Below are 72,089 nucleotides of genomic sequence, written 5' to 3' on the forward strand. Positions count from 1 at the left end.
TCTGAGAGGTGAGAATTTAAAATTCAGTATGTAAAACAAAATTATTAAAGTTGAAGAATTTCAAATTGACTTAAGTTTGTCAGGTGAAGAAACAGCATTGTTGACATTATTAAAGATGTCATTAAAGGTTTGTAAATTGGTATTATGTCTTGATGTTAAATGGTTTTTGTTGTTTAACAATAACATCTGAGACTTCTACTTGTTTATGCTGTCCCAGAAACCATCCCAGAGACCATCCCAGAGATGAATGACACATACCATTGACATAGAAAATTCTATCCTCTTTTTGTTGGATTAAATAATTCTCTATCTACTAAATTTGCTAATAATCAAACCCCAAGACAAGAGTTACTAATTTGGGGCAAGGGAGATTAGAAAAAAGGATCCTTCCCTATTCTTGCTTCACTCCAGGAGACAGTTGGAATTGCAAAAGTGGGGGGAGGGGAGCTGAACAGTTTGTCAGTTCTTTTTTATGGGCTATCATTGAAGGGTGGTTTCTCAGGCAAGAATCCCAGTCAAGCAAATTGTTTCAGAGGCCCAGAAATCTATCTAGAAGAGGACAAGTTTCCACAAGTCAGTTCATCTCCCTATAACCTTAACCTCTTCAACTTTATCAGGAATTTTTTTGTCCTTTTAATAATTACAGTGTAAATACATATACATATTTACATATCTACACATACATGTGTATCTATAAATATATATTCCTCTATAACAGGGAATGTTAATGGGTTTTATGTTTGTCTTGGACCACTCTGGTGATTAGAAAAAGCCTTAAAATTTCTTAGAATAATGTAAATGATAAAATAAAATACATAGGATTACCAAAGAAACCAATTATATTTAAATACAGTTGTCATTTTTTTTTAAATTGTGAAGTAGTAATATATGTGTATCTTTATTAGCTGTTATTTGTCCTTTGTTTTCTAAGAGGACTATGATATTAGGGAAATAACATGACATGCAAATGAATTGGATTTAAATGAGGAGAGCTATGCAAAGACATCCATCTCATTCTCTCCTTTGGAGCCATCTTGGTCCAATAGTAAAATGTAGATCAGGATGACTGAAGATGGTCCTAGATATAGTGGGAGACGTTGGTCTTTTTTAACTTTTCAAGCTTTAAATTTTAAATGCATAAAATAAAATACATAGGATTACAAAAGAAACTAATTATATTGAAGTACAAATGTCAAAATATTTTAAAAATTGGGATATAGTTATATATGTGTTTTTATTTACACATTTGGAAGCAAGGTAATACATTTAAAATATAGCCATGTTAAAGTTAAATTTATTTTGTAAGAGCAACCTAAGTGGTGCAGTGAATGGAGCACTAATCCTTGTATCAGAAGAATTTGAGTTCAAATCTAAGCTTCAGACACTAATTACCTATATGAGCCTGGGGAACTCACTTGACCTAGATTGACTCCAAAGGGAAAAAAATGTTTTGAGAGATATCAGTGTTTAGCTTGAATAAGAATATTAAACTGTGGAGTAGCCTTTTAACAAGGCAACATGAATGTCATATTGGACATCAAGTCAATTTTAAATTGTAATATAATAGAAAAACATTTTATTGGTATTGCTAATATTGTGGTTTGTTGACTGCATTGATAATTGAAATAAAAGATGAATTTCAGCTAGAAGTTAGTTAAAATAAAGACATATTTTCCCCACCAAGTTCAGAGGGCCCCTTAAATATATCTAATGGCTCCTAAGGAGTCCATGGATTGCAGGTTAAGAAACATTACTGTGTAGGGAAAGAATTAAACTCATCATTGAAAAACTCCTATTACATATTTATAATTTCTTGACCATAAAAGTTAATTTACCCAATTGAAGTTTCATTGAAAGAAAAATAGACTTACTATTTTATATGTAAGTGTAGTCCTGAACTATATAGTCATATGGCTATGGACAGAAATGGATGGATCCAAACCTGCACCCATTGCAGTGTGCACTCACCTCTATGAGATCACAGATTTACTGTAGTATTATAGCAACAGTTAATTACTTGTAGCAAATTGCTCAGAATACTGACTCAGTGATCTGTTATATTTATTTAGTGAGTACTCTACTTTGACTAGCTTAGCTACTTGCTTTGTTGGACCAAAGTAGAGAGAATAGGAGGATTTCTCAGTTGGTAATCCAGCCATATCAGAAAGAGAGCACATCCAACCCCCTACTATTTCTAGATATCTCCGGTGTATTGTTCAGACTTTGGCTAAAAAAAAAAAATGAGACAGATGCCAAATCTCCCATTTACTCTTTTGGAAATGCCTGTACTTTGTTTCCAAATACCATCTAAAAACTCTCAAGCAGTTTTCTGGCTGCTGAGGCATCTCAAATTAGAAAGAAACCTAGATAAAATGAGTGGTTGCCAAGGGCACAAGGAACATTGCCTATAGAGGTAGCCCCAAGATATACAATGCCTTGGCAAAAGTTTGCTTCAGTCGCCAACTTTGGCAAGGACACAGTTTGAGCAGAAAATGGACAAAAAGATAAGGCAGTCTGGCTCAGTTTCAGTCATATCTACACAATGCAGACCAATAATGAAGTGCCTGAAAAAAAAAAAAAAAGAGCTATAAGCTCCAGCTATCCATGCCTGTTTAAGCATAAGGATGCTGGTCTGTGAGAAACAAGAGAGACTCACTGTCACTGGGTCCATAAGGAAAAAATGTACTGTGTAGAATGACAAATAAAGAAGTGGTATAGTAGGAATGGTAGAGATCATGGCATCAAAAGACTAAGTTTTCATTGCAACTTTGACTCTGTGGCCTGGATAAAGTCATTTAATCACTCTGAGCCTCAGTTTCTTTATATGTAAATGAAGGAACTGAATTGGACCTCTAATGTTTCTTCCAATTACATATATATATATATATATTCTTATGATTTTATGATAAGATTGAAGACATACCAGAGAAAGTTCATCCTCCAAAGTCCCTGGGTGTATCATGTGAGAATGATAAACAGCATAATCTGGCTTACAGACTGGATCACACAGGACCACAAACACCAACCAGAAGGTTGAATTCTTAGTGAAGTAAGCCAATAATCCAGAGATTTGGACAGAAATGAAAACAACAAACAAAAAATTATCCAGTTTTCTAATCAGCAGGTCTGTATTCATTACAAGAGGTAATGATGGATTGGAACCCAATAGACTTTATGAAGAAGAAATCACTCACTATACATTTCTAGTTACACTTTATTTTCATATTATATAGTATTATCCATGGTAAATAAAACATGTATAGCTGTATATCCAAAAAATAGTTTGTATATCCAAATACATTACTTTTAATTTTGAGAGACAAATCTTAATAGTTTGCAGGATCATAGGACTAGAATGAGAAGGGACCTCAGGAAAACCTAGTTCAACTCCCCTCATTTTACAAATCAGGAAACTAAAGACCAAGAAAGTGAAATGTCCTTTCCAAATTCACATAAGTAGGAAGCACCAGAAGTGAGATTTAAACTTGGTTTCTTTGCTTTTTTTGCTATGCCATGTTGACTTCATTTCTCTTTATGAGCTTTCATATGTTCTTACCTAGAGGTTGTCACACTTGTCCCATATCCATCTGTAAAGGGATGAAACTCTTGAGTTAATGCACTGAGGTCGGACAACCAAGCACTTAAGGCTAATTACTGATTGGACAATACTCTATTAGAATATGCTTAGAAAATGGCCCTTCCCACTATTCTGTGCTGGCTCAATCATTTGGTGTATACAGAGAATTGTAGGAGGGACTAGGGGGTGGAGTAAGACTATCCAGAGTCACTTCTGGGCAGGAGAGGTAGAAGAGAGGTTGCAGAGATCCTGCGAATCCATTCAGTTCTACTACTAAAGACCAAGAATAAAAACCAAGGATTTTTACTTATTCTGACTCTGGCTGATTCTAAGGTATCCAGGGTGCTAATGTGGTCATCATATCCATCCATCCAAAAACATTTTTATCTTAATGGAATCAATTTAAAATGATTACAGATGATCTTGAAAGAGAATATCACAAATGCTCACTTTAAGGCTGTGAGAGATAGAATTACTATTTTGTCTGATTTAAGGAATGAAAGAAAGAAAGAAAGAGAAGGGATGGAGGGAGGGAGAGAAAGGAAGGGAAGGAGGGAGAGAAGAAAATAAAGAAGTAAAGGTAGAAAAAAGAAGAGAAAAAAGGAAGGAAGGAAGAAAAGAAGAGAAGGGCTAACTGTTTATAAAATCTTTTTGTTGTATAAAAACAATTAAAGAACTTAATCTTTTTCACTCTATCATTTCCATTACCCCTCCAATTCATCTTTTACATAATGAATAGGATGTGCTCTCCTATATGATTAATATTTTCAAGTGAGAAATAGAAGGATATCTATGCACTCCCTCCTCATGCACTAAATGTCCTGCTTTATATTAAGCAGCTTGACTTAGTATTCTTAAAATAGGGATGATAATATGGACATTATCTAATCCATAGGGCTACTGAGAAAAAAAAAAGTTCTTTGTAAAATTTAAAAGTTTAATCATATGAGTGCAGGGTAATAGAAAAAACCAGTTGCAGAGTCAGGGAATACTTGGACTGAAGTATTACTACTGACATATATTCACTGGGCAATTTATTTAATCTCTCTGTGTTCAAATCTAGGCAATTCTCTAAGACTGTAAAATACAGATCAAAAGCCTATAGGAATTTCCTTAAAGAGAGTTTAGCTCTACCAATAAAATCTTAGGTCTGGTCCCAAAAAAAATTTTAAGAAAGAATTGTAGAATCAGCTAAATGTACCCAAGACAAGCTGCATAATATTTGCCATGAAGTCAGGATTTGGTTTTGTTTTTGTTTTTTTAGTAAAGTACCATTGATGCTGAGTGAAATGAGCAGAACCAGGAGATCACTATACACTTCAACAACGATACTGTATGAGGATGTATTCTGATTGAAGCGGATATCGTCAACATAAAGAACATCTAATTCAGTTCCAGTTGATCAATGATGGACAGAAACAGCTACACCTAGAGAAGGATCACTGGGAATTGAATGTAAAATGTTTGTACTATTGTCTTTCTACCCTGGTTACTTATACCTTCGGAATCCAATTCTTACCATGCAACAAGAAATTTGGTTTTACTCACATATATTGTGTCTAGGTTATACTGTAACACATTTAATATGTATGAGATTGCCTGTCATCTAGGGGAGGGAGTAAAAGGAGGGAAGAGAAAATTTGGAAAAATGAATACAAGGGATAATGTTGTAAAAAAAAAAATACCCATGCATATGTACTGTCAAAAAAATTATAATTATAAAATTAATTAAAAAAAAAGGAAAGTTCAATTGAAGTGAGAAAAAAGGAAAACCCCCTAGAAATTAGCCTTTTTAGTAAGAGTACTGGAAGGCCACTACTAAAAACAGGGCTCTGTAATGAGAACTAGAAGAAAACTAAATTGCAGAGCTGTTCAGTCATTTTCAATGACTCATTGGGGGCTTTTTTGGCTATACTGGAATGGTTTACATTTCTTTTTGCAGCTCATTTTACAGATGAGGAACTGAGGCAAACAGGGTTAAGTGATTTGCCCAGGGTCACCAAGCTAGTAAGTCTATGAGATTGGATTTGAATTCAGGAAGAAGAGTCTTCTGTGCTTTAAAGCACCGGGCTTGGAATCAGGAATACTTACCTTCCTCAATTCAAATCTTACCAGCTAAGTGACTGTGCAAGCCATTTAACCCTGTTTATTTCACTCCTCATTTGTAAAATGAACCGGAAAAGTAAATGGCGAATCACCCCAGTGTCCTTGCCAAAAAAAAAAAAAACAACTCAAATGGGGTCACCAAAAAACGGACACAGCTAAAACAAGATTGAGGAGAAGCTAAGTGGGAAAAGTTAAAGGGAGGAGAAGAAGAGGAGGCAAGCTTATTTATTATTATTGCTTGTTAGATAGAAGAATTCACAGGAATCCCTTTCTCTTTGTGGTTCTTGTACATAATTGGCATTTAATCAGTATTTGAATTTATGCATTTTCTTCAAATCCTGCTTGTGTTATGCCATTCAATTCAAATGGCATTTGCCATGGGAAACCTTATGATTGCTAATAGTTAGAAGCAACCTCTCCCTTCTTTACCCTCTTAAAGCATAAATTTGCACAATTCATTGGACAATTAATCATATAACATCTTATGACATCTCTGTGTTCCTTCTTACTACCTAAAAAGCTTATATTTAGCTTGTGGCATCTTCTTATTACCAGCCAGACTGTGTAGCATACTTCAGGGCAAGAATAGTTTTAAACTGCTTTGTAGCCCCTAAAGCACTTGATATTATAGGCACTAAAGTATACTTTACCTCCCTTATAATCTGTCACATTGTCTAAGATGAACATTTATAGTCATAATGTAAAATTTAGAGATCAGTTACTGAAGCTCCATTGTAATGATGAGGAAATTGAAGCTCAGAGAAATGAAAAGTGTATTCACTCTCCTGATTCAACTATCATCTCTATGTGTGAATCTCTAGATTTGACCTTTCTTCTGAGTTCTAGATCTGAATCTCTAAATTTATCATTTTTCCATTTTTTTGCTCTTCTTTTTCCCTTCTGTCCCATTGAAAGCTGAATACTTTCATCTTTATTTTTTTGCTTATTACAAACATCATTCCTTTTACTGCCTTCCCTCAACTTTGAGTGATCTTCAAGAACATCCCTGTTGTGACTGCATTAGTACCCTGGATATTTTAGGATCAGCAGGAGTCAGGAGAAGCAAAAGCCTTTATTCTTGGTCTTTTGGGTCTCAGTCAGGGGATTAGATATAGGAATCTCCACACCTCCTTTCTCTCTCTCCACTGCCAAAGAATGGTCCTGCTTGTCCTACTCCACCCTCTGATCTCTCTTCTTCTTTGTCCACACATACAGATCGAGCCAGCACAGAGTTGAATAGGGTCATCCTCCAAGCATATGTTAATAGAGAATTGTCCAATTGGTAATTAGCCTTAAGTGCTAGGTTACCTTACATTAAGTGCATCTATTCGGTTCTAGCCCTTTACACATCCCTAGACAGAGACTAATTCTGCAGAAAGCTCGTTCCTCTTTCCCTACAGTCTAGGTCTCACAGGTTTCCCTCCCACTTCCCCCAGTCTACTCTTGCATGTAAGCTTGTGGGCCCTTTCTTCCCACATACCATTCTTTCTTAACACAGGGAGTTATCCTGTCCTTGCTACCATTCCTGAAATATTTATGCCAAGTAAATTACAGTTAGAGATGTGCTGAAGCCTGCTTGAGAGATCCAATTGTTAAATTTTCAGTGTGAACATTTACATCTCCTAAGTCAACATTGGTTGTCTGAACTTAAGAAAGGAATAAAAACAAAAGTGTTGACAATTCAGATTATGTTTTAAAGTATGTCATATATGTACCATATACACACATGTACATGCACATATAAAAATATATGCATATATGTGTAAGATATTTAGAGAAATATATTGATATGAGTTTTTTTTTTCCTGAAAGCTGTTCATTAAACATCTATAAGCACACCACTGGTTACACACTTAAACACTCAAATGGTAGGCGGGCAGGCAAGAAGCATTTTATACATGTGTTACTGTATGCTAGGCATTGTGCTAAGTATTGGGAATACAAATGCAAACAAAAAAATAGTATCTGCCTTCAAAAGATTTATATTCTTAAGGAAGAAGACAACACACAAAAGGGAGCTGAAAAGTAGGAGGGGCAGGGGTGTCTAAGCAGGAACAAGATGGTAAAATCCAAAGTTAAAACTAGAGTTTGAAAGAGAAGGAAGTATGGCCAATATGGGCTTCTCCACAAAATGAGGGCCACAGAAGCACTCATTAGTGAAAGAAAGGAGCCACATGAAGTGGAGGAATGTGAAAAGACCCCAGGTGCTAAAGGAACTTTCAAAGTAAGAAGAAAACTAAAGTATGAAGGTGAAATCTCGAGAATACCAAGCAACCCCAGAAACTTTCATTCTAATGGGGGAAGACAATACAGAAAAAGAAGTAGGGTGTGAGTGCAGCATCTCTTTAGCCAGTTTCTATACTTGAGTGATCTTTGTTCAAGTCCTTAAAAAAAAGAGTTTAGTAGGCTACAAACTTATAGACTTTAGAGGTTTTCTAGTGCAAGTTTTTTTTTTTTTTTTTTTAATAACTAAGGAAATGAAAGTCATTGGAGACTAAATGTCTTTCTCAGTCAATTCTTTCTTCCTCCTCATTTTCTGGTGTAAAATTTTGTTCCTTGGTCCATATTCCAAGCTTTAGTTTGTACTTTAATACCCCACTGTGTCCCTTTGATCATTATTTTAATTCCTCATTGTATCTGTCATGTATAAATGGACCCACAAAATATGTAAATCTGTCATGACTTAAGATAATATTCAACGCTATACTCCCAACAGAATCATATACATTTTTCCTATCATGTTACAGGAAATACATGCTTTCACCACTTTATGGCCAAAGGTCTTTACAACCCCAGGTAAATAGAACAGCAAAGATGGGTCTCCAATTCACCAGCAGGTAACATAACATACTGGATGGAGCATTAGATCAGAATTCATGAAGACCTGGATTCAAATCTTGTTTGAGACACGTTTGCTATGTGATACTAGGCAAATTATTTAACTTATCTGTGTTTCATTTTCCTCATAAAATGAAGCTTTCACACTTGATAAATCCTCTTCCAGCTCTCAACCTATTATATATACTATTCTAAGAATTTCCCAAAAAAAATCTCTTGTACAAATAACTTTTTATTTCCCCTATACCACAAATCCCAAAGAGAGACTTCCTTTGAACAAGGTCTTACACAATATCAGAGCTGAAAGGGTTTCCTATGGCCCATCATATTTTGTCTAAATGCATTTACACATGCACCTTCTTTCTTTTCTGTCTTCTCGATGCTTTAGCTTCCTTATCTGTAAAATGAAATAATAATGTCTGTTGTATTTATAGTACCAGGTTGTTATGAGGCTAAAGTATGTATAAAGCATTTTTTTTCAATCTTTAAAGGGCAATATAAATACCACTTGGGAAGATGATGATGATCTTTCTGGAAAAGAATCACTTCAAGTGATAATCATCAAATTTAAAACTCACTCATAATTTTTCCGTTTTCCTACAGATTTTGCCACAAAAAGGAGAAAGAGTTTTAAGGTGTAAACTAACATTATGAGTCTATAGCAGGAGGATCTTCTCTGAAAAGATTGGTAAGAATCAATACCCTCAAGGAAATTCTACTCTGCACAATTGTCCCCTAATAAGTACATCCCTATAAGGAGACTTATCAATGCCTTAGGCTTTTTTTAGTTTATTGTTGTTAATGGAGTCATCTGGGAAATATTTGGAATAAAGTCTCTTTATCATAGGTATATAATCTGTGTATCAACTAGTGTCATACCTAGCACTATGCAACTAGGAACTGAAGAGAATTTATCCAAAAGTCTGAGACATAACCCTAACTTCAAGATACTTAAAAGTCTGCTTATCAAAACAACATGGAACTGTAAAAGAGGGGACCACACAAAACTGTTTAAAATTAATACTAAATTATGTGAGGACTCAAGGAGAAAATCAGCATATATTGAAGTGGTTAAGGTAAGGCTTTCTGGAAGACACCAGATTTCAGCTGAGAAGGCAATATTCATTGTATAGAAGATGATGTGATGGAAGCTGAGAATACAGAGATCTGGGTACAAATCATTCCTCAGATATTAGCTGCTGTGTGATCTTGGAGCTATAAAAGCTCAAAATCACACTAAGACTTTTAAGATATCCCATAGTGATTGCCAAGAAATTTATCATGTGTATATATAGAGGAAGTTGTTGTCAGACTTGGAATCAAGAAGACCTGATCTTGAACCCTACTTATGACATTTTTTTCATTTTCATAATCTGTTAAAATGAGTCAAATTGGACTCTGTGGCCACACTGGTGCTTTCTATCTCTAAACCTATGATCCTATTATTTTGGGATTTTTTTTGTTTAACAAACTAATAACCATTCCTTATATTTGTTATTTTATATCCTTGGGAAAAGTTATCCTAATTCAAACAAATTTAAGTTTTACCTGATTCCAGATAAATATATAAATTATATAATTATAAATATATAAATTATATAAATAATGTATAGTCACATAGTCACATTTGTCACCAAAGTCTTCATTCACAATGTTTTATACTAATGACCAGAAACACCTTATTTATTCAAGAATGATACAGCTATATTACATGATGTATGTAAAAGTGTATGCAAAGTAATTTAGAGGGGAGATCTAGCAACTAAATGCCCTAAATCACAGTAAATCTTATTTGATAGGCTATACTGTTGTCAGAATGATATTCTGTATTCACCTGTCTATTCAAAAGCCTTCAAAAACCTCCCATTAAGTAACCTTCAAATTTCTTTGCCTATCATTCAATGTTCCCCACAATACAGTGCTACCCTACTTTTCAATTCTTATTTTAATCATTTCAATACTCCAGTCAGTTGAAAAACTTACTTTTGCCCATAATTCCCATCAATAAACCACCTTCATGCTGTTACTCATTCAATTATGCCTGGAATAACCTTCTCCCTATTTCTAAGTTCTCAACTCATCTATTGAATTCCTACACATCCTCAAAAGATCAACTTAAATGCCATCTCCTCTGTAAAGGCTTTCCTGATCCCATAAGTGAGTTATAAATTTTCTCTCCCTTAGAACTCAAGAAGTACTATCCCCTTATCTTTGTGTGGTATTATTTATGTGTGGTATATCATCCTATTAAACTGTAAGTACAAGAAGACAGAAACCAAATTTTAATTATCTTAGTCTTCATTACTGTCTATGAAAGATAGTATACTGCATACAGTAGATGCTCAATAATTGTTAAAAGTCTCCATATTCCTCTGAAGCTAATATGTTTCTCATTGTAGCACGCTGCCCCCCCAAAAAAAAGTTCTTATTTTTCACACAATTACTGCCATATTTTCATATACAAAATGAAGGAATAATTCCTTAAAGTTCTGAAAAGTTTCACTGGAGATATTTTCATGGGTATGCTAGAGAAGACATTTGGGGATTTCCATGTGCATTTGATTGATAACTTTTTAAAAGGCTGATCCAGAAATGTATGTTTTACTTCTTTTTCCTCCACTGTAAATGTCCCTGAAGTAAGCAATGGCAGCAGGTTGCTAGTCATTCTCCTACCACCAAAGATTCAAAGAGAATTTTTTTCTATTTTTTGAACACTAGCAGCTTCAAATGTAAGACATGCTTGCCTTTGTACTCAAGAAAAGACCCTAAGGTAAACTGCATTGTTCAAACTTGAAATTTTAAGTCATAGAATACTACTGTTAAAAGAGACATAGAAGATCATTCAGCATAACTTTCTTGATAAAGAGTGAATCCTTGACAATTAGTCATCCATTGTCGACTTGAACATTTACAGTGACAAGGAAATTCCTATATACATAGGACTTATTAAATAGTTATAATTGTCAGGAAGCTTTTCTCTGCAATAAGCTAAAACTGCCTGTCTATATAACTTCCTGTTGCTATCACCTCCCTTACTAAGTAACAGAGAAAGCGTATAATGTTGGTGCTTAACCTCCAGCACCAATGTTACAATGGAATACTAATGTATATATCTTACATAATTCAATACTTTAAGGATCCATTACTGTGCCCTTGTGAATACTTCTCCTCTGAATACTGCAATCTCTCTATGACTTAAGACCATCCACTTAGAGCTGGAAAGAACATCTAGGAATCTAGTCCAAACCCATCATTTTAAGGTGGAGAAAATGAGTTCCATAAAGATTAAGGTGTCCAACATCTCACAGGCAGTGATAGAGGCAAGAACTCCGGTCCTCTGACTCCAAAGCCTCTTTCCGCTATATCACATTAACTTCAGAGATAATCATTTCCAATTGAGATGCCCCCCAAAATTCATCATTGATATTGATTGGTTTTGCTGATTTTTTTCTCTTCTTTTTTTCATCAGAAAAAAAATTTCTTTTGTATAAAGGAGAGCTTTCTAAGAGAGGAAAAAAGAAATGAAATGGGAAAATCAAAAAACATCAATAAAAGTCTATTTTTTGGAAATCACCATCTGGTATCTAAACTCAAAATAAGCCTCTCTGAACTTATGTGAGCTGGTCCTTAGATGTCAGAAGTCCAATTCATCACTTTCCATTGACATAACTTTTGAAAATTCAGGGTTACTTCTATGACACAATGAAATATGAAGAGGTTTCCCAGAAGACATATATTAAAGTTTTATATATTACTCTTGTGGGTAGGGAGTAGAATGTCATGACCTCAAAAAAAAAAAAATATGAGGATGTCATTAGTACAAAGAGTATTGGGTTTCATTCACTTAGTCCCATACCATAAACATCATAGGAGCGGTATAAGGAGATTGGGAGGTGGAGGGGCAAGTGAGCTCTTCCCTGTTCCTGTTTAGTCATTGTTTTAGTGGAAAGCACACTTAATTTTAAATAAGAGAACAGAACTTTAAACCTTAGTTTTGCCACTTATGAATTATGTTACCTTAGACCACTTTCCATATTTCTGAAACTTATTTTCATCATATATAAAGAGTTTGAATTAGATGACCCCTACGGTCCCTTCGGATTCTAAATGTATGATATTACATATATCATACATTTATACTTATAATATTACAGATTTCTTTCACTTTGTGGTGCTTGACTGAGGTGACAATAATGACAATTGCTCTGTGGCCTGGGCCTATTTATACATTACAGTGTCTCATAGTTGTAATTCTCATCCCCTAATGTCACTATCACTTCTAACACACATGTAGTCTCTAGTTCCACCTGACTTAAAATTATTCCCAATATTTTTCTGCTAACAGAATCATGTCCTTTTAATCAGATCTTGTCACATGATAAGTATTATACTTATCATAAGTAACTTTTAACTTACATCATGTTTGTTTCCCCAGGTTAATAGGACTGAAAAGATGTATCTCAGATTCATTCATAATAGCAATTTTTCAGCAGCTTCTCATTGGTCAGCTGCTTATCTCCCCATATCACAAATTCAAAAGAGAAGCTTCCTTTGAAGGAACACTATCAGAGCTGCAAGGGACAAAAGAGAAATAATCTTCCTTTGCTAAGAACATATCGACTACAGTATTTACTCTAAATTTACTTAACTGAAGATGAAAACTTACTCCTTCCTGTCTCTCTAAACCTCAGTTTCCTGATCTGTACAAAAAGAAATAAAAATATTTATAGAATTACTTCACAGGACTAAAGTAAAACTCAAATTTGAGATCACACATATTAAAAAATGTCATAAGCTTTAAAGTGCTATTTAAATATCAACACTTATCTATGACAGCATCTTTATTATCATTCTCTTTCAAAGATTACTTTGGATCTTCTTTGGATATCCTCTTTGAAATCTTCATTCATGCTGAATAATTATTCTTCATTTTCCACCATTCCTCAAAATAATCTTACTGCAAAAAAAAAAAAAAAAAAAAAGTTGGGATGGTGTGATCTACAAATCACACCTTATAAGGAAGTCCTATTGCTAAACTGGTGCTGATAGCTCCCAGCCAGAGTAGATAAACTCCTAAGGATTTCAGAGTACTCCAATCAGCATTTCAATGAAACAGGATTATACTGAACTGCTCTGAGTCAAATGTTCCGGTTTTTAGCCCAGGTTTGTGTTCCAAGGATCACAGAAGAGCTTATATATAAATATAGAAGGCAAAGACATGATGTATTGTGCCCAACACTCCAAAGTACTGCTGAACCAGATTAAAATATTTAACAAAATAAATAAAATTGTGGTACATGTAGATATGTTAATAATGTGTTTTTAAGGCAATCTGAACCCACAGAGATCCTAAGGTTTAGTGGTCCTTATTTCTATTTCTTTTTGATACCATCAATTAAGTGTTCCCCATTATTTTCATACATTTCTTTCTACTGAAACAAAACAAAACCAAAAAAAGATATGGTCCTTTCAAGTTACAATGGCAGTATAGAAAAAAAAATAATGCAATTGTTAATAATAATCCAGGATTTTGCTTTTGTATTTTTTAATCTCCAGAGCTAAGCACAGTGTTCAAACTTAAAGACAGAGCTTGGGTATTGTGCTCCCCTCACTCAGCTACCTTTCCCCCAACTGTGTAGAGTAATAGGAGCTTTGGACTGGGGAAGCAAGAAAAGAAATGAGATGGTGTAATATTAGCAGAGAGAAATATTCTAGGTGGGAAGAAACAATGGTATCAGCAGACTTCCTGTTCTATTCAATTGTTCAGTCTACTCACTCTGCTTTATAATGGGCTAGCTGTGACTAGGAAAAGCTTGAGATCCCTAATAATGATAAGATGATCACAATCATCCTAAAATAATGGAGATACTGAATCTACTCAAATCCTAAAAGGATTCCCTGAGTTTCTGCTCTTTGCCTAGAGTACACCATAAAGTGTATCCTCAAGGGGAATAGCAATAGGGAAATAACCATATTGTAACTCCTCTTTCATGGAGATCCAATTCCATTGTGACAATGTAACATGATAAGCCCTCATTGAAAATATAGCACATTTTAAAAAGATGTGTCTTTGTTAAGGTAAGGGACTCAGAGTTAAGATATAATTGGGTATATCAATGAATTATAAGATTCTCTGGCAATAAGCTTCCTTCACCCTATATGGAGAGGAAGACCTGAGACATAGAAGGTCATTGATTCTCTGTCAAACACATGGAGCAAAACACTTCCTCAGCATTTTCACTCTAGTTGGGCCTGCACAGATTATCAAGGTGTGCATGAGATTCCCTAGTGAGTCATTTTTTGCTCAAACTTTGTCTATTAGTGCATTTTGCCCAATCTGCTTTTTCATCACTTTAAGTCTAATCAGATGCTCTCATAATAGCATCTGCTGATACCTGTAGGTTCATTTGTTTGCTTGGGACAATCAAGTTTATATCTCCTGGTTCCACTGTCCGGACTGCACATTTCTGAACAGTCTCTCCAAGGGTATCATGAACTCAGAGGTATCTTTCTCTTCATATTAATCTGTATTGAAAAATTTAATATTAGATTGCTATAGATTTTCTTCTCAGCCAATTACATCCCCTAGCCATTTCCAGCATCCTTGTACTGTGTCATAAGGCTTTTTAAACTTTTGATCTTTGGTTGTATTGAAAGTGAATCCCTTGAGAATGTGGAGTCATTATCACAGTCACCTATCCCTGAGGCAGTGTCCTTGTGGTTTGTCCTATTCAGAAGTGTAATGGTTCCTTGCCAACAAAACATGGGCAACTTTCCTGAAAAGAAATATAACTTATCATAATAAAAACCTTGCATGGCTTCTATCCAACTTGATCTGCACCTCCAGATGTCCATTTCTCCTAATGCATACCTTGGTCAGCATCTTCTGACAGTCCATATTTTGCAAGAAGTTCTTGAGTTTTAGTTCTATTTCTTTCTTTCTCTCTTTTTTTTTTTCCTGAGGGAATTGGGACCAAGTGGCTTGCCCAGGCTGGTCACACAGCTAGGAAGTGTTAAGTGTCTGAGGTCACATTTGAACTCAGATCCTCCTGACTTCAGGGCTGGTCCTCTATCCACTGCATCAACTAGCTGCCCCTAGTTCTATTTCTTCTTCCTCAATAAGAGGAAGTGCCTAAATTTCAGATGTTTTTTTCATCCAATAGGTGACTTATTATATAAGCATGTTTATGTATATGAGATGTAGAAGGAAAGTAAGATAGCATGCCTAATCACAAAGATTCAAAAGAACAACACCAGAGGTATTTAAATGGACAATGGAGAGTGCTAGATTTGTAGTTAGGAAGACCTGAATCCAACTCAGGCCCTTACTAGCAATATGACCTGGAAGAAGTCATTTTACCTAGACCTGCTTCCATTTTTTCATCTGTAAAAGGGAGGCAATAATTTATCTATTTCAAAGAGTTCAAAAAGGAATCAAATAATATAAGATATGTGAATCATTTTGCAAACTTTAAAGTGCAATATAAATATTGGTTATTATTATAAATTTTCTGAAAAATGAAACAATGTCCTAGGACAAAATCACTTAACCTAATACCAGAGGTCATAGAAATTTGACATAAGAGCACCAATAGCAGAGCACAACCAAAGACAGAGCACCATCTTTTATTACAATTGTGGTCAAGAGTGACATGTGGATATTGGATTTATTCAAGAGGGCACTAAAAACTTAGTTTAATTAGTCAGTTAATAAGTATTGAGCATCTATGTGCAGACACTGCTTAAGCATAAGCACTAAATTAGGGTTAGGGTTAAGGTTAAACAGGCAAAAACTGTCCCTAGTCTCAAGAAATTTACTATCTAATGGGAGAGACAACAGGAAAATAATCAAATGAAAATAAGCTAAGACAACTAAATACATTCAAATAGTGGTAGCCAGAGTATGAATGTGACCTAGTACTCAATGAAATAATGCAAACTACTTTGATCAGATGTAAACATCAAAAGAAACTCCAACTACCCCATGAGAAAACTTGCATGTGAGCATTGGACATCTCTGACACTATGCTTTATTTGTTTCATTTCTAAATAATGCCTGGTTTGACCTGGGGTTGGTATGGGGATCCATAATGTTACTTTGTCCTGTTGCTTCCAATATGATTTGTTTCTTGTAATTAAACTCTCCCAATTTATCCTAATAAAATCAATTAATGATTCTCAATTTTTTGGAGAAAATTAGAAGTGACTTCTCCACTGTCATATAGATAGTGTATGACTCCAGGGCCAGACCTCTATTGACTACTTCTCCATATCTCAGCATTTTCTCAGGGAGCATGCCATCCTATAATTGGTATAATCAAATCAGGACAGATCTGCTCACTTACAAAATTCTAACAAGATAATAAAGAGAAGATGTTAGCATTAAGCAAGATAAAGAAAAACTTCTTACAGAAGGTAAGGCTTCCATGAAAGGATTAGATTGGCAGAAAGAACTTGATCTGACATTACAAATTGACAAGTACCATTTTTTCAGTGCCTCTTATCTATCACATAGTGTCCAGTCATAAGTAAACACTGATCCAGAGAAAAGAAAAATATTCATCAGCTGGCCTTGTCCAAAAAACTTTGGAGCTGTCCAATAGAATTCTGTTCTAGACTATCACTAATCCCACTCTCCTCTCTAAAAGACAGTTAAACCACCCAAGACATTTTATTCTTTGGCCAAGGCACAATGGCTTGGGAGATTTGAGTCAAGGGAGGACAATTGAACTAGACAAATTCTCAAAGAGAAGCAGCAGTGGAGAATTTCATATGTGTATGTATGGTGGGCAGGCAGAGAGGGTTGGATGTGTTTGTGTGACAGAGTGTGTAATCAGGACATATATATGCAAGTGCCTGTTAGATTTTCCATTATCATCCTCTATTCCTTTTATAATCAGTATACTGCCACTTTTATAAATATCTTGGCTAGCCAGAACTTCAAAGAATTCCTCCACAGAGAGGAAAGGATGCTCCTCTGAGAAGAACCTTAACTTCAAATAGTAAGTCCTTGATAATTGTACTAGTAGGCTGACATCTCAATTTCTAGCTAACTCTATCCATTCAAGTCTTTCCTTATATCATTAATCTTGTGACATTTTCAATCCAACTTTATGCCCCACTAGTGTTGTATACCTTTTTTCCAACTCCTCTTTCTGAGTAGGAGTTTAGCAATTAATTCTCATAATCTTTAGCTATTTATGGAATAATTGAATGTATCTTTGCATCAAGCAATTGACTAGGAATACTCATTGGTCTGTCATTTTCCAATCTCATATAGATATTAGTTGACATTTCTCCAAACTATCTACATTATGAAAAGTGTTTTCAATATTTTCTTCAGGGGGCAGCTAGGTGGCACAGTGGATAGAGCACCAGCCTTGAATTCAGGAGGACCCGAGTTCAAATATGATCTCAGACACTTAACACTTCCTAGCTGTGTGACCCTGGGCAAGTGACTTAACCCCAGCCTCAAAAAAAAAAAAAAATATTTTCTTCACTGGAATTCATCTGCTGCTGTCTATACTGTTAAATTGTTATACTCTACCCCTAATCAATTCTATCACATAATTTTCCTAAAATTAAACATTTTTGAATGGGTTTCATTCTCACTAGTGCACAAAGAGCAATGGCAATATTTTAGTTCAACCCTTATCAAAATAAAACTCAACAATGGATCAGTGAACAGCAATATATTGTTGGTGGAGTTGTGAACTGATCCCACTATTCTGGAGACCAATATGGAACTATGCCCCAAAGGCTATCAAACTGTACATACTCTTTGATCCAGCAGTGTCTCTACTGGGCCTATATCTCGATCATAAAAAAGGAAAAAGGACCTACATGTGCAAAAATGTTTGTAGCAGCCTTTTTTAGAGTGGCAAGCAAATAGAACATGAATGAATTCCATCAATTGGAGAATGTTGAATAATTTATAGTATATTAATGTTAGGGGATGCTATTATTCTATAAGAAATAATCAGCATGATGATTTCAGAAAGGCCTGGAAAGACTTACATGAACTGATACTAAGTGAAATGAAAAAAAAAAAAAGAGAGAGAACATTGTATAAAGCAACAAGATTATGCAATGATCAATTCTGAAGGCTCTGGCTCTTTTCAACAATATGGTGATTCAGTCCAACTCCAATAGACTTGTGATGGAAAGAGCTACCTGCATCTAGAAAGAAGACTGAAAACTGAATGTGGATCACAGCATAGTATTTTCACTTCTTTGCTGCTGATGGCTTGTTTTTTGTTTTTCTCATTTATTTCCTTGTTGATCTGATTTTTCTTGTCCAGCATGATAATTAGGGAAATATGTATAGAAGAATTGCACATGTTTAACATATATTGGATTACTTTCTGTCTAAGGGGATGGAGAGAATGGAGGGAGGAAAAATTTGGAGCACAAGGTTTTGCAAGGATGAATGTTGAAAATTATGCATATATTTTGAAAATAAAAAGCTAAAAAAATAAATGTTTAAAACAAAATTTAAAAGATAATGTAAGATCACATCAGAAACCTCAAACACCAAATTGATACTTGATATAATATAGCATAAGAGATGTAATGAAACAATAACTGTTTTATTCAGGAGAGCTTTCTGTGGGAAATTATAACTTTGAATTCTCAATTACAGCTAGAGAGGTGGGAAAAAACTGGAAAAAACCTTCAGTAAATCTGAAGTGCCAAAAGAAATAGCCTCAATCTGACACAATACTCTAACAAGAAAAAATATTTTCCCAGTATTCACTGAAGTAAGTAGCAAAAAGTTGTGAATGAGGAATTTTCAAAGAAACACTTTTTTAAAGTTTTTTTTTTATTTTTCCAAATACATGCAAACATAGTTTTCCAACATTCAACTTTGCAAAACCTTGTGTCCCAATTTTTTCTCTCTCTCCCTCCCACCCTCTCCCATAGACAGCAAGTAACCTAATACAGGTTGAACAACACTTATTGTTAATGGTCACCTGAAGAAGAAAAAACATTTGTGACGTTCCAATAATCATTTGCCACACAGTCTGGCAAATAGTAAATGCTTAATAAATGTTTTCTAGAATGACTGACAGTAAATATTAATCAAATGGGCAATATAATAGAAAATATCAGCTAGTTGATAGCTAGGCAGCTATGTGGTACAGTGATAAGCCTGGATTACAGAAACACCTGAGTTCAAACAACAGATGCTTTAGCAGCTGTGTGATCATAGGCAAGTCACTTATCCTTCTGTCTAACTCAGTTTCCTAAACTGTAAAATGGAGATTATCACCTACCTCACAAAGGATGCATTTCCACTTCAATGTGATGATATGTGAGACCTGACAACTTGACTGGAATTCAAGCTGTGTGAAAAGCTGTATCCCAAGAAGCAATGAGTTGGCCCTAGTGCCAGACCATTACTACATGGAGACAGGTCTTTTTGAGAGCCATCTCTCCAACCACAAGCAGCTGCTGGCTTGATTCCAACTGTTGGGAGTTGGAAAGAGTAGCTACTTTTTTAAGTATTTTTAAACTTTTGATTACCAAAAAAAGGAGGTCAAATAAGATAATATTTGTAAAGTGTATAACACAGTGCCTGGCGCATGGTAGGAACTTAATAAATATTTGTTCCTTTCCTCCCTTTTACAGCAAAGCAGAGCTCACAGCAAAACTCCTTAGGTAGGTTGTCAGGGAAATTAAGATAAATTCGGTGTAGAATCAGTTTTCAGCCAATAGCCTCTGCTTTCAGCAAAACAGAAACAAAGACTGCTCTTTCCCTTTTCTTTTTATCCTCTCAGGATAGAGATTAGAAAGCAGCCATGCACCTCAGAGAGGCTTTCCCTCTCTCAAGCTGGATTCATCTGGAGGATAATAAATTCAAAGAGCATCAGTATTCTGCCGTTTTCTAATGAGCTTCCCAGTAGATGATCTAGTCTTTCTCCAGCCAGTCAACAAAGTAATGCCTCTTGTGGAATCAGCAGGTTCTCAGCAGAGTAGCAGAAGTCTTCCTATTATCTTATTTTCCTGCTATTGAAGAAGATTCACTCTCACTTTCTTCACAGCTGGTTTTTTAGTCTTCTCTCAGTGCCTCAAATCAAAGTCCGTTGGTAATTTTGAAATAAAATTCAAGAAATACATCTTTCTGTTGTTTTTTGAACCAAAATATCTTTATTTAATCATCCCATTATCTCCAAAGAGTTAATTGCTTCACAACTTTATAAGTTATAATGTTTTTAAATTCTAAAAACAATCATATGCAAATGAACTAATGAACCATAATGTCCTAAAGTCATATTCTTTCAGTCATTTCTCAGCCTCAAACAGGCCCTCTAAGTACTGTTCCTTGTAGGATATTTGTATGTCCAAATTTCCTAATTTGGATTTCTCCTCAGCATTTTAGCTGAGAAAATTGTTTCTTTATAAGTTAATTTTATTCTTATTTTTTTACACAAAAGTTTTGTAATGAAACTTTTAGAAATAAAAATTTAAAAATGAACACTTCAGTAGGAACAAATAAGCTATGTCTTTGAATGGGTACTTAACCCAAGAAATGTCTCAAAAGTGAGAAGCTTTCCTGGAGGTTCTCTTGGGAAGGGAAACAGGCACGACATTTAACAAAAAAGAATCTGAACAATATGCACACTATCTCTGATTGTAAAAAATGCTAGCAACTTAATCTTATAATATCTTTAGAAAAGAAATGATCCAAACAGCTTTCAAAAGAAGCAAATCAGAATGAGGTGACATTATTATTATTGTTGTGCCACAGTTCCCTAAATTATTTTGACTTGGTTTCCCTAATCGTTTTCCCTCAGTTTCTCCAAATTGCTCTGCCTCAGTTTCCATAAATTGTCCTGCCTCAGTTTCCTTAATTGTTCTGCCTCAATCCCCCTGGTTGCAACCCCCTTTTCTGTTCATTGGAACTGAGATAATTAGGGTTGTGGAGATCTGGCATTCCAAAAATTAAAACCCTGCATGTCCTATCTCAGATACCTAATTGGTATCTCTAAGTTCCAGACTTCCTGGCTGCAGTTGGACACCTCCTAAATCCTCCAAATTTGTAAGAATTTATGGTCCTACTCCAAACCTGTCAGAACCAGATTGATAGTCCCTGCCTGGAGATTCCCATTCACCAGAGTTTGAACTCCACCCCACTTTGTATCCTCGAGCTAGGAGCTATGTGTATATATTTCATTGAGAACTCACATTCACAGTTGGATGCTTTGAGACATCAGCTCTGGGAGCAACAAGCCCCCAGCACAATTTCTCCCTTCTGAAATCTAAATAAAATATTAAAAACTTTCTAATCTCTATCTTGCCTCAGTTTCTCCAGCATTACATTACTTATTTAAAATCAACATACACATTCATTTTTGTTCAAGTAGTTTGGGTCTATAGTTTTATTTATAATTTAAAGTTTTAGTTTTCTTTGCTTGTTTGAATGCTTGTTTTGCTAATTATATTTAAAAAAAAACAAATCAATGAAAAAAATTAGGTGAAAATATGATCTACTTGCCTCCTTTTAAGATGGAGCCTCTTTGTGAAGGATAATAGCAGGTTATTAGTAGAAAATCCACTTAGTTACTTCCAGTTTCTAAGATCTTTCTTCATGGCCTGGTAGCAAGAACACCAACTGTCATTGTTGGTACAGATAAGCCAGGCAAGGTGAATCAACAAGATATATTAACAAGATATACTGGGGGAAATTAAAGGTTATATGCCCATAGTGAAATACATCGATGTCATCATCTTAATGGCTATAACCCTATAAAACCCCAGTGAAAATAAATTAAACATTGGGCCCAAGAGTCCCAGAAATAGCAGCAACTCCCAGAACATTTGGTTTGCTTCCAGTCCAGTACCTATAGTTTAACATCCAGTGAAACAATCCTTGAGAACAAGGGACCCACCACTTCTGCCACTACCAACACCAACAACTACCGCCTATTGAGAGATTCTTTTTCTTTTTTATATTACAAATTTATTTTATATTCAATTCATCAAGCAAAGAAGGATTTCCATAACAATACAATTTTTAAATGTTTGTTTATGAAACTGCACAACTACCATATACTTACTTTTCTTTCCAAACATACAACAAAGTTGTCATACATATATGTGTCTGTGTGTGTATCTTTATTTTCTTCTTCCCCCTCCCCATCAGCCTTAGAGATGGCAACCATTAGACAGAAATAGATATAAATAGGTATATGGCCATAAACACATATGTATGTAAAACTATTTTATACATAATTCTATTTATCAGTTCTTTTCTGGATGTAAATATCATCTTTCTTCATAAATCCTTTATTTTTAGTGTATACATTTATAATAGACAAAATTCCTTAGTCACTAAAAGTCATTCTTAAAACAATGTTGCTGTTACTATATACAATGTTATCTAGGTTCTGCTCACTTCACTTTTCATCTTTTCATACAAGTCTTTCCATACCTTTTAATATCATTGAGCTCATCATTTCTTACAATACACTAGTATTCTATCACAAGAATGCACCACAATTTGGTCAGCTATTCCTTAATTGATGGGGATCCCTTCAATTTTCAGTTATTTGCCACCACAAAGAGCTCCTATAAACATCCCATGCAAAGTTCAAAATTATAATTATTTGTGAGTTTCTGAGTTTCCTTACCACCTTCAAGTTTGAAAAACAAAGGAATGAGGGTAAGACTATATCAAATATAAAAGGAGAGAAGAGAAAGAAATATAAATTAAAATCCTAACCATAAAGATAAATGTAAACAACTCACCCATAAAATAAAAAAACAGAAAAATGGACAAGTAGCAAAATCCAATAATATGCTTTTTATAAGCAATACATTTGAAATGTAAAGAATCATAAACACTTATAAAAGAGGGACTGAAGCAGAATCTATTACACTTTAGATGAACATAACAAAGGACCTCAAAAATGATTTCAGCTAAGACTATAATAAATATTGATACAATTAAAAGAAATAAAGGATACTACATTCTGCTTAAATGAATCAATATCAATGCTTAATACATGTACCAAAAAGTTTAGCATCTAAATATTTAAAGGGAAGATAATTAAATGGCAAGGAGAAATAGTAAAATTATAATGGGGGAGGGGTGGTAACCTGGGCAAATCTAACAAAAAAGATAAGCAAAAAGAAAGGATGTAAGGGTAGCTTTTTTAAAAATTAGAGGCATAGAACTCTGATGATTATTAAATGAGAAAAGAGTTTGCATATGCATGGAATCTTTAGAAATTTGAACATATATTAAAGCATAAACGCCTAACCCAAAAAAGACTAATAAAATAAAGATATTACACATATTATTCAGGGATTACAATAATATAGATGTGTATTTATATATACATATTAACATATATTCAATAAAAAAAAAACCTTTGAATAAATAATTAACTATTGTAATGGGCCAGAACTCTGTACTTGAAACAAGGATTCTTACAAGGCGTTAAGTCAGTGGAATTGATAATACAATGTTATCTACTTTAACATGATTAATAGTTCTCTCTAGTTCAGTATTATTGAATTAATCTCACATCAAATAATGGTTTCCTAGTGATATAATGATTGTTTTATATTCAGTATACAGCATATAAGCTGGGACAAACCCAACCAGACAAATTCACTCCATCTCACATCACTGTAGTGGTTGGCCTGTCCTCCTGCATTTCCTCCATTGAGACCATGCTAGCCCAGGACCCAGGAAAGGAGACAATAAAGAATTTGGATTTTAACACCTAGCTATTCTTGTAGTGATTACTCTATACTAAAGGAAGGTTGGTCCCAAGACCTCCAGAAAACCAATGAAAACATTACAAAATTTTGAATTACTTAGTACTAAAAGAATTGATGAGTGAGAGAAGAGATGATAAAAAGTATAGAAAATTCCATCAAAGAAAATGATAATGATAAGACAGAATACCAAAACACTTAGAATGTAGATAAAGCAGTCTTGAGGGGAAATTCTGTATCTCTAAATATTTTTATTTAAAAAAATATAAAGAACAAATTAATTGGTAATTTAACTTTAAAAATATTAAAAAGCTAAAAATTTATATTTGAATGCTAAAGTAAAAATTTTGAAAATCAAAATAAAATTAAAAGGAAAAAGTTACTCCACTGAATAAACAAATAAAACTAGGAGCTCTGCTTTTTGTTTAGCTAGCAAAGGAAATAAACAGCTAGTTATTTTAGTTTCTTTAAAAGATGAAGAAATTAAATTGTTGAATTAAAAAAGAAAATTCATGAAAATTAAAGAAATGAATAAAATTGTTATAAAATATATTGTGTAAAACTATATTATATAATATAAATAACTTAAATACATTTATAATATTTAAACAAATAATACTGTAAAATAAAGAAATCTTGTGCTGTTTTATGCTAATAATGATGATGATTCAGATAACACAGATTAATATTTTATATAAATAAAAACTGAGAAAAAAACAGATTATTTAAATAATTCACTCTCAGAAAAAGAATTGAAGGAGTAATTTGGAATTTGATTAAAAGGAAAACTAGCCTCTAGGACCAGATGAATTTGCAAGTGAATTTATCAAAAATTCAATGAAAAAAACATTTTACTATTACATAAACTGTTTGAAAAAAACTGGAAAATAAGGTACCCTTCCCACCTCTTTCTATGATAAAATATGGCTTTGATATATATATACAACAGAAACAGAAAAACAATAGGCCAAAAACCTTTATAAATATGAATGCAAACATTTTGAGTAAAATATCAGTGAAGGGGCCATAGTAGTATATTAAAAAGATTATGTAATGAGCAGTCTGTAGTAATATCAACAACAAAGGACTGATTTAATATAAGGAAATATAATCATAAAACAGATGATGCTAGCAACAACAATTAAAAAGAAAAAAAAAATTAACCTTTTTAACATACAACATTATAAACAATAGATAGCAAAAAGACTTTTGACAAAATCGAAACCTATATTTGTAAAAACAGAAACAAACAAATGAAAAAGAAAATACTAGATAACATAAAAATTAATTTTACTTTTCCTTAATATGGTAAGTGGTATTTTGGTACAGTAAAATGAATATCTAATATGAAGAATAAACTTTTATATAACAGAGAAAAGTCATAGTCCTCTCCAAAAAGATCAGGAGAAAAGGTGCCTTTTATCATAACTACTATTTTAAATGTTGCTAGAAATATCAACTATATCAAAAAGACAAGAAAAAGAAATAAAGGGAATAAGCAGAGGAAAAGAGAAAACAAACCTGTTGGATTTTGGAGGTGAGATAACAATCTATAGAAAATCCTAAAAAATCAACAAAAATTACTTCATCAAATTATTGCTTAATTAGTCAAAACAAAAAACTGAATTGTAGGATAGAAAATAAACCCTCATATAGCATTTGGTTTTCTATATATTATCAATAAAAACTAGCTGAAAAACATAAAAATTCAATTTAAAATGACAACACATATAAAATAGTTTCTCTATATAAAATACACTGGTATATACAAAATTATTCTATATTAACATATTGTATAAATTAATGCTGTTATATTATTATGGAAATATTATAGAAAATATGATTTATTTCAGAATCAATTTTCCCAGACATATATTAGGACTATATAATTAAAACAACAAAACCGTTTTTACAGGAATAAAGGCATATAAATAATTGAAGGAATATTAGTTCAATCACAGGTAGGAGATGTCAATATAATAACAATGGTACATTAGTTAATGTACTTTTCCAGTATTTTATCAATGAAACAATCAAAGGATTACTTTATAGAATTACAAATGAAATGACATGGAGAAATAGGTGAAGAATGTCAAAGGTAATTTTTTAAAGTGGAAAAAATAAGTAATAGTACTTGAACTCAAATTAGACTACAAAGCAGTAATCACTGAAATGATTTAATGTTGTTGTGTGTTTTTTTTCCAAGTAGAGGAGTTTACTCTTAGAACAGATTATGTAAACAACATACAGAAACAATCAGACATAATAGTATAGTACAATAAATCTAAAACCACAGTTCCTGGGGCAAGCAGTCACTCTTCAAAAAATTCTGCAGGAAAAACTGGAAAGTCTAGTAGAAATTAGGTATAAATCAATATCTCATGTTATATGCCAAAATAAACTCCAAATGGATATATAACTGACATAAAAGTTGACCTGCAAATTAGAGGAGTAGGAAAACCTTTAAAATCTATAGCTAGGGAAAGAATTATGACCTTATAAGAGATAATTAGGATCCCAAAAGATAAAATAGAGAGTTCTATTTGTATAAAACTGAAGGCATTTTGCCAAATAAAACCAATACAATTGAAATTAAAAAACAAACAGATAACTGGAAGAAAAAATTTTGCAGCAGGTTTCTCTGATGAAGATCTTTCTAAAATATATTATGAATTCACTTAAATTTATAACAATAGATAAATAAGTGGACAAAGGATATGAAAAAGCAGTTTCAAAGGAAGAATTCAATCTAACAATAACTATATGAAAAAAAAATTCTCCCTGTCTCTAATAATCAGGGAAACTCTAACTGAAGCAACTGAGCTTCCTTTTTTACAACCATCAAATTAGCAAAGATGACAAAAAATAAAATGACAACTATTTGAGAAACTTTTAGTGGGGATATGAAATAGTCTAACCATTCTGGAAAGCAATTTAGAAATATATACCAAAATTCACTAAACTCACTAAATTCACTCACTGATGAGATGCCAAAGAGATCAAAGGAAGAGGAAAAGGACACATATACACAAAAATATTTCATGACCTCTTTTGTAGTAGGAAAAAAATGGACCCTAAATATATGCCTATAAATTCATAAATGGCTAAACAAATTATGGTATATGAATAAATAGAGTATTATTGTATATGAAAAAACATAACAAAATGGATACTTTTAGGGGAAACTGGGAAGACCTATATGAACTGATGCAGAATTTAGTGAATAGAACCAAAAAAAAAAAAAATACAACTTAACCATGATTACAAAATTATAAAGAAAAACAGTTTTGAAAATCAAAAGAAGTACAATTAAATAATAACTATAATTCCAAATTATCAAAGATGAAGCATCTACCTGCTTTTTGATAGAGAGGTAATGGACTTAAGAAGCAAATATACATTTTTTTTACTTTGCTTGACTATACATATTTGTTTTTTTAAAGTTCAGATAGGAGTTTCCTTATGGGGAATGAAGAAGTAGGGAGAGAAAAGAAATGTTTTTTTAAGCATTTATCATGAAAAAGAACAAAACAATAACAATAAGATATAAAGATCTTTAGACAAATATTTTTGTAAGATTAAAATACAATTTTTACTTGAGATCCTCTGTCCACGTCAGCAAAATACCTCTTCATTCTTCATTGTCACTGTTGAATAAGGTCCAATGCATACAGGTAGAAAAAATATTGTTAACACATGGCTCAAGGTTCTTTATAGGACTACTGGTAAAGTAGAAACTGAACAAAAAGCACCTAACATTCTTCACAACCTGGCTCCAATATACATTAGCAAGTGTATTCTCCATTACTTTACTTCAGGTACTCTACATTTCATTCAAACTGGTCTTGTCTCTGTTCCACACAAAGCATTCCTCCATGCCTTTGAAATTTTTCTTTCTTAGAACTCTTGGAGATGATTATGAACCACTACATAGAATTCCCAATCCCTCTATTTTTGTCTGCCTGCATTTTTGATTTCCTTCACAGGCTAATTGTACACTATTTCAAAGCTTATTTTTGTATAGCAAAATAACTGTTTGGACATGTATACATATATTGTATATAACTAATACTTTAACATATTTAACATGTATTGGTCAACCTACCATCTGGGGGAAGGGATGGGGGGAAGGAGGGGAAAAGTTGGAACAAAAGATTTTGCAATTGTCAATGCTGAAAAATTATGCATATATCTTGTAAATAAAAAAGCTATAATAAAAAAAATTTTTAAAAGAAATTTTTCTTTCTTGGTTGGAAATCACTTCCTCCTCACTTCTGCCCCTCAGAGTTTCTAGTTTCCTTCAAAATTCAGGTCAAATGCTTCTATATGAGACTTGTTCTGCTTCACTCACATTTCTTAATGCCATACTTTTGTGTCCTATAGATTGTAAGCAGCTTGGGGGCAGAGACTGTTTCTTTACTTAACATGATACATGTTAAGTGATACAATCAATGGGAATGATTGATTGAAACATGGAAGATCTTTGGAGCTCAAGTAGTGTTTTTGTTATTGCTGTTGATTGAAAGGAAGGGACTGAGAAGAGAAAAGCAGATTTGAGAAATGAACCCACTGACTAAGAAGATAGTGTCTGATGAGAAACATTTGGCTTTCTAGGCAATATTATAAAATATAAGGATAATAGACTCATGGTCAGAAAATGAGTACAGCTTAGAAGAGGCAATTTTAAAAAGCCTGGAGTCTTTTGAATCTGTTAAAGAAAGCATTATATTGCAAAAATTGAAGGGAAAAGAGAAAATTGTCCACATATATCTGCTAAGTCTAGTATAACAAAGTAAACATAACATGAAAAGAGAAATAACAGAAGAGAAGGCAAATAATTCAGAGTTGACAATATTCAAGAAAGCCAAAAATGAGAACCTTTCATTTCAATGTCATTACATAACTATACAAAGTATAAATAATAAACAGGATGAACTGGTTGGAGATCTTAATGCAAAGAGGCGTATTTTATCTTATGTATTGTTAATCTTATGTATTATTACATATTTTTATATATATAACAATACATAACAATACATATATATAACAATACATAATTGTATTATGTATTGTTATCTTATGTATTGTCCCTGTTCGGGCGCCAAATTGTGAAGGTCTGGTCTAGCTCCTCTTGTCAGGATAAGCAAAAGTCCTTGCCCCACGTGTGGACGCCAATTGTAGCGTGCTGTCGTCTCCAGAAGCTGCTGGATCGCTCTCTGGGAAGAGATCTGCTTTGTCTACTCAAATCTCTCAGACAGATTCTTCTTCCTGTAGTGAACCGTTGTCTCCAGGCAGTTGCTGTTAACTCTTGTCCTTAGAAGTGACTTCCCTTCTTGCAGAGAGCCCCGTCAAGCCTGATGCAATGCAGAGTCTTTCTTCTTGAATCCTGGCTCTGAATCTCCTCCAGCTCTTATCCTTCTCCAGGCCGATCTGCTCTCTGCGCCCAGTGCTGTGTCTTTTATCCTCCCAGAGAATGGGCGTGGGATAATGCAAGGGCTTCTGGGAAGAACCACCCCAGCCAATGAGCTTGCCCCCTCTATCAAGTCAACCTGAGTTCTCACCTTGTAATTGTCCAGAAAACCTGAGTTCTCACTTAGTAATCCTAACAAAGACTTCATAGAATGTTACTCTTGATAAGAACCTGAATTTGAAAGGATATTTTTTAAGAAAAATATATTTTTAAGCTTAGCAGCATAGCATTTTATTTTAAGAACACAAGGAATTCCAGTAACATAATGATGGAAATGTAGTAGAGAATATTGGAGTGAGAATTGAGGGAGAAGCAAAAGCAATACTACTATAAAAATATCTAAAAGAGCAATTTAAATAAAGGAATAATTAGATAAGGTGTTCAAGAAATACTTGGAGTAGAAGCATTAATGGGTTAATTTAACTATCGACACATATGCTTCAGGCCCCAAAAGAAGGCAGCAGATTTTAAAAATAAATTTCCTTGATGATAACCACATTTTACAAAAGGCAAGAAAAGTAGCAAGGCAGAACTAGGAATAAGAAGTCAGAATTACAGAGAAAGATTTAAACTTGAAATAAGTATAGGTATGGCCAGGACATAGCAGGAATATGAGAATATAAGGCAAAGATCATTATTTTTGCTTTTCTCTCCCCCATTTTGCTACATATCTCCTTTTCCAAACTATTTTCATAACTTTGGAAGCTAACTTCCAGGAGCATGATGGACATTGAAAAGAATTTGCTCACCCCAATCCAAATATTAAAGGGGATTAGGAAAAAATGCCACTAAAGAAGGAGTGAATGTGGTTGGAAAAAATGTTCTTGAGATTAAAATGTAATTGAAGATGGTAGAGCCAAGAAGGAAGAGTAGAAACAGAAATTTCTTCAAACTGTCCCAAACTCCCCTCCAAACAATATTAAGATAATACCTGAAATAAATTTCTGGAGCAGCAGATTTTTTTTAAAAAGGCAGAATGAAACAAGTTTCCAGGCCAAGACAATATAGGCAATGGGCAGGAAAGGGTGGTGATTGAATCTGGAATGCAATACCAGCCTGGCACAGCAATGCCATCAGGAGGCCTTAGAGGTAGCTATAACAATAGCTGTAGCATCTTTGGGAGTTTTCAGCTCAGAGACAGTAAGAAGAGCTAGACAACTGGTCAGAAAGAAATTACAAGGAGTTGTTTACTGATGCTAAGTTTAGGACTCTGGTGCATTACTCATATACAGTTCCAGGTCCCAATTTCAGGGCAAAGAGAAGCACTAGGGTTTCTGTCCATGGGGCAATTGGGACTCTAGTCTCAGTACCAATGCAGAAAAGAATAATAGCACTTGTGACTTGAGGGAGGTAAGAGAAATGATCACAGTTTCAAGAGCAGAAGAAATGCTAGCACTTGGGGCCATATGAGAGCACAGGCCCTTCATTACATTCAATAAAGGACTCTACAAACATAAACTAAAATTGATTGGAAACTAAATAATTTAATCCCAAAGAATGAGTGAATCAAACAAGAAATCAAAAAACAAATCAATAATTTCATTAAAGAGAATGATAACAATGACTATAATATTCCTTAAACCATACCATCTTAAAACACCAGAAACTTATAAAATCCTAGAACTAGCTCTAAAAACAATAGCACAAAAACCCTGAAGCTTATGACAATAAAGCTCCAACACAGAGCAGATCCCAATTTTAATGTAAATTTCTTCACTTTGAAGTAAAGAAACAGTTTGGGGAAATGAGCACACATCAAAGAAGAAACTGACATAAAAAGTTACTATGGTGACAAGGAAGACCAAGACACAAACTCAGAAGAAAACAATGAAGTCAAAACAACCTAAAGCACAGATTCAAAAGGGAAAATGGGAATTGGAGACAGGACCAAAAGGAATTTTTGAACTAGTTCAAAAAGGAGGGGATTATAAATGATAATTCAAAATATTGTTTCCAACAAACAAACTTGAAACAGATATACACACAGAGTAAAATTAAGGGACTAGAGCAGAATATGTTATGCTTTAGCTGAGGTTAAAAAAAATGCAAGAGTAGCAGTCATGATCTCAAATAAAGTAAAAATAAAAAACAGATCTAATTAAAAGAAATAAACAAGGAAGCAACATATTACTAAAATGCACTTTTTGATATAGGATTCAAATTCTTAAAGGAAAAATTATTACAGGAGGAAATTAAAAAATTCAACTATATTAGAAGGGAACTTCAACTGTCCTCTCTCAGAACTTAATACTAACCATAAAATAAACAAGAAAGAAGTTAAGGATGCAAATAGGATAATGGAAAAGTTAGATATGGTAAATTTCTGGAGAAAACTGAATAGTAATACATTATACCTTTTCCTCAGCTGTACATGATATCTTCACAAAAACTCACTATGATCTTCAACATAAAGAAGATCCAACTCACTTCCAGTTGATCAATGATGGACAGAAATGGCTATACCCAGAGAGGGAACACTGGGAAGCGAATGTAAATTGTTAGCACTAATATCTGTCTGCCCAGGTTGCATGTACCTTCGGATTCTAATGTTTATTGTGCAACAAGAGGGTGATATTCACACACATGTATTGTACCTAGACTATATTGTAACACATGTAAGGTGTATGGTATTGCCTGTCGTCGGGGGGAGGGAATAGAGGGAGGGGGGGCAATTTGGAAAAATGAATACAAGGGATAATATTATAAAATATATATATAATAAAAAAAAAATAAAAATAAAATGTCAGAAGTAAAAAAAAAAAAAACTAACTATGTATTATGGAATAAAGAGAAAAACAGAAATATTAAATATAATCTTTTCAAACTATAACTAATAAAAATTACATTCAATAAAGGTCCCTAGAAACATAAATTAAAAATTGATTTGAAACTAAATAATTTAATCCCAAAGAATGAGTGAATCAAACAACAAATCATAGAAGCAATCAATAATTTCATAAGAGAATGATAACAATGAAAATACACCAAAATTTATGGGATATAGCAAAAGCAGTACATAAGGCAAAGCTTATATCTCTTTTATCAATGAAGTAGAGAAGTAGATCAATGAATTGGACATTCAGTTAAAAAAATTAGAAAAAGAACAAATATACCCCATTAAGGATCAAATTGGAAATCTAAAAACAAAGGTCATATAAAATACCCTAAATAACTTTTGATTGAAGAAATGCAAATTAAAATAATTCTGAAGTACCATCTTACATTAAGGAGATTGACTAATATGACCAAAAAGAAAAATGACAAATGTTGATACACTGTTGGTAGATCTATTAATTGGTACAACCTTCTGGAGAAAAATTTTATACTATGCCCAAAGAAGTATAAAATTGTGTATATCCTTCAATCACTACCATAATTCATATCCCAAAGAGGTCAAAGAAAAAAAGAAAGAATCTATATGTACAAAAATATTCATAGAAATTCTTTTTGTTTTGGCAAAGAATTGGAAATTGAGAAGATGTCCATCAATTAACTGAACATGTTTTGGTATTAGTATTTGGTATTTGGTATTTGTATGATACATCATATTTTACTATAAGAAGTGTTACATCTTATTGTACCATAAGAAATTACAATCAGGATGGTTTTGATGAAGTAGCAAGTAAGCATTTCAGAATGTGAAAAATTCACAATAGGCATTATCATAGTCACAAGGGTCCTCTTGAAAAGGCTCATAGTCAAAAGAAAAATGGTTAAGCAGCATATTGTGAGTGAAGGGGGCTATTTAAAGATCAGAGGGAAAAGAGTGAGAGGAAATAAGGGCCAAATATAGAATAAACTCATATGCATATTATGTCTACCTCAGTAACTAAATGATAGAGATATGGAGGATAATGAAGGTTGACTGTGAGATGAGAATGTAGCCTGCTCAAGCAAAAGGTATCCCTTATTTGATTTGGAGAGTTGAATATGTCTTAGTAATGCTGAGAAGATAGTCCCAGGAATTTGGCCTCCCTTTGTGCTGATAAGGTGGACAATGATGGCAGGACAGACACTGTTAAAGTTTATATCATTCCTGACAATGGAATCAGGATGGACTAGGTTAGAGTTCACATCAGTTTTATGTTTTGAATATTACTTACATCTCACTTGGAAGAACTGGATCCAACACTGTGATAGATTCACACCAGGCTCCTCTGAGCCTAATTATTAAAGATCTAATTATTGAAAGAAATGATAATTTTAGTCCTTAGGAACTAAAAAACCTGGGAAGATTTATATGAACTGAGCCTCATTGAAGTTAACATCATTCACAGTAACAGCAATATTAGATGATGACTAGCTAGTTTCATTAATACATCAAAAAGTAAAGTCAAGATAATTCCAAAGGACTGATGATGAAAAATGCTATCCACTTTCAGAGAAAGAACTGATGGAATCTGAATACTGATCAAAACATACTTTTTAAACTTTATTTTTCTTGGAAGGGAGACATTTGGATCTGATTTCTTTTGCGAAATATCTAAAATGAAAATATGTGTGATGACTCCACATGTATGATAGATATCAAATCACTTGCTTTCTTAAGAGATGTGGGGAACGAGAGAGAGCGAGAACTTGGAACTCAATATTTTCAATAAAATGTTAAAAATAATCACATATAATTGAGAAAAATTCAAAAGTGTAATTGGGAAATACTAAAGAAAATTGATAAAAGAAAAGATTATTGTTCTCTTTCTCAAATTTTGTCATTTACCATTTCTCAGCTGTTGTCATTTGCTGCTGGATTTGTTCTCTGATGAGTTTGGCTTCTGAGGCCAGATGTGTTATGAAGCTTATATGAGGTTGCCTATGAGGTTGCCCAGCCAAAATGTGCCTATGGATCTTTGATAAAATTTAATCTACAATTATAAAGCAAAAGAAACTCCAAGGTTGAGAGTATTTTTTTCTTTTCTTTAGTCCTTTATTTAGTTACCTAAATTACTGACATAAAATAATTTGACCAAGGTAATACAGCTAGTGTGTGTTAAAGACAGGACTTAAATCAAGATCCTTCCAAATATTTTGTCCATTACTTATTGCTGCTTATTATGTATATATAAATACAATGGGAGTAAATGATCATCTTACTGGTGTTCAGGTTTCAGTATAAAAAGAAAAAAATAGCTCCAAATCTGAAACATCTTTAGCCTTTAATGAACAGGGAATTTTCACTTAAGTTTCATACTGGGTTTCATTTTTTTCAAGTTGCTCTTTGCATAGTTGCATAGAACCCCACATGTGACCTTTAGGTCAACTTCACAGAGTGTTGTATGAAGTAAGATCAGCAAAAAAGATTTTTGCTAGAGAGTTGTAATTTTTTGTTACCCTCCTTGAATTCCCCAGAAATGAGCCCAATCTATAGCAAAGTCCCCAAGCAATTTGTTGTTTATATTCTAACTCCTCTGAGCCCCCAGTAAATCAGCAAGGAAAAAAACTCAGGAGACCAGGGCTAGACAAAATGGCTCCACCTCTCAGAGCCACCATTTCCACACCTCCTCTTCCTAAGGACTAAAACGATCATCTCTTTCAATAATTAGATCTTTTAGGCTCAGAGGAGCCTGGTGTGAATCTATCACAGTGTTGGGTCCAGTTCTTCCAAGTGAGATGTAAGTAATATTCAAAACATAATAATTCCAAGTAAGACTGGAACAGAACTAAGTTTATGATTTATAGCAATTGTTATCAGAACCATGTTCTCTCAAAAGAAGGGACTCCACAGAACACTGGCAAACACCTCTGTACAGTGATCATGATTAGTCACGATTAATATTATTGCTAATTTATCCATCCCAGTCAGCTGTTGTTAACCTAGTCCTGCTCAGGAGCTAGAGATCCAGAGCTTGAAAGTAACACAAGTACCTTTTGGAAAATGAGAAACTTTCAAAAACCACTCTATTTATAGATTATTTATTCTTTTCAGTAACCATAATTAATAAAATCATAGGCCTAGACTAAGAAAGGATTGAATCGTGCTTCTAGTCCAAACTCTTCATTCTGAAAATGAGAAAACAGAAAGGCTACAACTCTTCTGCCCTTTTTGTGTTTTCCCCCAAATTTTGAAAAGGAAGTCTTTCCAATAATCTGGGACTCTTTTTGATCGTTCAATATTATATGCATACCTCTCATATGTAGATCAAATAACATATATCTCTCCCCTCTCCTCAGATCCTGAAAAATAAGATATTGTTTTCAACTGCTTATCAACCCATTGAGTTCCTATCATCTTGCTGTAGGCAGTTTGCTTGCCTTCCACATATTACTCTCATCCTACATGCCACAACTTTAAGTTATGAACTCTTTTACAAGTATGGAAATATAGTCAGCTGTATCACCCCACTCTCAAGTTGTATAGTTTTTGTTAGATAGCTATTGTTTCTTAATATCTAAAAAAAATATGCACATATCTATGATTTGTGGGCAAATCATTTAATAATAGTAACTGATATTTATATAACACTTCAAGGTTTGCAAAGTGCTTTGTATAGATTAAATAATTTTATTTTCACAACAGTCCCAGGATGTTTTTATTTTCTTCATTTTGTAGATGAAGAAACTGAGCAGTCAGAGGAAAAGTGACTTGTGTAGGATCACACACCTAATAAGTTTATGAGGTATGAGATCTTCCCAACTTTAAGGTTAGCACTCTACTCACTTTACTTAAAAACTCAGAGGGAATAGTGACCCTTTCTAATCCTTCACATTAACCTAATGAGCCCTTCTCTGGTTCTGGCCTTACTATTCCTCTATTTTTCTTTGTTGAAAGAATATGAAGCAATAGGATCCTCAGAGTCACTAATTCAGCCAAAACCTAAGGAGAATACATTTACCTCAAACTAGCCAAAGCTACTCTTTTACATTGTCCAGGCTTTGACTAGAAAAGGAGAAGAGATAGATTCCAACATCTCCCATGTGCTATTTCTGAGACAACTGTGGCTTTTGTTTTATTTTATAATTATAAAAAATTTTGACAGTATATATGCATGAGTATTTTTATAACATTATTCCTTGTATTCATTTTTCCAAATTATCCTCTCCCTCCCTCTACTCCCTCCCCTAGATGACAGGCAATCCCATACATTTTACATGTGTTAACTGTGGCTTTTTTTTATCATTTTCAAATACTGTCCAATGTCTCACAGGCAATTCTATAGCTGGTTCATTCCACTAGCTTGGAAAAGGATCTTGGTTGAAAGAAGTTAATGGCAAGCAGCACAAGGAACATGAGCCACAGGACATGGCTTATACAGACAGCCCTGAAACAGAGGATGTCTTGGCAAGAATTTATCTCAGAATCCAAATGTGGCAAGAGCATAGCTTAGACAGAGAAAATACCAGAAGAGAACATATACTGAACCTGCTACATTCATTCATATCCGTATGATGGCCAACAGTATGGTGGCTAGGAAGATCAGAATGGATAGCTCTACTTGCCTAAAACTACCTGTGAAAGGAAAATTTTGGTCCAGAAGGAAAAACAGATGTTTTCCTTTAAGGGATATGAATAAAAAGTATAACATGTAGACTGGTAATACACCATCTCATATAAGACAAAATAACAGACACTCTTGGACCCTGACAACTATTTTATCACTATAATAATAATAATAATAATAATAATAATAATAATAATAAATAATAGCTAATTTTATGTGGTATCTATTACATGCTAGGTACTGTGCAGAGAATACATTAACTCATTTGATCCTCACAAAAACCCTAGGAGGTAGGTGCTATTATTTTACAGATGAGTAAATTGAGGTAAACAGAGCTTAATTTAATTGCCCAGGATCATATAACTCATAATTTCCTGAGGCTCAATTTGAACTCAGGCCAGGTCCTATGCTATATCAACTGTGTCACCCACCTGCTTCCAAGAGTACCACTGTATTCTTGGAAATTGCCAAATTTTCCATTTGCCCTACAGCTGAATTTTCTTTTATATACTGTTCCCCCCAGTAGAAATTCAAGTTATTTGTGAGCAAAAACCATCTTACATTTTCTATTGCTGTCCTGAAGTTATCACAGTACTTGGCACATAGTAAATGCTTAATATATTTTTTTCATTCATTTGAGAGTCAAAAGCCTCAGTTTAGCTTTCTGCTACACATTTGTCTGACTTGAATAAGTCACAAAACCATGTTGAGACTTATTTTTTTTTCATTTGTAAGATGACAAGTTTCGTCAGTTGACACCCAATTGACTTTGTGACACAATGATCCTATGAAGATGTTCTGGAGACAGTTTATGTCTAAAGAGATGTTAAACAGGTCATATGAGGATGATAAATCCTTCAGCTTACAGAAGGTATCTCAGAGGAACATAAATAACAACTAAGAGATGAAAACTTGGTAGGCTAAGCCTAATTTGGGAATCTGAACAAGAACTGAAAAGGCAAACATAAAATCATTTCGGTATTCAATTAGTCATCAATCAGGCAACAATAAATCAGACTAGAATAGAATCTATTTTAGATTCAATCTATAGCAAATATATTACTGTAATTCTATATTTACCATATTGTACATACTTGAAAGTATCATATATGTTACATGTATACAATTGATATTTATGTGTTCAGATGTATATCCCAAAAAGTAGCTTTTACTTTTGTTTTTTGAACACATTTTAGTTTTCCTTCTGTAATTTTTTTGCTATCTACCTTATCTTTTTACCTATGACATTCCCTCCCTAAACAAGACTACTTGTAGATCCTGGTGAAATTCTTACTTAGTCATACAAAAATATTTTTGTCCAGGTGAATCAGAATACAAGTGATCAAGGGCAGTCTCAAAGGAAGAGATATATCACTAAGACCAAAATCCTATATATAACTATCTTAGAGAAGGAAGAGTTTTTGGAATCAATGTTTAGATTAGCTTCATATTTAGGGGATGGTGCTAAAATGTGCATTTATTTTTCAAAAACAACCAAGTTTAGCATTTCAGTTGGGCGAGGAAAAATAATGACTAATCCTATATCAAATCCTATGATTTCATCAATGCCAGAAAACCTCTTTCCCAGAACTTCTGTACAACATCAACTAACCTACACTTTAGTCTTAGACAGTTGTTTGGGAGAAATGAAAGATTAAATGATTTCCCCAAGGTCACATAATCATAAGTGATACATGAATGCTGGTTTTCCTGACTCCAAGTCAACAGAGGTATCAGACTTGGCTGAAAAATTCCTGATTAGGTCCAAATCAGATTAAAAAATAATTGTGAAATGTTTAACAAAATAAATAAAAATATACAATAAGACATATATAATGTTAATTTGTGATCTTCTAAGACAGTATGTGACAGAGATCAATTTCTTTTTGAGTTTGACAGCATTACTCTATGACAATACCTCTCAGTTAAGATCTAGTTTGTGAAAATAACTAATAAAAACAGAAAAATAGATTGTTGACTTTATTCCACTGGATACTGCAAGTCAGATTCTTCTCTGTTCTGGGCCTAGCCTGCTCTTAACTTCATCATTAATATTCCCAACAGTAAGCTTAAGATTCCTCTAGATTCTATCTAATGGTAGGTATCTATAAGGTAGGGTGAAGAGAGGGAAGAAAAAAAGGAGTAAAAATCTACATGATAACTTTATTAAATATAAAAAGAATAAAAATAGTATATAATAAATTTACATTTTCATGTATTAGCATTGTTGTATCATACTATGTTATGGAAATGCTTGTTTTATTACATAAATTAAAAATTCAATATTTTTTTTAAATCACCATGAACATATTTCCCCTGCCTTAATTAGTACAGGGAGCCATCAGAGTGCAGTACAGTCAGTCAATTAGTCAATAAGCATTTACTAAGTGCCCACTATTTGTCAGACACTATACCAAGTGTTGGAATTAGAACCTGTATTTTAATTTGGTTTTGCTAATAATTATATAATAATTACTTTTTGGGACTTAGTTTCCTTAATTGTAAAACAATTGGACAGATGACCTCTAAAGTACCTTCCATAGTACTAAATTTTGAAACCCCCATAGCAAAAATGAAATTTTACAAGAAACAGACAAAAATGAAAAAAGTGGACATTCAGGAACTTGCATATTTTCAAGATTTTGTCTCAATTAAATTTGAACTTGGCAGAAAATTTAACATATAAGAGTTAACATCAAAAATTAATTTCAAAGGACTCATCAAGGTTTTTTACATAGAAATGTATACCATATGTTTAAAGTTGACATCAGTAGTTGGGTAACTCAAAAGAAAGATTGGGGGCAGGTCTGAGTTTGATCTGATTCTAAAAATGAAAATGATCTAGTAAAAGGTAAAAGTAGTACTTATGCTGTACATATGAAGTGCAGAGGAAGGACTAACTTGGAGGCATTAGGAAGAAGAGGAGAATTGGTAGTCCTAAAAAACCTACTCATATTAGGAATGGCTTAAAAAGGGAATAATACATATATGTAAGCCATGAAAAGTATAGTACCCTCCTTAATCTATAAAGAAATAAAGGGGGAGGGAATAGGATAAAATGGAGTATAGAAGTATATGTACATTTCTAGCAGTGGGACAAAATGTATAAATTAATGGGACAGGGATAAAGATGGAGGAAAAATGTGAGGGGAGAAAATAAGGGAAGGATCCATGAATGAAGGGAGATTAAGTAATAGCAAGGCAAGTTAAAGTACAATTAAAGTAGAAGAGTTAGCAGGGATAGGAAATTAGAGAATACAAATACTACAACAAGCATAAGGAATAGAATTCATTAGGAAAAAAGGTAGGACTAGTAATAATTGATCTCAAAGTCAAACTTTAAAGATTCAATCAAGAGAGAAATCTATATTATATGACAGCCATATTAATATTGTTTTGGATGCATGTCTGTATATGCATAAATGCATAAGTATATATGAGTGTGTGTATATGTGTGGATGTAGGTCTATGTATGTTTATAAAGAGATATATATGGTGGTATGAATATGTGTGTTAGGCATGAGTATATATGTATACATACATTAGTGTGTTAAGCATAAGTGTACATATGTATGCATTCATATGTACTGTAGCCTTCTTGGGAGAGATGAAAGGAGGAAAAGGGATAAAATAAAAAGTGCAGCAGAGAACAAATGAATTATCTACAAGGAAGCAAAGATGGACAGTCGTTAATATATAATCTTGGATGTTATTATATATGCTTTCTGGAAATGGAAGTTTATTGTTACATATTTTTAATATTTCCTGATGTTCTGCTGGATTCATGACAATGTTTTGTTTTGTTTTCCTTTTTTCTCTTTCTTTTTCTCTTTTGTTTTTTTTCTCATTTTGTATTGAATTTTAAACATTTTTAAAGTTCCTTCCAACTCTAATTCTTTGATCCTATAAAAGCATTTTATTATGTTGCATGATCAAGATGACAAAATTGCTTGGCACAGTTTTATTACATGGACTTATTTATGCATTACAAAATATCTTAACCATAGTTTTCAATCCTCCACCTGTCACATGTAAATAGTCTCAAGTCTTTGGTCATGACTTAACTTAAGCTTATTTCCAATATTACCCTATTAAAAGAATCCTTATCTTTAATCAGGACATGGCCACATAAGGACCATATTTCTAATAATTCACTCTGTAGCTTACAGGGTCTTTATTTTTCTAAATTAGCAAGACTAACATTATTGTTCTTGGATTCCTTTATTCTAAAGGCTCCCAGAAGAGATCCTCTTGTAATGAAATTGCTTATCTTATTACATTATAAATTCTAAAAAGAAACATCTCTCTACAAGGCTAGAGCTAGAAGACATCCTATGGCCTAATAATTGGCTTAAATCTTCACAGATGCAGGTGAAGCAACTTGTTTTCTTATATATTCTGAGTTTCAATTTCCTCAGTTATAAAATGAGGGTAAAAATTTCTATAATCTTAACCTTGTAAGATTGTAGTAGGTCTCAAATATTATAATATAAGCAAAGGTCTTTGTAAAATTTAAAGTAGTATCTAAATGTCAATAGTCATCAATATTTTTATCATCATTAGCATTTTTCTGCCCACTATATAAAGGGACCCCTTCTGGTCACTATACCCTACAGAATCAACATAGTTAATTCTCACTCATAATGGAAGGAGTATTGGTTTTGTAGCTAAAAATATTTGGAATCCAATCTCCCCTATGATATTAGCTTTGTGACTTTGAGCAAGTCACAATCTAACTTTCAATATCCTCCTTTGTAAAATAAGATGAGACTAAGTGATCTCTAAAACCCCTCTCTTTCCACTGTAAATCTATGATTCTATTATTTTATCCCTTTACCCAAATTTTATTGCAAGTATATTACAGAGTGAGCTAACCAATCTACAAGTATTTATTAAGTACCTACTATGTGCCAGGATATGAGTGCAGATTGTTGTTCTTTTGACAGGCTGTTGATGACAGACTCTAGCAACAGTAGATGGGCCAAAAACAATTTTAGAGAATGCCAGTAAACATTTAAATAGAATAGGTTCATACAAAAACTTATGTGGGTCAAGTGTGTCAGCTGCTTAACTCCCCATTGCTTGGCCAATGCTTGTATTGTGAGAAGCATACAGGATTATATATGCAAGTATACAGTTAATAGTTATTCTTTTTACCCAAAGTACCTAGGATATTCCTACTATTTTCATGCCTACAAAAATTTAGAAGATTAAAAATGCCTCAGTTTGCTGTCAAAAGATAATGCATAGGAAAAATCCTTTACGTCTGGCTGCTATGAATATGGAGCATATAGGAAAAGCCTGAATTGGCTCTCTAAGCTGCTTTTTTTTATGAGAATCCATCTCATTATCTGCAAAAGCTCCATGAGTCAGAACTCTAACTTTTCCCTCTCCCCTCAAAGAACAGCAAATAATTCACCACAACATAAAACAAATGTGCAAAAATCCCCATAATATAAAAAAACCACACACACAGTAAAATAAATAAATCCCAACTTGAACTTGCTATTCTGTCTTCAGCATGTTTGTTGTTTATGGATCCAGCTGGGAAAGATTTGTAGCAGCATCTGTTTATTATATGCATGGTTTGTTCATCAATCAAAATATGATGTGCCCAGAACTGTTCTAGCCACTATAGAAAATATATGTAAAATCTAAGATACAGTCTTGACCCTGAAGGCATTTAGAATCTGCTTGGAATGACAAGATGTATGCATGTGACAAAGAGAACTAATACAATACAGAAGAGAATTAATGTCAAGCCTGTGGCTGGCCCTGATTCCAAGTCTTCTAGGAGCCTATACCAGAAAGAGATTATCAAGGTGTATTGGAATAATGGCAAAAAGCTTCAGTTGAGGGGCAGTGTCCATTTGTATAACAAGTTATGGAAGACTACTCCAACACATTCATTATTTCTCCTCTCTATAGACTCCTATAACTCAATCCTTAAACAACAAACATGATAGCGACTAAGCTAATAGCACCTCCAGATATACCTCCAAGAGTCATTTTTTTTGTTTTGATGTAGATTTTATCTATACTTTTAAATGTACATATCTTCTCCCAAAAGAATTATAAGTTCTTTGAGAGTAGGAATCATTTATTTTTCTTCTTTCCTTTGTATCCACAAGAACCAGCACAATTTATAGTGTAGAAAAAAGAAAACAAAATTAGTTATAAATGTTTGTTGATTGATTGATGGAACTGCTTGAGGACACTTGCTGAGTCTGGAAAATGACCAATCATTCTGGGATATTGAATTTAAGATTTCAATTGTCAATGATTCTGGGTTAACTCACATAGACAATATAATAACATGAACAAGATAGTGGGTAAAAAATGATAATTATGTTTGTAGGTTTAAATTTTACAAATTAAATAAATTTTTCTTAAGCAAGAAATTAAATTTATTAAGTGGAGACACACTGAATCTGATTACCTCTTTTTTAAATGATACATATGGGATGAGTGGAAACAGAGAGAAAGATATGAATAAATGAACTGGAAGACCCTTTGATAACATAAATATGGCAGGAAGAAGGGCATTCCCAGAAATGCTCAGAGAATGCTACAATATAGCAAAATCTCATCCAAGCAGCTAGGTAGTAAGTACAGCAGAGAGTTCATTAGATTTGGAATTAGAAAAGACCTAGATTAAAGTTCTGCCTCAGATCTTACTGGTTGTGTGATCCCTTCACCTCTCTGTTACTCAGTTTCTTCACCCATAAAATGAATGTAATAATAACACCTACTTTAAAAGGTTGTTGTGAGGATCAAATGAAATAACATATATAAAATGTTTTGCAGCTTAAACCATTATGTGAATGCTTGCTATTTTTATTCACTCTCGATCTATCAATAAATATGTATTAAGTTCCAACAATGTGCCAGGCACTGTGCTAAGAACTGGAGATACAAAAAAAAAAAAAAAAAAAAAAAAAAAGCAAAAGATATTCCAAGCCCTGGAGGAGCTTACAATCTAATAGGGTAATTATTGTTGTTATAATCCATGATTAACTTTTTTATTATTATAGCTTTTTATTAACAAAACATATGCATGGGTAACTTTTCAACACTGACCCTTGCAAAAACTTGTGTCTCAACCTTCCCCCTCCTTCCCTCTACCCCCTCCCCCAGAGGGCAGGTAATCCCATACATGTTAAACATGTTAAATACAATATATATATATATGCATATGTATATAGTTGTCTTGCTACACAAGAAAAATCAGATTTAGAAAGAAGGTAAAAAATAACCTGGGAAGAAAGACAAAAATGTAAGCAAACAGTAACAGAAAGAGTGTAAATGCTATGTTGTGGTCCACACCCATTTCCCAGTGGCTGGTTCTGTTTGTTACTGATCAATTGGAATTGATTTGGATTCTCTCATTGTTGAAGATAGCCTCTTTCTTCAGAATTGATACTCATATATTATTGTTGTTGCAGTGTATAATGATCTCCAGGTTCTGCTCATTTCACTCAGCATCAGTTCATGTAAGTCTCTCCAGGACTCTCTGAAATCATCCTTCTGGTTCTTTCTTATAGAGCAATAATATTCCATAATATTCATATACCACAATTTATTCAGCCATTCTCCAACTGATGGGCATCCATTCATTTTCCAGTTTCTAGCTACTACAAAAAGGTCTGCCACAAACATTTTTGCACATACAGGTCCCTTTCCCTTCTTTAATATCTCTTTGGGATCATTATTAATTTTTAAAAAGAAATTTACTAAATCTCTGATAAAACTCATTATTAAATCAGGATCCAATAAAAATAGGCAGGAATTGGGTGAATGATTTCATTCACTTTGCAAGGAATTTTCAGGCCAGAAGTGAATTATTGCGCACATTTTGCCTGACACTGTCCTTATTTCTTTTCCTAAAGTCCACTTAAGAATGAAAACTTCCCCACCCTGACTTCATTCATTGCTTTCAGACCCTAGGATTTCTCAATGCAGAAAAAGAACTACACACAGGTGACCATGTTCACCTTCCAGGGATTCTCCAGCTTCCATGAACACCAAATCACACTTTTTGCAGTGTTCCTCACTTTGTACATCATAACTGTGGCCAGCAATGTCATCATTGTGTCCGTCATCTGCTTTGACCGCCATCTTCACACCCCCATGTATTTCTTCCTGAGCATCTTGTCCACTTCTGAGACATTGTACACATTGGTCATCATCCCACGAATGTTGTCAAGCCTCATAGGATGGAACAAGTCAATCTCATTGGAAGGCTGCGCCACTCAAATGTTCTTCTTTGTCACTTTGGCCATCAACAACTGCTTCCTGCTCACAGCAATGGGTTATGATCGTTATGTGGCCATTTGCAACCCCCTGAGATATATGATTGTCATGAATAAAAAGGTATGTGCCTCCTTAGTGTGTGGGGCATGTGCCATTGGTCTGACCATGGCATCTGTACAGGTGACATCCATATTCAGCTTGCCTTTCTGTGAAGCAGAGGTGGCCCACTTCTACTGTGATATCCTCCCCATGATGAAACTTGCCTGTATAGATACAACAATCAATGAGATCATCAACTTTGTTGTTAGCTTGGGAGTGATCCTGGTGCCCATGGGTTTAGTTTTTATCTCTTATATTCTCATTATCTCTGCCATCCTCAAAATAGCCTCAGCTGAGGGACGGAAAAAGACCTTTGCCACTTGTGCCTCTCATCTCACAGTGGTCATTGTCCACTATGGTTGTGCCTCCATTGCCTATCTCAAGCCCAAGTCAGAAAATTCAATGGAACAAGACAGATTACTCTCCATTACTTACACACTCATCACACCATTGTTGAACCCCGTTGTGTACAGTCTGAGAAATAAAGAAGTCAAGGATGCTCTAAGGCGAGCCATGGGCAAAAAGCTACCCTAAGCAACCCTACTCAAATAATCTTTGGTCCCATAAAGCTTATGTGCTGACTAGAGATATTACCAACAGTTTAAGTGTACAGTTACTCCTGAATTTTAAGCAAAATGCATGCTTCTCTACCACCTATAAATACTATGGGATTGAGAAACTGGAGACTGGGCAGGGCAAACACTGTGAAAGAGGAAATGGGCACTATGTCCCTAGTTGCTTAGTCTCTGGAGATCCTTGATGTTTATTGATTGATTGAATTTTAATTAATGCCCACCCAGATTCATTTGGCTTAGGCAAAAATGACTATTTTCACTCTTTATTTCACCTGGAGACAGAAAGTGAGTTTTCTCCAATGGATTAACTAACAAATATCAATCAATCAATATTACTTGAATAATTATATGGAAAAATGTATAGTGTTGGGAAGAAGTGTCAAGATGGATTGTTCACTCACTCCTACTTGTTCACTTCACCCTATTACTGACTCATTGCTATGTAATTCTAATGTGAATGTTCTTTCTTTGATTTAGGAAGTTGTAACAAAAGGATCTATAATTATCTCTTTCTCTTCTCCCTTTCTCTCTCTTTTTGACTCTGATTCCTTCTGTTCATGTCTCCCTCTTTCTCTGGCTGGATGGCTGTCTTATCCTCTCCAAACCCTGTCAAAGAAAAAATATTAATGTTATCTTCTGTATTTTTGGCATGTCTTCCAGATCTAAGTTTGTTAAATTTAACACTGATTGAATTTCTAGAAGGGAAGGAGAGAAGAGGGAGAGAGAGACAGAGAAAGAGATAGAGACAGAGAAAGAAGGGAGGAAGGGAAGAAAGGAAAAAGAAAGGGAGGGAATGCTGGAACTCTGACTTCCCAGAAATCAGCCAGAGTCAGGGTCACCAAACATCTTTATTCTTGGTCTTTTATGGTCTAGGTCAGGGGATTAGATCTAGCAATCTCCACACACACCTTCCTTCCTCAAACACCACGAGAGAGAGATCCCACTTTCCTCTTCCTCTTCCTACTCACCCCACACATGTCACTTCCCCCTCTTTGTCCTACCAATCAAGTCAGCACAGAACAGCTGGGGAGGGTCAACCTTCAAACAAATTAATAGAGAACTGTCCAATTGGCAATTAGTCTCACGTGCTCCATTATCCAAGTGCATTTGCTCAGTTCTAGCCCTTTACATCTCCCGCTTTCATTTGTTTTAGAGCACAGGTGGTCATGCCATCCCTGACTTTTCAGGGAGGTGAGAACCCCAAAAAGTAGGTGATCATGCCCCCCCTGACTTCTCAGGAGGGGAGATGAAAGCACTAAAAAAGAGATAATCACACCCTCCCTGACATCTCAGGAAGGAAGATGAAAAGCACCAAAGGTGGGGATTGCTAGCGGGTTTCTAGGTTGAAGGATCTTATTAGAGACAAGTATGCACAAACCCATCAGCATGGGAGTTATTTATTACACAAGCACATAGCAATAACACAGAGGTTATCAGTGATGACTCTCCCCACAGTCAGTGCAGGCTTGATGTGGTGTAACAAACATGAATTGTACATGCAAGTAGTGATATAAAAAACAATATAAATCAACACGGTTTTGTAAAAGATTTCCAGAAGTCCTAGAAAGAGGGTATGTAAACATCAGTCATACATACACCTTCTTCAGCAACCAAGAGATAGTCCAAAACCAATCTATTGTCCATTGCTTCACGTGTTAGGGAATCCAATGATCCCCACAAGTTTTTGAAGTCCTACATCAGTCTTTTTACATGTTAGGGAATCCAATGATCCCTACAGGTTTTGAAGTCCTGCAACAGTCTTATGATGCCTCAGAGAATCCAATGATTCCTGAGGACTTTCAGTCCTACAATAGTCTTATGATGTCTCAGAAAATCCAATGATTCCTGAGGGCTTTCAAATCCTATAATAGTCTTATCATGTCTCAGAGAATCCAATGATTCCTGAGGGTTTCCAAGTCCAACAATTTTTGATGTCCATGGGTCAAACGCCATAACTGCCAGGTTCTTTCAGTGGTGGGCACAGTCAGCAATGGAAACACCCGATGTTTCTTGGGTCTTCTCCTTTGTTTCAAGGGTGTGCTCCACTCTCTCTGATGGAAAAGGTGAATACGGCTTGTTGGCACCCATCTGATTCCTTTTCTATCTGTGGAGATACAAGCAAACCCTCTCCCCCAAGCAGTTAACCTATCTGGTCCCTTCCATTCACCACTTTCTGGGTCTCTCCACATCACTTGGCTATTATCTAAAGACAGTGGAGCTGCTCACACTGGACACTGTCCTTCCGGTGGGTTATAAAACCTGTCTGCCGGAGCCAGTGCATCTTTGTCAAAAATTAAAAAATTAATGGTATAGAAAACTAAATTTAGAAATTCTCTAGGATTACCCATGGCTCTCCCTTTCTTTTGTTTTTGGAGGAGTGTCTTAATATCTCTGTTTCTTCTCTCTACTATTGCCTGTCCTTGAGGATTAAAGGGTATGCCCATGGTATATAAAATCTTATACTGTGCACAAAAGTGTGCAAAATGTTTAGACGTATATGCAGGTCCATTGTCTGTTTTTATTGCTTGTGGCACACCCATAATTGCAAATGCTTGTATAAGGAATTCAGTGACCACTTGGGCTGTCTCTTTTGCTGCTGGCATTGCAAAAGTGAATCCTGAAAAGGTGTCTACCACGACGTGGATAAAAGATAGACAACCAAAAGATTTATAATGGGTCACATCGATTTGCCAAATTTCATTAGGTCTCAAATCATGAGGGTTCTTCCCTGGAGGGAGTGTAGGAGCATGGAAAGGAAGGCAAGCTGTACAGGCTTTTACTATGCTCCTAGCTTCTTCTCTTGTTATTCTAAATTGTAAATGTAAAGCTCGGGCAGCCTGATGATATTTAGAATGAGACTCTTGTGCTTCTTGAAATGAAGGAGTATTGGCTAACATGATTAGAAGGCTATCTGCCTTTGAATTACCATCAAAAATAGGACCTGGAAGTCCACTATGGGAGTGGACATGCAAGATATAAATCTTACCTGGATGCTTTCTCACTTGCTCTTGAAGTTCCTTAAAGAGTTGATATATATTGGACACTACAAATTTTATTTGGGCTGTGGCAATTCTTTGTACCACACCTACTGAATAGGCTGAATCAGATATTATATTTATGTCTCCCAGATAATAAGCAAGAGCTAGAATGATTGCATACAATTCATTCTGCTGAGTGGACTGAAAAGGAGTTCTGATTATTCTCTTTATAGTTAAGTCACGAGAGTATACAGCGCAAATATTATGTTTGGATGTGTATGTAAAGTTAGTTGGTCCTTTAAGAGGAACTTTAGGAACCTTTTCTTCAAGAATCCATCGCCAATTATGTAACAGTCTAGTTATCTTTAATGGAGACTCGTGTGTAAAATTTGGAGCCATGGCTAATAAAATTTGCCACTTTGGGATGGTTTCACAGCACACATTAACTTGTGCATTAGTATAAAAGGTGTATATCTTGTCAGGTCTTATCCCAGATAATTATACTGCTCATTTAATGGCCTTTAATAAAGTTCTAGCCACAAGCATTGGGTAAGGAATAAGGCTTTGTTCTGGTTGTGCTGGGAGGTTCACCCACTCTATCACACTGTCTCCTTGATGAAGGACTGCTGTGGGTGCCACTTGTGTAACAAAAACTGATATTCCCAAGGGTTTTTAAGTGACTCTTTCAACCACATTGGATAAAGCCAGTTCAACTTGTCTCAACGCCTCTTGAGCTTCTTTCATAAGCTGGTGTGGTGAATTTAAAGCACTGTCTCCCCTTAAAATATCATATAATGGTTGCAATTGACAGGTAGTCAAGCCTAGCATGGGATGCATCCATTAGATATCTCCTATCAATTTCTGGAAGTCATTTAAGGTGTTTAGCTTCTCTGTTCTTAAGGAGAGTTTTTGTACTGTAAGCACCTTAGGATATACTTCATATCCTAAATATTGAAAAGGAGCATGTTTTTGAATCTTTTCTGAAGCTATGTGCAATTTATAATTCCTTAGTGTTTCTATGGTTTTTTGTAGACATGCTTCTAACATTTGTTCCTCAGGTGCACATCCCAATATACCATCCGTGTAATGCAATAACATTACTTTTGGAAATGCTTTTCTTACTGGAGTAAGAGCAGCAGCTACATACATTTGACACATAGTAGGGCTATTTTTCATCCCCTGTGGCAAAACTGTCCATTCATATCTTTTATAAGGCTCAGCTAAGTTAATGCTGGGCACTGAAAAGGCAAATCTTTTCATATCCTCCTTATCTAGAGGGATAAAATAGAAACAATCCTTAATGTCTATAACCCACAGAGGCCATTCTCTAGGCAACTGAGTAGGAGATGGAAGTCCAGGCTGAAGAGTTCCCATAGTTTCCAACTGTTCATTTACCTTTCTTAAATCAGTCAACATCCTCCATTTTCCAGATTTCTTTTTTACAACAAATACTGGGGAAGTCCAAGGACTTAGAAAAGGTTGTAAATGTCCTTGGTCAACTTGTTCCTGTACTATGTTTAATAAGGCGTGAATTTTATCGCTACCTAAGGGCCACTGTTCTATCCACACTGGTGTATCAGTTTTCCATTGGATAGGAACAGGTGAAAGTGGTGGCAGGCCTTCAACAGCAACCCTGCCTAAAAAACTGAAGTACTCATTTTTAACCCTAATTGTTGTAAAATGTCTCTTTCCCACAGATTGATGGGGATTTTTTCAACTATAAAAGGAGTAAAAACTCCTGTTTCACCTTCAAATATCCATCTTAAAGGGGTAGCATTAACTTCAGCTGCTATTGATCCTCCTACCCTAGACATGTAGGTGTCTGCCTTAGTCTGTGGCCAGTGACTGGGCCAGTTGGCACCTCTAACGACTGTGCGATCTGCACCTGTGTCCACCAGTCCTTCTAATGGTATACCATTTATATAGATGGTGAGCATAGGTCGGTCAGCTGTCAAAGCTGCTGTCCAGTATATTCCTGGGTTTTGCTGCTTGGAGTCAGAATGTGGGTGACTGTCACCAGGTTGCTTATTAGGGGTCTGTATCAATAAACCCAATGCTACTATTTGCCCTGGTTGATAAGTCACACATTGTCTACCTGTGTTAGTGACTGTGTTAGTTACACATTCCCCAGTTTCCCACATCAGTGTATGAATGAACACTGTCTTGTCAGTACTCTCAGGAGGTGAAATGGTCAAGTCTACTGTCTCTGGAGGCAAGAGATCCATAGGCTGGAGAAGAACAGATTTCAACTCTCCAGGGTTATCTCAGTTGTCCCAGCTGCATACAACTCTATCCTCCCTAATTGGAGGGAGGGAGGGAAAAGGCAGGAAGGGAGGAAGGGATAGAAGGAGGAAGAGATAGGGGAAAGAAAGAGGGAGGAAAGGGAAGGAGGAGTGAACAGGAAAGAACAAGAGAGGACAGAAGAGGCCAGGAAAGGAGAGGAGAGCAGAGGACAGGACAAGACCGAACAGAACAGGAAAATGTCCAGCCTGGCTTTTAATCACATGACATTCCATCCCATACCTTTAGATATGTTTCTTTATCCAAAGGCAAATTGAATTAACATTTATAATATTTACGAACAAGGAAAAGATCATAATATATTAAAATATATAATGCATTAATTATTAAAGTTTAGGATTAATATTTCAGAACAATAGTCACTACTCAATTTCTCCCTTGACCTGAGAAATGAAAAGGCCTCATTTTGGCAACCAATATAACAATTCTTTCTGAATAAGAGAAGAGGACCTTTCTTTGAGATGACTCACAGCAGGCCCATGGCTTCAAGGGATGTGAAAGACTAAATTCTAAGCAGGACCAAAAAACATAATAAATTTGATTATTGCCCTTAAAATTCACTTTCCTGTGGAAAGACCTTAACTTTTATCCTACCCACTTTCCTAAAGGAAAAAGTCTGAAAAGATTTTTGATATGGAGAAAATATTATTTCTTAATATTTTCAGCTGAACAAAAAAGGGAGTTCTCTCCCTCCTCCCCCATCACTAGGGACAATATGCTGGCAAAATACTTCAATGTAAAAATTTATCTCTTTTCTCCAGAGTTGTTCCTCCTTCAACTCACTCTTCCCAACTGAATTCTCAATAAGTATGTCCAGATATATTGTTTATAAAGATAAACTGAATATTAACAGACTTTTCTATGTCCCTGGGAAACAGCTTCAGGTTCTCAAAAGACAACTTCTATCTTGACATTTTCTCATCTTTTATGAACCTACATGGGCTCACTCCCAAGGTACTGGCCCTGTTTCCTAAGCCAGCTACTCTTCTAGTCAGGAATTGAATCTAGTTAGCTCTGGGAGTTGTCAAAGCTGCTTGTTTCACTCATTCTCCTCAACTCACTGATTGAAATGAGAAAGTTGGAATTCCTGGGAATGGCACTAAAATTTAAAATGTTGCAAACTGAATCTGACTTACCAATATAAAGATAATATAATAGGTACCCTCATTTTTGACCAATGATTTTATATGCCACTTTTTAAAAAGTGAATACAAGCACCATTTTTATTCAGCTTTAATATATCTACTAGTACAAGATTTCTAATGTGTCTGCAACTGAATTAATGACAATTAATTGTATATAATTTGATATAATGTACTAAAGATGATATCATAGAATGTGAAAACCTAAATGGACTTTGGTATTCTCTAATCCTGTCTTATTATATTTATGGAAAACAGGAGGTTTTAAGAGATTTACCCAAAATCATATGGTAATTTAGTGGCAGAAACAGAGTTAAGATTGTGGAGAGTCAGAATATTTATTCACTGATATATGTGCTGTTATAGGGATAGAAACTAGAATAATAATTTCATTGCTTTAGGAAATTTCTGGATAAGGAAATTCCACATACCACTGCAAGTTGGCACCTTCTTTCTAACTCATGGTTTTAGAGATCTGTCAAGAGCATTGAAAAGTTAAATGACTTATTCAGGATCACACAACCAATATGTGTCGGAAGCAGGACTTAATCTTGCTCAAAATATCTTTGCTGCCTACAAAATAATGATCAAATTCTTTCAGATGGTATTCAAGGCTCTCCACAATCTGTTGCTACCCTGCAACATATTGCAACACCTTTTCTACCCTTCAATTATTTAAAATTTTTATCTTATTCTCTCACAAAGAAGAAAGAATAATTTTAGAAAGTTTTAAAATTCAGAAAAAGGATGCCTTTTCTGAATTTCAAGACTTTCTAAAACATTTGGGGAATCTCAAATATTCTGAATGGCAATTTGTGAAACCAATTCAAGAATGTCTATTTTACTGCCTTTTCTCAATTGCAAATATTCCTGTAACATGCACAGTTATACCACAAGTTGATGACAATTCTTTTGCATCCAAAACAGAAAGCCTTTCTTATGCTGTCATCTCATCATGCCTAATAGTTGACATGTAATTCAAAAGAAAAAGGACACACAAAATATCAAATTTCCAGAAGCCAGCCTAAAAGATATTTAAATGGAGTAAAAACTTCACAAAGCTTATGACCAAGCTCATCCTCTTCCCCAAAACCCTACCCTTATTAATTTATCCATTTCATACTACTTGTGTCAACCATATTCCAAGTTAACCAATCTCTAATATTCAAGGATTGGAAACATTATTCACAAAATCATAGAAACTTTAGAATTGGGAAGTTGGATAACCTCTAAGGTCATTAAATACAAATGTTTAACAAAAAAACTAAACTTTATATCACACCCTTTATAAATGGTCATCCAACCTTAACTTAAAGAAAACTACTGAGAAGGCACAAATTACCAAGCAGCCCATTACACTTTTCAAAAGCTTGAATATTCTTTGCATTAAGTTAAATTTGCTTCTTTTCAATGTCTGATCATTGCTCCCATTTCTGTCTTCAAAAGCTAAAAAATTTATTCCTTCCCCCTTAAGAGTTATCTTACCCAGGGGGGTGGAGCCAAGATGGCGGAGAAGATACACTTGAATTTGTAAGCTCCTTTCTTCCCTCATTACCAATTAGTTAAATCAGCCTCAAAAATAACTCTGGACTGATAGAAACCACAAGGATTAGAAGCACAACTTACCAGCTGAAGAGAATCTGGAGTTTCAACAGAAAAGGTCGGTTCCAAGGGGAGGAAGAAAAAAGGCCAGCACAGACAGGGTTAGGTGCTAGACACTGCGCCGATCGAGCTGGGGAGAACTCTGGGATCAGAGAAGCCACTGAGATAGAGGAATCTGACACAGGCTGTTAGCTCTTCTCTGCTTATAAAACAGCAGTTCAGAAGAGAAATCAAGCCACTTTAAAATATAAAGCCAGATACTACAACCACCCCAATCCGGAAGTGACCTAACAGATCTCAGCAAGGCTGTGAAGCTGCCTTCTGCTGCCTGGGGCTTCTCCTTGGGGTAGTTGAGAGCCTAAACAGTGGGGACACAGCCCGAGGCAACATCTAATCCACATAGTGCCGGGCTTAGCCTGAGCCAGTGGAACTCTAGCAGCTGCAGAATTCCCAGGGAAGCAGAACCTTTGAAGTAGGGACCATGGTTTCTGGGCAGACACTTCCAGTTTGAGCACAGGGGCTTTTCACGTCAGCTGCTGATATCCACGCCCCACGGGATGCATTGGCTGGGCTTTGTGTCGCTTTTACTGTTCAGTCTTAAACCTCAGGGCAGTTGCTAGGCCACACAGTGGGGTCCTTCACTGGGCAACTCTCACTGCACACCTGTATCACCTCTGAGGCATTTCCAGAGAGGGGGAGGGGAACTCTCTCCCAGAGCTCTCTCTTAGCTCAGGCACAGGAGCCGCTGCATTCATCTGGTCTGGGAGGAAGCTGGTAAATAAATAAATAAATAAAATTCTTACCCCAAGGTCATACCCCAACAGATTTTTAACAATGAGTAAAAACCTGAAGAGAACTATTGATACCTTATACATAAAGGAAGAGCGAGTATCCAACCCCAAGGAAGTTAATAGCAGAGAATCAGCAGATAACAGCCTAAAGGGGATCGTAACCTGCCCCCCCATCACATAACTCTCTCCTAGAAGAGACTATTAAAAAGTTAAGAGAATAGAGTTGGAAGAAAAATGGGAAAAGGAAAGAGAAGCTATGATAGAAAATAACAACGTCCTGAAATTTGAGTTGGAAAAAATAAAGAATTCACAGGAGATGCAGGGAAAGAAAATTTGTGAATTAGAAAAGGTTAAAAAATCACAGGAAAGTAGGATTTCTGAATTGGAAAAGATAAAAAATTCTCAAGAAAGTGGGATTTCTGAATTGGAAAAAGAAAATAACTCTCTAAAAAAAATTAGGGAAATGGGAAAAAATTCAATAGAGCAAAATAATTCATTTAAAAACTCAATTGGGCATATACAAAAAGAACTAAGAAATGTGAATGAAGAAAATAACTCCTTAAAAGTCAGGATGGAACAAATAGAAATGAATGATTCACAGAGAACCCAAGAATCAGTCAAACAAAACAAAAAAAATGAGAAGTTGGAGAACAACGTCAAATACTTACTGGGAAAATCTATAGACCTGGAAAATAGATCTAGGAGAGATAATCTGCGGATCATTGGACTTCCCAAAAACTATGACCAAAAAAAGAGCCTAGATTCTATTTTACAGGAAATTATCAAAGAGAACTGTCCAGAGATAATAGAAACAGAGGGGAAAGTAGATGTTGAAAGAATTCATCGAACTCCTTCTGAAATAGACCCTAAAAAAAAGAACACCACAGAATATTGTGGCTAAGCTGCAGAATTACCACACAAAGGAGAAAATCCTGCAAGCAGCTAGAAAAAAACAATTTAAATACCAAAGTGCCACAATAAGGGTCACACAAGATCTGGCTGCCTCCACATTAAAAGATAGAAGGGCCTGCAACCTGATATTCCGAAAGGCAAAAGATCAAGGATTGCAACCAAGAATAAACTACCCAGCTAAGTTTAGCATTTTTTTCCATGGAAGAAGATGGTCATTCAATGAAATAGAGGAATTCCATATGTTTCTAAGAAAAAAAACAGACTTAAACAAAAAATTTGATCTACATCCACAAGACTGAAGAGAAACAGAAAAAGGTACACAGAACCCTTGAGAACTGTAACTCTGTTGTGGGTATATAGAAAGTACGCATGGATAATTTGATTTTACTTATATAAAAGAAAAAAAAAAAGGAGGGCGTGTAGTAAAGGGAAGGGGGCAGTATCAGAAAAAAGGGAGGGTGTGATAAAAAGAGGGAAACTACATCCCAGGAAGAGGCATAGAAAATACACCATATCTGAGGGAATTTAGAGAGGGAGAGAATCATTGTGTAAATCTTACTCTCATCAGAAGAGGCTCAAAGAGTAAATAATTGTCATATTTGATTTTCAGAGAATTCTCTCTCACCTCATTAAAAGGGGGGAGAGGAAAAGGGAAAAGGAAAAGGAGAATAAGGGAAGGGATGTGGAGGGAGGGGGGAGGGATACTAAAAAAAAAGGGGGAGGGCTGTGCATCACAAGGGGGATCTATAAATTAAATATTGGGGAAGGGGTTCGGGGGGTCAAGGGAAAAAGCATAATCTGGGGATAATATGATGGCAGGAAATACAGAATTAGTAATTTTAACTGTAAATGTGAATGGAATGAACTCTCCCATCAAACGGAGATGGATAGCAGACTGGATCAAAAGTCAGATCCCTACAATATGTTGTTTACAGGAAACACACTTAAAGCAGGGAGATATATACAGAATAAAGGTAAAAGGTTGGAGCAGAATCTATTATGCTTCAGGTAAAGCCAAAAAAGCAGGGGTAGCCATCCTTATCTCAGATCAAGCAAAAGCAGAAATTGATCTAATTAAAAGAGATAAGGAAGGAAACTATATCCTGCTAAAAGGTAGTATAAACAATGAAGCCATATCAATACATATATGCACCAAGTGGTATAGCATCTAACTTTCTAAAGGAAAAGTTAAGAGAGTTGTAAGAAGAAATAGACAGTAAAACTATAATAGTGGGAGATCTCAACCTTGCACTCTCAGATTTAGACAAATCAAACCACAAAACAAATAAGAAAGAAATTTAAAAAGTAAATAGAACATTAGAAAAACTAGGTATGATAGACATTTGGAGAAAACTGAATGGTGATAGAAAGGAATATACTCTCTTCTCAGGAGTTCATGAAACCTATACAAAAATTGACCATATATTAGGACATAAAGATCTCAAAATTAAATGCAGGAAGGCAGAAATAATAAATGCCTTCTTCTCAGATCACAATGCAATAAAAACAACATTCAATAAGAAGTTAGGGGTAAATAGACCAAAAAGTAATTGGAAACTGAATAATATCATCTTAAAGAATGACTGGGTGAAACAGCAAATTATAGAAATAATTAATAATTTCACCCAAGATAATGACAATGATGAGACATCATACCAAAATCTGTGGGATGCAGCTAAAGCAGTAATAAGGGGAAATTTTATATCTTTAGAGGCTTATTTGAACAAAATAGAGAAAGAGAAGATTAATGAATTGGGCCTGCAACTTAAAAAGCTAGAAAAAGACCAAATTAAAAACCCTCAACCAAAAATCAAACTTGAAATACTAAAATTAAAAGGAGAAATCAATAATATTGAAAGTAAAAAAAACTATTGAATTAATAAATAAAACGAAGAGTTGGTTTTATGAAAAAGCCAATAAAATAGATAAACCTTTGGTAAATCTGATCAGAAAAAGGAAAGAGGAAAATCAAATTGTTAGTCTTACAAATGAAAAGGGGGATCTTTCCACCAATGGAGAGGAAATTAGAGCAATAATAAGGAGTTACTTTGCCTAACTTTATGACAATAAATTTGATAACTTAAATGAAATGGATGACTTCCTCCAAAAATATAGGCTTCCTAGATTAACAGACGAGGAGATAAATTGCTTAAACAGTCCCATTTCAGAAAAAGAAATAGAACAAGCTATTAATCAACTCCCCAGGAAAAAATCCCTAGGACCAAATGGATTTACATGTGAATTCTACCAAACATTTAAAGAACAATTAGCCCCAATGTTATATAAACTATTTGAAAAAATAGGGAATGAAGGAGTCCTACCAAACTCCTTTTATGACACAGACATGGTATTGATACCTAAACTAGATAGATTGAAAACTGAGAAAGAAAACTATAAACCAATTTCCATAATGAATATTGATGCTAAAATCTTAAATAAGATATTAGCAAAAAGACTTCAGAAAATCATCCCCAGGATAATACACTAAGATCAAGTAGGATTTATACCAGGAATGCAAGGCTGGTTTGATATTAGGAAAACTATTAGTATAATTGACCATATTAATAATCAGATTAATAAAAACCATATGATCATCTCAATAGATGCAGAAAAAGCATTTTATAAAATCCAACATCCATTCCTACTAAAAACACTTGAGAATATAGGAATAAATGGAATATTCCTTAGAATAATCAGGAGCATATATTTATCACCATCAGTAAGCATAATATGTAATGGAGATAAACTGGAACCTTTCCCAGTAAGATGAGGAGTGAAACAAGGTTGCCCACTATCACCATTATTATTCAATATTGTATTAGAAATGTTAGCCTCACCAATAAGAATCGAGAAAGAGATTAAAGGAATAAGAGTAGGTAATTAGGAAATCAAACTGTCACTCTTTGCAGATGATATGATGGTATACTTAGAAAACCCAAGAGATTCTAATAAAAAATTATTAGAAATAACTCACAACTTTAGCAAAGTTGCTGGATACAAAATAAATCCACATAAATCTTCAGCAGTTTTATACATCACCAACAAAATGCAACAGCAAGAGATAGAAAGAGAAATTCCATTCCAAATGTTAAGAGTATAAAATATTTGGGAATCCATCTACCAAAGAAAAGTCAGAAATTATATGAGCAAAATTACAAAACACTTGCCACAAAAATAAAGTCAGATTTAAATAATTGGAAAGGCATTCGGTGCTCTTGGATAGGCCAAGCAAATATAATAAAGCTGACAATACTCCCCAAACTAATTTATTTATTTAGTGCTATACCAATCAGACTCCCAAGAAACTATTTTAGTGACCTAGAAAAAATAACAACAAAATTTATATGGAAGAATAAAAGGTCGAGAATTTCAAGGGAACTAATGAAAAAAAAATCAAATGAAGGTGGTCTAGGTGTACCTGATCTAAAACTATATTATATAGCAGCAATCACCAAAACCATTTGGTATTGGCTAAGAAACAGACCAGTCAATCAGTGGAACAGATTAGGTACAAAGGACAAAAAAGGGTACATCTATAGCAATCTAGTGTTTGACAACCCCAAAGATACCAACATTTGGGATAAAAATTCATTATATGAAAAAAACTGTTGGGAAAACTGGAAATTAGTATGGCAGAAATTAGATATGGATGCACACTTAACACCACATACCAAGATAAGATCAAAATGGTTCCATGATTTAGCCATAAAGAATGAGATCATAAATAGATTAGAGGAACAGAGAATAGTCTACCTCTCAGACCTGTGGAGGAGAAAGGAATTTATGACCAAAGGAGAACTAGAGATCATTATCAATAACAAAATAGAAGATTTTGATTACATCAAACTAAAAAGTTTCTGTACAAACAATACTAATGCAAACAAGATTAGAAGGGAAGTGACAAATTGGAAAAATATTTTTACAGTTAACGGTTCTGATAAAGGTCTCATTTCCAAAATATATAGAGAACTGACCCTAATTTATAAGAAATCAAACCATTCTCCAATTGATAAATGGTCAAAGGATATGAACAGACAATTCTCAGACGATGAAATTGAAATTATATCCACTCATATGAAAGAGTGTTCCAAATCACTACTGATCAGAGAAATGTAAATTAAGACACTACACATCTGTCAGATTGGCTAAGATGACAGGAACAAATAATGATGAATGTTGGAGGGGGTGTGGGAAAACTGGGACACTAATACATTGTTGGTGGAGTTGTGAAAGAATCCAGCTATTCTGGAGAGCAATTTAGAACTATGCCCAAAAAGTTATCAAACTGTGCATATCCTTTGATCCAGCATTGCTGCTATTGGGCTTATATCCCAAAGAAATACTAAAGATTGGAAAGGGACCTGTATGTGCCAAAATGTTTGTGGCAGCCCTTTATGTAGTGGCTAAAACTGGAAGATGAATGGATGTCCATCAATTGGAGAATGGTTGGGTAAATTATGGTATATGAAGGTTATGGAATATTATTGCTTTGTCAGAAATGACCAGCAGGATGAATTCAGAGAGGTTTGGAGAGACTTACATGAACTGATGCTGAGTGAAATGAGCAGAACCAGAAGATCGCTGTACACTTGAACAACAATGCTGTATGAAGAGGTATTCTGATGGAAGTGGAAATCTTCAACATAAAGAAGATCCAACTCACTTCCAGCTGATCAATGATGAACAGAAACAACTATACCCAGAGAAGGAACACTGGGAAGTGAATGTAAATTGGTAGCACTACTGTCTATCTACCCAGGTTACTTATACCTTTGGAATCTAATACTTAACGTGCAACAAGAAAATTGGATTTACACATATATATTGTATCTAGGTTACACTGTAACACATGTAAAATGTATGGGATTGCCTGTTATCTAGGGGAGGGAATAGAGGGAGGTAGGGGAAAATTTGCAAAAATGAATACAAGGGATAATGTTATAAAAATTATTCATGCATATATACTGTCAAAAAAATTTTATAATTATAAAATTTTTTAAAAAAGAGTTATTTTACCATAGGCAAAACATCTCCAATTTCTTCAATCAGTCCTCATGTCATAATCTTGCATCCCTTCATCACCTTGATTGTCTTTCTCTGGAGATTGTCCAATTCATTAATATTCTCCCTAAAATGTGCTTTCAAAGCCAACCACATAATGTGCATATGAGGTCAAAGCAGAATGAAGTAGAATAGAAATATCATCACTCTAATCTTGTATACCTAAATTCTATTAGCTTTATTTGCTACCATATGCTACTGTTAACTCATGTTGAGTTCATTGTCCACTAAAACCAATAGATGTTTTTTTTTTCAAATGCATTGCTATCTCAGCAATATCTGCTCGAAATTGTATTTATAAAGCTGATTGTTTTTAATCCAAGTGGTTTATGTAATTCTGAACTCATGTGAACAGTTAGTTTCTGTGTAGGATATATTGAAAAAACTCATTTGGCTTGACTTCCCAACCCAGCTGGAAACTGAAAAATCAAATGTACTCAGTTTGAATCTTTACTTGCATATCAGACAAGAAATATGCATTTTAAAGCCAAATTTTCAATCTGGATTAAATCACTTAGCAGAGTATTTGAGATACACAATCACACACATTGTCAAAGGATTATAATCTATTGCCTCTGAAACTCATGCTACATAGTAAGGAGCAAAAAAAATGGCAAAGTTGCTTACATTGTCTATATTGTCAGCATTGTCCTTCCCAACTCCACTATTCCAGTACCTGGATATCCATTCCTAGTTTCTCCATCTCTCCTTGGCCCACATATCTCAAATTTTCCAATAAATTGATTGGCAATCTGAGACATTTATCTCATCTTTAGTTATGCTATCTTGCTCCATCTAAGCTCTCGTATTCAAAGTCTTAAAACGCTTACACATATAAATCTATCATTTTGTGTCCATCAGTATTACTACAAGTAATACCTACAAAAATATGACTTTGAAATGAGGCAGTTGACTAAGAGTTATATCAGGTGGTCCCTGAGGTTATACATGTTAGAAAGGAAAATTTTCTGAGACTGCTCTCAAAAGAGCAAAGTGTAGATGAGATAGACTGTATATGTTTTTCCTTAAGAATACTTCCCTGCCAGGGGATATCTTCAACATAAAGAAGATCCAACTCACTTCCAGTTGATCAATGATGGACAGAAACAACTACACCCAGAGAAGGAATACTGGGAATTGAATGTAAACTGTTAGCACTACTGTCTATCTACCCAGGTTACTTATACCTTCAGAATCTAATACTTAATGTGCAACAAGAAAATTGGATTTACACACATATACTGAATCTAGGTTATACTATAACACATGTAAAATGTATGGGATTGCCTGTCATCAAGGGGAGGGAGTAGAGGGAGGGAGGGGATAATTTGGAAAAAATGAATACAAGGGATAATGTTATTTTAAAAATTACTCATGCATATATACTGTCAAAAAATTATAAATAAAATTTAAAAAAAAATACTTCCCTCCCATATAATTTGTACAGTAAAAATAGGACAACCCTGGTATGCCTCTGAATTCACCTTTGAATAAAGAATTCACTGTTTCAGTGATGCCCTTTGATAATCTCTGTCTTCTTACAAGTTTCTGAACAGGAATTCTGGATTTTCTTGGTATCCTGATAGTATACTGCTATTTATGACCTTCAGAGTTTTTCAGTATTTTGAATGAAATGAAATTGGTCTCATTCAATACAACCCTCCTGAGATGTTTGCAAGTTCTGAATCAGAGCCTCAGATGCCACCATTTTGTTGACATTTCCATTTTAATTTCCATTTTCTCTAGGACCCAGCCTCTTAAACTATAGGTCACAATCCCATATGGAGTCTTATAACAATGTGGGGGTTGCAAAATTATAATTTATTATCAACAAATGTTTATCTGTATGCCTATTTTATATACTATATATCTGGGATCATCAAAAATTTCTCAGGATAAAAGGGTCTCAAGTGGAAAAAGTTTAAGGCTTGTCTTCTGACAAAAGGTAAATATAGGAAGGCTTTGTCTAGCAGAAACTATTTTCTAATAGGCTATAGAACAGAGACAAATCTTTTTGGCGGCATATTAGATTTTTTTCCTTTGGTCATTTTTTAATCATGTCTGATATGTCATGAGCTCTTGGGGGTCTTTGTTGCATTTTTATTTATTTTGCCAAATATTTCTTAATTACATTTTAATCTAGTTGCCTCAGGAGTATTGAGCTGCAACCTCTGCTGTAAAGATTATATAATGCAAGTGTCCATCAAAAAATAATACAATTGTCACTTGAGATCTACTATCCAATATAGCAGGGCATTTATCTTTAACCCTCACTAACACTATTACATGAGCCATGAACTCCAGAACCTCATTTTAAGGAGATTTTTCATGTCAGAACAGAACAAAACATCTCCTCAATTCTCACCTAGCTATACTACTTTTGGGACTTCTCCATCTTTTCCATCATGTCCTGTATTGGGTGCCTTCCCTGGATTCCTGCTCTTGTTTTTCAGATTCCTTTTGGGCAATACCATCCCCTTTAGATTACAAGCTCTTTGATGAAGGGATTGAGTTTCTTTTTTTCATATTTATATGATCAATGTTTATCACAATGTTTGGAATATAATAGGCACTTAATAAATGTTCATTAAGTGACTATTATTCCAGGAGGAAAGAAGCAAGAAAAAATTGATGAAGGAGATAAACCTTTCAGGGTTTTAGATATAACTTGTCTCCAAGACCATCTCTGTTTCCTAATACATATTCACTGCCTTCTAATTCTGGTAGAGCAGCACTGAATTTCTTCTTTCATATACCCTTACATGTGACCTTCTTAAACATAGGCAGACTATACCTCCGCTTCTTTGGCAGTGCTCTGTTTATGGTGTTTTTGCGGTAAGCTATCTGTAATTCCAAGCCTTTTTTCCCTTTTTTAAGAAATTACTCTGTATATAGATCATCTTCTGGCAGGTTTGCTTCAACCTTTTTCAGTGGTATTCAAATTATCTGTGTTGATCTCCTTTTTACTTATAATGGTCTATACCTAAGGAGAAGTCCTGAAGTTAGGCAGAGGCAATGTCTCCTATTTCCAATCTTTCTTTCATTCCACTATTTTTAATTCTATATTCACATGTGGCAACTCTGAATAATCAACATGGTCCTTGTTCTTCCTTCACTTATAAGTATTATCTACAAGGATTAATTATATATCAAGCTCCTGCTCATTTAGCTAAATCTGATATTGGCCATCTCCTATTCAGGCACTGCCCCTTTGATTATCACTCTCCAGAGAAACCTTCTGTTTTTCATGGTGAACAACATTAAGGAAATGGACATTCGTATATGTACCCTATATATTCAGTATCAACATGGTTTCTAATCAATCTCTACACATGCTTAAGCCAGATGACTGAGTTTTTTAGAATGAATGAAAAAAAATCACCTGTTAATTCTGTTCTATGTGCATAATACTTTGCTAAGCAATCAAAAAAATCAAGATAGTCCCTGTTTTCAAAGAGTTCACATTCTATTTAGGGATACAATACATAAAGAATTTTTCTGATGCTATTCATATGGAAAGGTTCCATGGTCCTTAGAGTGTGGGAGCAAGGTAGATGGCCAATATATATTCTATCACTTCATTTCTGTGGATAATGATATCCATTTCTGATACTAAACCAATTGAATATGCCCAAGAATTTTATTTTTCTGGGTCTTCAGTAGTTCTATTGAGAAAGTAAGAGTTCCAGAACCCAATGAAACAGTTGCTGGGTCACATCTTCACAGGGATAGCTTCCCTCAAGAATGGCTGAGGAGTGAAAAGAATTTTTACATTTGGAATCTGATCCCTGTTGTTTTCATATTACTTCTTTGACATATCCTAGACATGACTCAGAAGTTTTCTCTCCTATGTAGTAAGAATGCTCACCAGAAAGGACAAGGATTTCCCAATAATCAGTCTTTGTAGCTATACTCATAGCCTGCTAGTTTACATTCTTTTTTTAGATGAGAAGTTTGTTTTTAATAAGGGAGTACTGAAGTACATCAGGGAATGTGGCAAGTAACTTTTATTTTTTATTTTTTAATAATAGCTTTTTATTTTCAAAATATTTGCAAAAATAGTTTTCAACATTCACCCTTGCAAAACCTTGTATTCCAAATTTTTCTCTTTCCTTTCCTGGTCCTCCTCCCCTAGACAGCAAATAATCCAATATATGTTAAACATGTGCAATTCTTCTATACATATTTCTACTTTACCATGTTGCACAAGAAAAATCAGATCAAAAAGGGGGAAATTGAGAAAGAAAGCAAAAATCAACCAAACAACAACAAAAAATGATGAAAATAGGGGGCAGCTAGGTGGCGCAATGGATAGAGCACCAGCCTTGAATTCAGGAGGGCCCGAGTTCAAATCTGATCTCAGACACTTAACACTTCCTAGTTGTGTGACCCTGGGCAAGTCACTTAACCCCAGCCTTGGGGGGAAAAAATGATGAAAATACTATGTTGTGATCCATGTTCAGTAGCCCCTTTCCTCTTTCTGTATGTGGATGACTCTCTGCATTACAAGTCTATTGGAATTGGCCTGAATCACTTCATTGTTGAAAAAAGCCACGTCCATCAGAATTGGTCATCACATAAACTTGTTGTTGCTGTGTACAATTCTCTTGGTTCTACTTACTTCCCTTAGCATCAGTTCATGTAAATCTTTCCAAGTTTTTCTGAAATCATCCCATTGATCATTTCTCATAGAAAATAATATTCCATAACATTCATAAACCATAACTTATTCAGCCATTCCCCAACTAAGAGGCATCCACTCAGTTTCTTTGCCACTACAAAAAGAGCTGCCACAAACATTTTTGCACATTTGGGTTTCCCCTTTTTTATGATCTCTTTGGGATACAGACCCAGTAATGGCACTGCTGGATCAAAGGGCATGCACAGTTTGATAGCCCTTTGGGCATAGTTCCAAAATGCTCTCCAGAATGGCTGGATCAGTTCACAATTCCACCAACAATGCATTCATGTCCAATTTTCCTGAATCACCTCCAAAATGTATCATTATTTTTTCCTGTCATCTTAGTCAACCTGAAAGCTAGACATGATTATGCTATGTTCCTAGCTATGACTAGCTAGTGCCAAGGAAAAATATAGTCCTTCTCCTCAAGGATTTCACAATGTAATGAAGGAGACAACAAACAAAAATATACCAACCAGCTATGTACAAGATAAAGAGGAAAGTATTCAAAAAGAAGAGCCATTAGAATTAAGAGGGTTTGGGAATGTCTTCTGGTAAAGAATAGGATTTAAAAGAAATCATGAGGCAGAGATGAAAATGAATATCATTCCAGGGTTGGGGGACAGCTGGAGAAAATAAATTCCTGAAGCTGAGAGATGAAATCTTGTTCTTGGTATAGCCAGAAGGCCAGAGTCACTGTCTTGAATGGGGAAGGAGAACAAGAAGTTAAAAAAAAAACACCTAGAAATGCATGGGGAGCTATATTATAAAGTACTTCATACACCAAACAGAGGATTTTGTATTTGATTTTGGTACTTCCCAAACTGGTAATAATAAAAAAGGATCAAGACTCATTATTGAGTACAGGTTTTCTAATAATCATAGTGTGTGATAGCAACCAGGGAGTCAATATTTAAATACTAAATATATAACAACAATTTCACAGTATCACTTCAGCAATAAACAAGAAAACTTCATTGGCACATTAACATACAACAGCATCATGGTTTTCTTAAATCAGTTGGTCTGACTAGTGAATTTCATTTTAAAAGTTCACCATCACATTTTTAATTTTAAAAAATAAAAATAAAAAAATTATCTTCAAAAGATTCCTGTAGTAGGTTTGTAGCCTTACAGTTTGATACAGTACTCAAAATTCCATTAATAGTTGTTTAAAGATCCACAAATCTAACACTAAGTTTTTCAAGTGACTTTGGAATCCTTCATTACTTCCTGGGTTTCAAGATAGCATTTACGTCTATTCAGATTATGATTGCAATCCCCAGCAATACTGTCTATGGCACACAAAACAAATAATACATTATTTCGACACAAGAGGAATTTTGTTAGAATAGCAAAACAGATAACATCTTTTTAAATCTCCCATACACAAAGGAGCACAAACACACTCAGATTCCCATGTTCCCAGAATCATATTCCTAGGGTTGTATTCCAAATGAAACATATCCAAGAATTTTATAAGCTTAATGTTCCAGCATCCTACTGTGCTTTACTTTTTACACCTCAGAATCAGATGCTGACTACTCCATAGAATTACTACTGTCTTTTATTTTCAGAGCTCTTCCCCACTGAGTTACTGCTATCCTTTACTGCTGGACTGGTTATCCTCTGAGTTGATGCCCTTTCAAAAGGAGTTTCTTCTTCAAATGGGAGTTTGGGGGCTTTTTCCCTCATTCTTTTGCAATACTATATTTGTTCTATGTCAGTTTTTTTGTCAATAAGGCATATCCTTCCCACAAAGAAGATGAAAAAACTTTATAAATAAGTTCCTTTTTGTCAATTGATTTTTCCCTTAAAAATTACCACAGAATTAATTGATATTTTTGGGGGGAATGAATATTTTTTAAATTTCTCATTATGTCCTAACAACTAACATCAAGTCCATGCAAGTTTTCTTGGATATTCACCTAGTAATATCAGAGGACTGGGGTGGAGATATGGTGGAGCTGTCAACCTTTGCCCTGAGGTGTTTAAAGCAAACCAGATTGCTTTTCTTCTTATCCAAACAAAAAAGTTAATGTGAAATTGAATTATAATAAGAGCCACAATATCTCAAAGAAGGGAGGTAATATCCTGACTGGTGTTAATGACATCCAAGCTAGGTCTAAAATATTTTGCTTCCTTGGGCATTCATTTTAGGAAAAAATATTGATAAGAGAGGAACTCAGGTTTTGAACTGATATCCTTTCATTCACGATCCAGTGGTTTTCATTGGAATTATTCTATTTGATCCAAGATGGGAGACAGAATTGTAAAAATTGAAATAAAGACTCAATGGAGGAAAAAATACTTCCCAATAAGAATTATTGAAGTATAGAATGAGTTACATTTGGGAAGTACTAGAGTTCTTCAAGGAGAAGTTTGATGATTTCTTGTCAATAATATTATGCTGGGAATATTCAGGAAAGTTTACAAAACGGTCCACTTTAACCCAGAATACCAATGTCAGGTCTGTATCTCAAAAAGATCTAAGGAAGAAAATAGTTATAGTTATATATAGTTATGTAGTTACATATACTTATATAGTTATAGTTATATATAGTTATATAGTTATATGCAATTATAGTGTATCTTGTTGTGGTGGCAAAGAATTGGAAATTGAAAGGATGCCCATTAACTGGGGAGAACATCTAAAAGGTTCTTTAGATCCAAGTGATATCAGCCTTATCAGCCCCATTAAATAGAATTAAAGTATTTTTTTTTATTCCAGAATCAACTCTTTATCAAGTTTGTGCTAAGAGTTTCTTTTCATTTACCTTACTTTCTTTGTGACTAGCAAAATTCTATGTGGGAAAACCCAACTTTTTTCTTGATTTCTTTTCCCAATGTGAATAATATGGAAATGTTTCCACATGACTTCATAAGTATGATGGGTATTATATTTCCTACTTTCCCAATGGGTGGGGAAGGAAATGAAGGGAAGAAGAGAATTTGGAAATAAAACTAAACAATTTTTAAATGTTATTAGACTACCAAACCTGCTGTCAGGAAGACCTGAGGTCAAATCTAGTATTAGATAGATGTAAGAAAGGGTTAATTACTCTAGGAAATTATGCCAGACATACGAGATTAAAGTAAATTTAGTGATAAAATTCTTGGAATATATACATTATCAATTTTTTACTCTGAATTTTTCTTCATTTGCTAATTTTATAGATAGATGTTACTTATTTTAAGAAAAACTCCATTTATTCCTATGTTCTCTAGAGTTTTTATTAGGAATAGATGATGCATTTTGTCAAATTTCTAATTTTGTTTAGTCACTAGTAAAATCCTTTGTAGGAAATCCAACATGTCTGGTTATTATCCCAGTAGGAAAAATAAATCAGTGAAATCTTAGAAATAGGAAACCTACAAGTCTTCCAATTACTCCTGTGAAGATTACACTATCTTTGTCACCCTGAGGTTACCTATTGATTGATGGGTAAAATGGAAGAGCCAATTGTCCTCTGGTAATGTTGAGGTAGCTTCTCATACTATGGATATGAGCTGTATATGTTGCAAAGAGAAAAAGAGCCAGAGAGGACCTCTTGATAGCACAACAGTGCAGTGGTGGGAGTCTGAGGCCACTAAATATTTTTATCTTCCAATGTCCTTGGAGAACTCTTGTACATCTGATTTTGGTGTGAACTACATGAGGTTTTAGACAGAGAAAATATTAAAGGATTTGGGGTATAGTCAAAATGCTTCTGCTAATATTTTGATTAAGATATTCCAATGATTTGGGGGAATTAGCAGAGTGCTTTTCTCAAAACAATATTATAAAGTAGTTTGTACAAATATTAATTAGTATGTTCATTTTATAGTTATAAAAGCTGGAGCTACTAGAGGTTGGAAGAACAAAAGGACTTAGTGACTGGTCATGATAAAAATGCAAAAGAAATTGCTATTGTTATTTCTATTAGAAATTGCACTTAGCTATTGCTTTCAGACTCTGAGAAGAGATTAAAACATATTTTTTTCTTGATTTCTTTTCCCAGTGTGGCTAATAGGGAAATGTTTTTGCATGACTTCATATATATGATGGTTATTGTATTTCTTGCCTTCCCAATGGGTAGAGAAGGGAATGAAGGGAGAGAAAGAATTTGGAAATAAAAATAAACAATTTTTAAATGTTATTACTATTGAACAGTTAGATGCCTCAAGTGATTAGACTACAAAGCTGCTGTCAGGAAGACCTGAGGTCAAATCTAGTATTAGATATTTACTAGCTGTATGACCATGTGCAAGCTATTTAGTCTCTTCTCTATAAAAAGAATAGAACCTACCTCCTAGGGCTATTGTGAGTATTAAATAAAATAATATTTGTGAAGTTCTTTGTACTTATATTTAAATGCTAACTAGTGTTGTTTAGATCACATTTTCATAGCACTTTTTTAATATTATAAAATGTTCAAGTATCACCAATTCTATTATATCCATTTTATAAATGATGAATTTTCAGCTAAGAGAGATTAAATAACTTGGCACTAGTCTCACAACTACAAGTCTGAACCCATGTGTTCACTCACGATTATTCTCATTCCACTATAGTATATTGCTCTTTGGAAAGAGGTCAACAACAGTTGTGTCCTTGACTACAACTGGCCCCTTACCTCTTCTCTTTAGCCTGCTTATGCCAGAATTCACTATACCCTAAAGGGGAACTGAAAAAAGCTATCAACACCAAATGTAGGGGAACACTAAAAGAAGTTATGAAGAAGTCACAAGAAATCTGAATTGAAACCAGGAAGACAGAAGAAACCCAGATGAGACTGAATCAGGCCCACCTCCATCCTACCTAGCATTTACTTCAACATGAATGCTTTAAAAAGATCTTCCTAAGCAATAAACTCAGGAAGTTTTTACATTCAAGGGTTCTAATAAAGGGCTCATTTCTAAAATATATAGCAAATTGACTCGAATTTATAAGAATTCAAGCCATTCTCCAGTTGATAAATGGTCAAAAGATATGAACAGACAATTTTCAGATAAAGAAATTGAAACCATTTCTAGTCATATGAAAAGGTGCTCCAAATCACTATTGATCAGTGCAAATTAAATGCAAATTAAGACAACTCTGAGGTACTGTTACATACCTCTCAGATTGGCTAAAATGACAGAAAAAGATAATGATGAATGTTGGAAGGGATATGAGAAAACTGGGACACTGATACATTGTTAGTGGAGTTGTGAACTGATTCAACCATTCTATAGAGCAATTTGGAACTTTGTCCAAAGGCTATCAAATGCTATGAAAATGTGCATATCCTTTGATCTAAGAGTGTTTCTACTGGCTTATATCCCAAAGAGATCTTAAAAGAGGGAAAGGGACCCACACATGCAAAAATGTTTGTGGCAGTTCTTTTTGTAGTGACAAAGAAACTAGGAATTGATAGATGCCCATCAATTGGAGAATGGCTACATAAGTTATGGTATATGAATGTTACAAAATATTGTTGTGTAAGAAATAATCAGCAGAATGATTTCAGAGAGGCCTGGAGAGACTGACAAGAACTGATGTTAGATGAAATGAGCAGATATTCATCACTGTATATTCATCATCAGATGAATTCTGATGGATGTGGCTGTTTTCAACAATGAGATGATTGAAGCTAGTTCCAATGATCTTATAATTAAGAGAGCCATCTATATCCACTTCATGGGAAATGAGTGTGGATCACAACATAGTATTTTCACTCTTTCTGTTGTTATTGACTTTCATTTTGTTTTCTTTCTCATTTTTTTTTCCTTTTTGATCTGTTTTTTCTTCTGCAGCAATGTAATTGTGTAAATGTGTGTGTGTGTGTGTGTGTGTGTATATATATACATATAAATATATATATATAAATATATATATATATATATATATATATATATATATATATATATATATATATATATATATATAAAAACATGTTTAACATATATTGGATTACTTGCCATCTAGGGGAGGGGGGTGGGGAGAAAGGGGGGAAATTTTGGAACACAATGTTTTGCAAGGGCCAATGTTGAAAAATTATCCATGCATATGTTTTGAAAATAAAAACTTTAATAAAAAAAAAAAATCTTCCTAAAATGCAGGTCTGACCATGTCAGCCCTCAAATATACATATACACAATAAACTCTAGTGGTTCCCTGTCATCTCCAGGACCAAATAGAAAATTTTCTGTTCAGCCCTTTAAAGTCCTTCATAACTGCCTACGCTCTTCCTATCTTCTTACATCTATGCACTACCACTTAAGAAGATTAAAAATGATCTTGTATTATTTTAATTGATCCCAGTTACAATTGATTTTTTTCCACTAACTGCTTTTATCCTGTAACTACTTAAGTCATAGTTCTTTGTCTCTGAACTCAATTCAGAGATTCAACTGATACTTAATGGATTAATTTTTTTTTAATCTAGCTCTTTTACTCATCATTGTTCTTTTCTTGTCCCAAGGAATTAGCTGACTTTAAGGAATCTGTATAAACCCAAAAGAGTTGAGAGTAATATCATTACATTACCAAGCTATCCTTCAAAAATACCTGGTT

General features: G+C 34.4%; 1 protein-coding gene and 1 long non-coding RNA gene across 3 annotated transcripts; both read left to right on the top strand.

Moving 5' to 3' along the window:
• Positions 1-486: 486 nt before the first annotated feature.
• LOC141541391 (uncharacterized) lies at positions 487-9,252 on the top strand. Of its 2 annotated transcripts, none has more exons than XR_012481767.1 (3): positions 487-573; positions 4,842-5,039; positions 9,125-9,252. It is a non-coding gene; the product is annotated as an uncharacterized LOC141541391 (long non-coding RNA). The 2 variants fall into 2 exon arrangements; XR_012481768.1 differs by having other exon boundaries at positions 4,842-5,032.
• Positions 9,253-45,112: 35,860 nt separating this feature from the next.
• On the top strand, positions 45,113-45,993 carry LOC141541392 (putative olfactory receptor 10J6). Its single transcript, XM_074265531.1, is given in 2 exon segments — positions 45,113-45,943; positions 45,946-45,993. Coding segments are annotated over 2 exon segments (879 nt in total).
• The last annotated feature ends 26,096 nt before the right edge of the window (positions 45,994-72,089 follow it).

Source organism: Sminthopsis crassicaudata, chromosome 4 (genome assembly GCF_048593235.1).
Source record: "Sminthopsis crassicaudata isolate SCR6 chromosome 4, ASM4859323v1, whole genome shotgun sequence".
NCBI lineage: Eukaryota > Metazoa > Chordata > Mammalia > Dasyuromorphia > Dasyuridae > Sminthopsis > Sminthopsis crassicaudata.